At 35.2% G+C, this 72089-nt stretch overlaps 1 protein-coding gene and 1 long non-coding RNA gene across 3 annotated transcripts; both read right to left on the bottom strand.

The window, feature by feature from the left end:
• Window positions 1-21609: 21609 nt before the first annotated feature.
• On the bottom strand, window positions 21610-25981 carry LOC141675114 (uncharacterized). The gene is made up of 4 exons (XR_012555897.1): window positions 25917-25981; window positions 25753-25813; window positions 22114-22348; window positions 21610-22032 (listed from the first exon to the last, which is right to left on the bottom strand). It is a non-coding gene; the product is annotated as an uncharacterized LOC141675114 (long non-coding RNA).
• Window positions 25982-32645: 6664 nt separating this feature from the next.
• On the bottom strand, window positions 32646-52653 carry LOC141673091 (sister chromatid cohesion protein PDS5 homolog B). 2 transcript variants are annotated; one of them, XM_074479825.1, is made up of 28 exons: window positions 52455-52653; window positions 51054-51251; window positions 50764-50945; window positions 49622-49742; window positions 47878-48096; window positions 47296-47512; window positions 47064-47209; window positions 46834-46991; window positions 46564-46722; window positions 46445-46493; window positions 45556-45744; window positions 44675-44854; window positions 43665-43807; window positions 42284-42410; window positions 39197-39337; window positions 39024-39092; window positions 38636-38772; window positions 37238-37355; window positions 36900-37034; window positions 36608-36804; window positions 36332-36479; window positions 36111-36248; window positions 35958-36026; window positions 35358-35855; window positions 35145-35173; window positions 33969-34105; window positions 33306-33373; window positions 32646-32984 (listed from the first exon to the last, which is right to left on the bottom strand). In XM_074479825.1, exons 1-28 carry the CDS (start codon window positions 52569-52571, stop codon window positions 32952-32954), a joined length of 4122 nt encoding a protein of 1373 aa, XP_074335926.1. In that variant the 5' UTR covers window positions 52572-52653; the 3' UTR covers window positions 32646-32951. The 2 variants fall into 2 exon arrangements, with proteins under 2 accessions (XP_074335926.1, XP_074335927.1); XM_074479826.1 differs by lacking the exons at window positions 49622-49742; window positions 50764-50945; window positions 51054-51251; window positions 52455-52653 and adding an exon at window positions 48824-49258.
• Window positions 52654-72089: the final 19436 nt, after the last annotated feature.

Raw genomic sequence — 72089 nt, 5'->3', positions numbered from 1 at the left:
ATTCTCAGTTTTTCAAATTCAATAAACTGAGACTCTAGCACATTATTTCTCTCACTTAAAAATAAATTGTTTTCTTTGATTTTAGCATTTTCCTTAATGAGGGACTTAAGTGTAACACGCAAATGATATAATTCTGTAGACATGTCATTTATTGCATCATTACACTCAGCTTTAGATAAATGTGCAAGGTTAGTGGTGATTACCTGATTACTTGAAGAACTTGTCTCTGTTTCATCAGACTTGGCCATTAGGGCTAGATTGACATAGATGACATCCTCATCCTCATCCAGACCATCTGTTGCCCAGTCATTTTCTTGTGTAATGAAAGCCCTTTCCTTTTATTTGAGCAACTCAAAATATTTCTATTTATAATCCACATGCTCAAACTTTTTCTTGCTGGAATCTGACTTTCTACACACACTGGCAAAGTGCCCTGCCAAGCCACATTTGAAACATTTGAATTTTGATTTATCCACCATGTTTCTATTTGGCTTAGCTGCTCCAAAGTTCTTTTTGAACTTGATCTTGGCAAATCATCTGGAAAGAAATGCTAGATGTTCATCAATGTTATCCATATCATCTTGGCTCAAAGGATCTTCATTTTCTGCCACCAGCCCCTTGCCCTTGTTTTCACAGACCTTTGAAGTAGACTCAACAGCTTCTATCTTCATTTCTTTCTCTTTCTATAACTCAGCAACCAGTGCAATGGACCCTCCTTTCTTCTTTCCTTTCTCCATCCTCTCATCTTGCTCTATTTCAAGCTCATAAGTTTTCAGGATGCCATACAGTCTCTCCAAATTAAACTCCTTATAATCTTGAGAGTTTCTCAATGAGACTGTCATTGGTTTCCATTCCTTTGAAAGAGATCTAAGGAACTTAAGATTGGAGTCTTTTGTCTGATAGACTCTTCCATGCAACTTCAGAGCATTTAGTAGTTTTTGAAATCTACTAAAAATATCAGTGAGAGATTCACTATCTTCACAATGAAAGTGCTCATATTGCTGAATTAGCAGCTGCATCTTATTTTCTATAACTTGTTCAGTACCATCACAAATTATTTGAATGGTATCCCAAACCTCCTTGGCTGTCTTGCAATTGATGATGTTGTCAAACATGTCACCATCAACTCTATTGAACATAATATTCATGGCCTTCTTGTCCTTGTTCAATATCAGGATCTGACCATTCATGCCTTGGCTTGGGAACTGATGGCTCATTTCCAGTTGCGGCTCTCATTGGTACATGAGGACCTCTATCTATGCAATCCACATAGGCCTCATCTTGAGAAAGTAAATGGAGATGCATCTTTACCTTCCAGTGATGGTAATTATCTTTGTCCAGAAATGAAATCTTGACTCCAACATCCTTCTTGTTCATTTTGCTGTTTGTTGTGATCTTTAAACTCTTTGTTCTTCAAAAGATTGCTCTGATACCAATTGTTAGTCCCTAACAATGCAACAAGAATTACAGAAGGGGGGTTGACTGGAATTGTTGAATTTTTTTTTTTGAATTATAAAATGTTCTAACTTAAAATATATATGTCAGTGTTTTGATTTGCAAAGTGCGGAATGACAAGTTAAATATGAATCAAAACACAAAGTAATAAAAACACAAGTCTTTAAAACTTTCTGGTGGATTTGAATGTATCCACCAGATATATATATATATATCAAGAGAACTCTGTGAAGCTTGAATAGGTCACAGCTGCTTACAAATAAGAACAACTAAACTTACAGAGAAATGCTAAAAGATTCAGCTTACAATTGTTTCTCTGAGAAAATACTTGCTTAGTCTTGTTGTTGTTCTACTTGCTACTCTTGTTTTTTATATCACCAACATTACACAGTAATAAGACAAGATAATAAAACAAAACCTATCAAGTCTAATACTATGCTGCTTCATTACTCTATTCCAGCATCTTTGAATTTCTTCATAATAGCATGGAAATGGAAATGCTTCTTTATTCTCAAAAACCCAGTTGAATGGGCTGCCACATTCCTTTTGCAAACACTCGACGCATGTGACTTTGTTGTCACTGTCAACAGATGTTTGAAGTGATTATCCGTCGAGTACATGATCATCCGTCGGGTTGCCTTGTTAATCATCCGTCGTGTAGCTTTGTTGATCATCCGTCGGGTAGCTATTTGGCACTTGACTTCATTTCATTTATGCAGAATTACAAGACATCATCTATTTACAATTAATCAACCTATTATGCATATCTAGTTACAGTCAACATGACTTATATGCTATTACAGAATCACAAAGGTGTTTGCAGAAATATGCTACATGACTTATTATTACATAAGCTACTCACTCGATGGATATCAAATCATCATCCGCCGGGACTATGTTGAGTCATCCTTCGGGACTATATTCCTTATCCGTCGAGTGCTACATAATTCACTAAGTTGAATCTACTAAGGTGTTTTATTAATGAAATCATCAAGTTCACAACATATTCCCAACAATTAGGCTGCCGCATTCCATTTACAAACACCTAACGCATGTGACTGTGTTGTCACTGTCAACTGCTCTTTTTGAATTATGATCATCCGTCGGGACTATGTTAATCATCCGTCGGGAGCCTTATTGATTATTCGTCGGTAGTCTTTGTAGATCATCTGTTGGAAGCCTTTCTGACACTTGACTCCATTTCACTTATACAGAATTACAAGACATCCCATATTTATAATTAGCCAACCTATTCTATATATCAATATAGTAGTCAACATGACTTAGAGAATCCTACAGAATCTACTAGACTAAAACATTGTTGTTTGCAGAAATGTGCTGCAATAGTTATTATTACATAAGCTACACTTTCGATGGATGTTCAGTTGTCATCCGTCGGGACTAAAAAGATCATCCGTCGGGACTATAATAAAACATCCGTCGAGAGCTACAAAAACACTAAGTTAAATCTACCAAGGTGTTTTATTTAACTTATCATCAAGTTCACAACATATTCCCAACAATCTCCCCCAATTTATGTATACTGGAATAGTAGCCATAAATTAAGAGAAATTTGATGATTACAAAATACCCTAAATGTACAGATTGAATAATAGTAGATGAAACTAGTAAGTGCTACAATTTATTGAAAATTGGACAAAGTAAAATGTACAAAGAGTTTTCACAATCATTATCAAGGTGCTCCTCTAGTCTGAGCAGATGTTTTCTATTTCCTTGATGGTCTTGATTTCTTCCCAAGTTTCCAGTTGTTTTCTTCTATTTGATTTTGGAGCTTCCTGTGCAATTCAAATTCTTCAGCATTTGATAGATCTAGCTTTTCTTGCATTTCTAATATTGTCTCATTGCTTGAGATGCTCAATCGGTCATCCAATCTGAAGAATCTTCTCACACCTTTGTCATCCATGAATTCCATCAGCCATTAAGGCCTCAAGTACACTGTACTTCATGTAAAGAGAATTGTTATAGTTCTTGGAAGTGCATTTGGGGCTTTTCTGCTCATCAGTTCTTCTATCTTCTTTAGAACCAATTTCTTAGCTGTCACATTGAATCCAAAATTCTTCTTGAAGGATGGGAAGATCTTTATCAAAACATTACAACTTTCTTGGAGAATTCTGTGAAGGGGCCATATGATCTCTCTACCACCTTTGTATTTAAATACCAGTCTTTTAGGGAGATGTCTGTGAGCATCAATCCCTCTTACTTCTTCCAATTCATCCAAGTAGAGATTTATATCTAAAAATTCTTTGATGTTACAGATATATAGAAGATCTCCCTTGTTGACAGTTGGTTGAGCTTTGGCTAAGGTTTTAGTTCTGAGAGTTACAAGCTTGATCTTCTTGATTGCTCTTATCTTTGTCTTCTCTGTTTTGTTGAAAATTGGTAAATTAAGCTCAAGTATAGGCAAACTTTCCCAGTCTATTGGCTCATCCTTGGGAACTATAGGCTCACCATGAAAATTCTTTATTGGATCCACCTTAAATTCCTCATGTACCATTGATGGATTGGATGTATGAGTTATAGTTGTAGACTATTTGGGAATGTAGTCTTCCATTTCCTCATCACTGAAGTCCAATTTTCTTTTGGAATGGAGCTTGTATCTGAACTTCCTTTTCTGTTGAGGTTCCTTGTGCATTTTCTAATTCTGATCTTCATCTACTACAGGTTGCTTTTCAGAGATTTCAATTGCATCTTTCACAGCTTGAAGCTTGGCTATTATAGCAGCTTGCTCTTTCTTCTGTTTGAGCTACTTAGCATCTAAAGCAGCTTGCCTCTTTTCTTGCTTGATTCTTTTTTTTTCCTCCTTTTTAGTTGTTACAAACTGAGGGTGTCCAACCACCACACAGATCTCTTTCCCATTCCTGTAAATTTTGGCAATTCACTTCTTTTGTACTAAATCAGTTGGATTTTTGAAGAATGCAATGGACCTTGCCAACAACATCTTTTCATCTGGTTTTGGAGTCTCAAACATGAGATCCAAGGGATTCTTGTCTGATGACTTTGGATAATTCCTTTTAGGCTTCAAAACTAGGTTGGCTTTTGGAGACTTAATGCATGAAGTTTGGCCCTTTTCCAAATAACTCAGACTCATTTCATTCTCAGAAATTTGCTTGACTTGAGAGTAATGATGAATGATCTTGTCTGGTTTCTATATCTGGCCAAATTTCTTCTGAATTTCTTTATCAATCTTCTTCCATTTATCATCTAATTCCTTTTTAGCTGCTGCAATATCAAGCTTTTTGAAATCTGACTTTGAATTCAACTTAGCAGCTGCTATCTGGATCAGATCAATATTGTCCAAAACTGGTAGCTTAGGATAAGTAATTTCTGGAACAATTACTTGATTGACTTATATATTGAGCACACTCTCCTCCTCACTTGTTGGCTCTCCTTGACTAACTGGGATTATTGGATCTTTCTCCCCCTTTTTGTTAGCATCAAGTTGAGTGGAGGTCGAAGTTTGTGCAGCCACTAGCTTTTGAATCAACTGGGTTTGTTGAGCTTGATGTAAATGAATTGCAGTGAGAGAGGCTTCCACTGCTTTTAGTCTTGTATCCAGGGAGTCTACTTTGGTTGCAAGATTATATTTTTTCCTCAATTGCCTGTTGATGTCAAGAATGGTTGTGTTTGGAAATTTAGCATCCAACCTCTCAGAAACATCCTTCTTGACCTGATCAATCTCTGTTTTTATAGCAGTGACATTCAGATTGTGTTGAAGAGATTGAATTTAGTAAATTTGGAGAGAATTGAGGTGTGCTTGAAGAAGCTTCTTGGTGTGAGCGTTGGTGGTGGCTTGAAGAGTCGTCTGTGTTTGTTGAATGACGTGGAAGAGAGTTGACTTGAAATGGTGCTTATCACAATCTTTGGAAAATGCCCAAGATGGCATGCTAGATCTGGAGCTAGGGCCTTCTTCTCCCCCTATGTCCATTGGCTCTTCTTCATTATCATCTTCATCTCCAAAGAACTCTTCAGAACCACCAGTTTCATAATCAACATCATCACCAGATGTGGGAGGCATGGCTGAGATGGCATCTTTGGCTCTTTGCATGGAGGATGTTGTATACACCAGATTTAGCATTCTTTCTGCAGCCACATTGTCCTGCTCAGCTAGAACTTGATAAGTTGAGACAGGGTGAGTAAATGCCTCAGCTTCATAAGAAACAGAATCTAAGATAGCTTGATATTCTTTCTGAATTAGTTGTTTCTTTTCAGCCTCATTGACATCCATTAACTCACTTATAATAGGCTCTTCCCATTCAGCTGTACCTGCTTTTCTCCCAATTTCTATTTGTTCTTGCATCAAGGGCTCCCCTTGGCTCACCACCCTCACACCCTTACCTTTTACCTACTAAGGTGGAACTCCCCTCACTCACTTTTGCCAGACTGGAAGAAATAGTCTGCATTGTTTCTCTCATTTCCTCTCCTTTTTCCTGAGAGGAACTCAGCCTCTCACTCTGTTCACTCCTTTCCCTCAAACCTAGGAGTGATTATACAACCACTAACTCATCTACACTTGAAACAATTTTTGAAAATTCAGCTTATGTAGTGAGTACCCATAGATGAGGAACATCCGTTGGGGTAATAGTTAGAATAGCCGACGGATGACTGCTGTTAGGCATATCCGTTGGGATACAATCACTAACCGATGGATGAACAATATCCACCGGTATAGAAGAAATGATAGAGTTTGGAGTGGAAACTATTATGGACTATGTGCAGATTGATGATAGTTTTGGCACAGAAGTCTCAACAGTTCCTGAAAAATTGGCAAGTGGGCCAACAAATCATCTAAAAGATGATGCTCACTTGCATTGAATTTTGGCTTCTCCGACAGAGTTAAAGAAGGAGAATCAGGGATTGATGTGTTGATCATATCCACATCTAGAGAGTTGCTGGGAGAGTTTTGAGTGTGTAATGCTTTTATTATTAAATATTTTGGTTGTAAATCCACATTTATTGGAGCCACATCAAACTGAATTTGAGATGGTGCAGTGACTGAGTCTTTAGCTGCAGTTTGCACTTTGTGTGATCCCTATGCATCCCCAGTGTGTTTAGATTTCTTGTTTCTGGAATAAGTTTGGGGTGAGCTTGTGTCCCTTACCCTCTTGGCATGTGCTCTTGGCTGAGAGCTTTGTTCAATAGTCACATCCTTTTGAGAGGATGCAACTAGCACTGAGCTATTGTCCTTATTAATCACTGTAGTTTGTTGGGAAACTGCAGTGTGGCTAGGTTGGGATTCACTCACCTCTCCAACCTTATTCTTAGGGCTTCTTTGATGTTCACTATGTCCCTCACCTACCTCATTCTCCTTCACACTACCCTCTTGGTGTTTGGTGGATTTTGCAACTGGTTTCTTTTGAGAGAAACCAGAGGGGGCTTTCTTTGATTTGGATTTAGAAACCTTTGGTTTAGTGTCTTGGGTAGGCATCTGTTTGGTCACATTCACAGATGCCATTGCCACAGTTGATGGTAAATAAATAGGTGGTTGAGAAGTAGTGACAGAAGCAGTTACCTCACTTACCTGAGACAATTCGATAATAGGCAAAGAGACAAGGGGCACCTCTTTGTGGTGATCAACCCTGTTTAAATCTGCAATCACTCTTCTTTCTTGAACCCAACAATTCAGTTCATTGGTTGGGTTCTCAATTACAAGATTCTCACAAATATGGTTAGCAGTAATCATGAAGAATCTAGCATAATAAACATTTTTAGATCTCTTTTTGATTTCCCCTAACTTGTATCCTAACTCAAACATGATGGCATCACTGAAATTGTAGTACTTATCAGTAAGAAGCATGTTAAGCATTGTAGTGTTGACATAATCAAAGTTACTTATTTTACCATAAAACACTTTGGTAACTACATCACACAGATAACTCCATTCTTTTCTAAGACCTAGTCTCTTAATCTCACTTAACTTAGTGGTAGGAAGTGCATAGCCCATAGAATTAAGCAAATTAACTATATCAGCATCTGTGTGAGGCTTAGTAGTAGTGTTATCAGGAATTTTAAAGCATGCTTTGATAATATCACTGTTAATGCAATGTTCGTTACCTTTAATGGAGAGAGTGATGGTTTTGTCAGTTGCTTGGTACACATTAGTAGTCCACATCTCTTCCATAACTTCACGGTAGATTGTGGGTGACTCCAGCATGGCATAGCTAAGCTTGCATCCCTTCACAAAATCTCTCATTTTGTGATAATCCTCAGATGCTGGAATCTCTTTGTTCACTAGTGCCACAAAGTTGTTCTTCTCATATATGAATCCAGACTGAGACATGATTTTGACTACTGGTGCCATTGTTAAAGCAAGGAAATTTGCAGAAAGAAAGGGGTTTGGCTTTAAGAGAGAAGAGAATAGTTAATTGCAGTGGAGAGAGATAAAAGCAAAAAATAAACTGAAGTTAGGCTTTTATGTACTCTCAAATAAAATGGGATAAAAAATTAAGATAAAAATTAAAGACCCAATGAAAATAGCCCAAAATAGCCGTTTAAAAATAAAATAAACTGTCAAAATTCTGTCAATTATCCGTCATGATATACTTACAGATTGTAAGTATATCTGATGGATAATGTTCAGTACTTTTAACGGCTAAGATGTAGACAATTCGACGAATGAGAATAAAGCAATTATGCGTCGGATTTAAAATAATCCAGAAAAGTAATTGATTGTTTACCAAGCTATTCTATTTCGACGGATGATCAAACTCGATGGATAATAAACATCCGTCGAGATGTAAATTTTGACTTAGCCAAAATTTCATCTAAAACGGAAAAATCAATTAAGTTCTGGCTGCATTACAACTTGCAAAATTATCAGAACTAATTTAAGAATAATTAAGCATACCTAACTCACTTACCAACCTAGTAAAGGTGGATTCATCAAGTAGCTTGGTAAAGATATCTGCAAGCTGCTTTTCACTTGGAACAAAATGAAGTTCCACAGTACCATTCATCACATGTTCCCTATTGAAATGGTACTTGATGTCTATGTGCTTTGTTCTTGAATGTTGTACTGGATTTTCAGTGATGGCAATTGCACTTGTGTTATCACAGAAAATAGGAATTATGTTCACTTGTAGACCATAGTCCAACAGTTGATTTTTCATCCATAGAATCTGTGCACAGCAACTACCAGCAGCAATATACTCAGCTTCAGCTGTAGAAGTAGAAACTGAATTTTGCTTTTTACTGAACCAGGATACTAGCTTGTTTCCTAGAAATTGACAGGTTCATGTTGTACTTTTTCTATCTATTTTACAACCTGCATAATCTACATCTGAATAACTAGTTAGATCAAAACCAGAATTTCTAAGGTACCAAATGCCAAGTTTTGGTGTGCCCTTGAGATATCTAAAAATTCTCTTAATAGCTACTAAGTGAGATACTCTAGGATCAGCTTGAAATCTAGCACAAAGACAAGTAGAAAATATTATATCTGGCCTACTAGATGTTAAGTACAGAAGTGAGCCAACCATGCCTCTATAGCTTGAAATATCCACAAACTTTTCAGTAGTATTTAATTCAAGTTTAGTTGCAGTGGTCATGAGAGTTTTTACAGATGTTCAATCCATTAGATCGAACTTCTTTAAAAGATCATAAATATATTTGGTTTGACTAATGAATATTACATCACTAACTTGCTTAACTTGTAAACCAAGAAAGTAAGTTAGTTCTCCCATCATGCTCATTTCATACTTACTTTGCATCAATTTGGAAAACTTTTTGTAAAGTTTTTCATCTGTAGAGCCAAATATAATATAATCTACATAAATTTGAACAAGTATACTAGAGCCATTAACATTTTTAAAGAATAAAGTTTTGTCAACAGTACCTCTTGTGAAGTGATTTTCTAAGAGAAACTTTGACAAAGTATCATACCAGGCTCTAGGTGCTTGCTTCAATCCATAAAGTGCTTTCCAAAGATAGTAGACATATTCTGGAAAATTTGGATCTTCAAAACCTGGAGGCTGACTGACATAGACTTCCTCCTCCAAATCTCCATTCAGAAAGGCACTTTTGACATCCATTTGATTGACTTTGAAATTGGCATGAGCTGCATAGGGTAAGAAAATTCTGATGGCTTCAAGTCTTACAACAGGAGCAAAAGTTTCATCAAAATCTATTCCTTGTTGATAAGAGCCCTTAGCAACCAATCTAGCTTTGTTCCTGACAACTATGCCATTTTCATCCATCTTGTTTCTGAATACCCACTTGGTGTCAATTGGATTTTTTCCTTTAGGCTTGGGTACCAGCTTCCATACCTTGTTCCTTTCAAATTGGTTTAGCTCTTCCTGCATAGCTAAAGCCCAATCAGGATCCAACAGAGCTTCTTCTACCTTCTTTGGTTCTTTCTTAGAAAGAAAGCTGTTATATAGACATTCTTCTTGAGTTGCTTTCCTTGTTTGAACTCTACAAGATGCATCATCAATAATGAGCTCAAAAGGGTGATCTCTAGTCCATTTTCTCTGTTGTGGTAGATTAGCTCTAGATGAAGAGGCCTCATTATTGTCTTGATGATTAGTAGAGTTTTGCTAATCAGAAACTCCCCCTAAAATTTATGGATCTTTGACTTGAAGATGGGGTTCTTTCTGACTGTGATCTTATTTGGGTTCCAACTCTTGTAGAAGGATCGACGGATGTTGATCTTTCCCTATCGACAAATGATGTTCTTTGCATGTCGACGGATGATGCGGATTGTCTCTCGACAGATGATGCACTAGGTCTTTCGACGGATGTTGAATTATGTGCTTCATTAGTTGTAGATTTTTATGCATTGTCCTTGGATATTGGTTCTTGATCACTATCATCATCACTATCTTCATAAATCATCTCCACATTATCAAATTTGAGGCTCTCATGGAAATCTCCATCTTGCAGTCCTTCAATCTTTTTATCATCAAACACAACATGCACTGATTCCATAACAATGTTGGTTCTCAGATTGTAGACTCTATATGCTTTTCCAACAGCATATCCAACAAAAATTCCTTCATCTGCTTTTGCATCAAACTTTCCATGTTGATCAGTTTGATTCCTTAAGATATAGCATTTACAGCCAAAGACATGGAAGTAATTTAGAGTTGGCTTCCTATTCTTGAACAATTGGTAGGGTGTCATGCATTTTGCTTGATTAACCAAAGAAATATTCTGAGTGTAGCATGCAGTATTCACAGCTTCAGCCCAAAAATATGTTGGTAACTTTGATTCTTCTAGCATTGTTCTTGCAGCTTCAATAAGAGATTTGTTTTTCTTTTCCACCACTCCATTTTGTTGTGGAGTTCTAGCTGTAAAAAACTCATGCATAATCCCATTCTCTTCACCAAATGATCTCATCACAGAATTCTTGAACTCAGTTCTATTGTCACTCCTGATTCTTCTTACTTTGAGGTCGAGATAATTGTTGACTTGCCTTATGTGATTGACGATGATTTTACTAGCTTCATCTTTGGATTTTAGAAAATATGTCCAAGAGAACTTTGAGAAATCATCTACAATTACTAGGCAATATCTTTTCCTAGAGATGGACAACACATTGACTGGTCCAAACAAATCCATGTGTAACAGTTGTAAAGGTTCTTCAATTGTTGAATCAAGCTTCTTCTTATATGATGCTTTAATCTGCTTTCCCTTTTGGCAAGCATCACACAATCCATCCTTTGAGAACTCCACTTGAGGAATACCTCTAACCAAATCTTTCTTGACTAGCTCATTCATGGTCTTGAAGTTTAGATGGGACAGCTTCTTGTGCGATAGCCAACTTTCATCTTGACTTGCTTTACTGAGAAGACAAGTTACTGATTTTGCATTTGATGAGTTGAAATCAGCTAGGTACGCATTTCCTTTTCTCACTCCAGTGAGAACCACTTTGTTGCTCTTCTTGTTGGTCACAACACAGGCTTCAGAATTAAAAGTTACTGAGTTGCCCTTATCACAAAGTTGGCTGATACTCAACAGATTATGCTTGAGTCCATCCACTAGGGAAACCTCTTCAATGATGACATTATACTTTGAAATCAAGCCAAATCCCACAGTATAACCCTTGTTGTCATCTCCAAAGGTGATACTTGGGCCAGCTCTTTCCTTGAACTTAATGAGCAGGGTAGAATCTCCAGTCATGTGCCTTGAGCAACCACTATCTAGATACCAAAGATTCTTTATGTTTCCCTGCACACATCAAAATCAAATTAAGTTGATTTGGTACCCAAGTTTCCTTGGGTCCTGCCTTGTTAGCTTTTTTTCTTTGGTTTCTTAGGTTTGACCTCATTTGACTTAAGTATTTCAGATTCATCCTTTGTCATTTGAGTTGGACCTTTGAGACTGTTCATTGAAGCAGAATTGTCATGCATATTTTGGTTTACATGAAAAGGCATGTTGTTTGCAAACATGTTATTCCAGTAAGGCATACTAAATGGCATTTGAGGCATACTAAATACAACATAATAAGGATTAGGTGCAAATAGCACATTAGAAAACTGTGCATTCATATTCTGTGCAGGAAAAACATTCATAGGCATTGCAGACATGGCAGTCATGTTGGGAAAAGAAGAAGGTGCAGACATGGGAGTAGGCATAGCAAGTTTGCAATTAACAGACAAATGATTAACACTACCACACTTAACACAGATTTTTCTTGGAGCATATTTATCAGGTATGTAGTTGTTATGTTTGTTAATCCCTATCTTCCCAATTCTATTATTTTTCCTTTTTGATTCTGTTTTAACCACAATCTTTTATAATCTGTCATTCAATTGCTTGATAGACAGATACCCAACATTAACTCTCTTTTCTTTCCTCACTTGACTTGATTCTCCTGGAATAAAGTTTTTAGAAACTGATCCATATTTATCATTAAACTTAGCTAGCTTAGCTTTGCTAACTAGCTAATTGACATTCGACAGATGTGGCTCATTATCTTTCGACGGATAATCCTTTTGATTATTCGACGGATAGTTTTCATCATCCGTCGAGTCCACATCTGTTGAAAGTCCTTCAACCAAGTTGGAATCAAGCTTCTCTTTATTCTTTTTCCATGCTACATCACAAAAAGACTCTATACCTTGAACTTTAGTGATTTGAGCATGGAAATCTCTAGATGATTTCCATGCCTTAATCACTTCATGTTCCCGTTCAAGTTGTTTTCTTGAAATTTCCTCTTTCTTTAAGGATTATGTTAGTTCATCCTTAGAAACCTTGCATTCTAATTTCAATTTTTCAAACTCAATGAATTGAGTCTCTAGCACAATTATTCCTCTCACTTAAAAACACATTGTTCTCTTTAATTTTACTGTTTTCTTTGGTGAGAGACTTAAGAGTAACACGCAGGTGATATAATTCAGTAGACATGTCATTTATTTCATCATTACACTCAACTTTAGATAAATGTGCTAGGTTAGTTGTGATTACCTGATTGCATGCTGAACAGGTCTTCATTTTATATAATTTGGCCATTAGGGCTAGGTTGATAAAGCTTATTTCTTCATCTTCATCAAATCTATCTGCAGCCCAGTCATTCTCCTGTGTGATGAAAGCCCTTTTCTTTTGTTTGAGCAGCTCAAAATATTTTTGCTTGTAATCAACAGGCTCAAACTTCTTTTTACCAGAATCAGGCTTTCTACATTCACTGGAAAAATGACCTGTCAAGCCACATTTGAAATACTTGAATTTTGATTTATCAACCATGTATATGTTTGGCTAAGCTGCTCCAAAATTCTTCTTGAATTTGAGCTTGGAAAATCTCCTGGATAAGAATGCTAGATGCTCATCTATATCATCCATGTCATCTTGGATTAACTGTTCTTCATTTTCAGCTACCAGCCCTTTACCCTTGCTCTCACAAACCTTTGAGTTTGATGCAGATTCCACAGCTTCAACCTTCATCTCCTTTTCCTTCTCTAGCTCAGCAACTAGTGTAATGGATCCTCCTTTCTTCCTTCCTTTCTCCATCATTTCATCTTGCTCTATTTCAAGCTCATAGGTCTTTAGAATTCCATACAGTCTTTCTAAGGTGAAATCCTTGTAATCTTGAGAGTTTCTTAAAGAGACTGTCATGAGCTTCCATTCCTTTGGCAGAGATCTAAGGAATTTAAGTTTTGAGTCTTTTATTTGATAGACCCTTCCATGCAACTTGAGAGCATTCAGTAGTTTTTGAAATCTACTAAAAATATCAGTGAGTGATTCACTTTCTTCACAGTGAAAATGCTCATATTGCTGAATCAAGAGTTGCATCTTGTCCTCCCTGACTTGCTCAGTACCATCACGGATAATTTGAATTGTGTCTCAAACCTCTTTAGCTATTTTACAGTTTATGATATTGTCAAACATATCACCATCAATATGTTCATGGCCTTCTTATCTTTCCTGACTTGTTCAATGTCTGAATCAGATCACTCATGCCTAGGCTTTGGAACTGATGGTTCATTCCCTATAGCAGCTCTCATAGGGACATGAGGACCTTTTTCAATACCGTCCACATAAGCTTCATCTTGAGAGAGAAGATGTAGGTGCATCTTCACCATCCAGTGGTGATAGTTGTCTTTGTCCAGAAATGGAATTTTCACTCCAACATCCTTTTTGTTCATCTTGTTGATTGTTGTGATCTTTACACTCTTTGTACTTCAAGAGCTTGCTCTGATACCAATTATTATTCCCATACAATGCAACAAGAATTACAGAAGGGGGGTTGAATGTAATTTTAGCTCCTTTTTAAATTTTAAGACTGTTCTTACTTAATATATATATAACAATGTTTGATTTTGCAAGAAGTGCGGAATGAAACTTGAATTAAAATCAAAACACAAAGTTTTAAAACTTTCTGGTGGATTTGAACTTATCCACCAGAGATATATACTAGTATGAGAACTCTGTGATGCTTGAATAGCACACAGCTGCTTACAAGTGAACTTACAAACTTACAGAGAAATTCTTAACAGATACAGCTTTTTCTATCTCTGAAAAATATGCTTACTCAATTGTTAGTTCTACTTGTTACACTTGGTTTATATATTACCAATTTACATGAGGGTAAGATAAGATAATAAGACAAAATATATCTAGTCTAACTCCATGCTGTTTCACTACTCTATTCCAGCATCTTTGAATATCTTCATAATTGCATGGAAATGGTAATGCTTCTTTGTTCCCTAAAACTTGTAATTAGGCTGCCACATTCCATTTGTAAACACCCGACGCATGTGACTGTGTTGTCACTGTCAACTGCTCTTTTTGAATTATGATCATCCGTCGGGACTATGTTAATCATCCGTCGGGAGCCTTGTTGATTATCCGTCGGTAGTCTTTGTAGATCATCTGTTGGAAGCCTTTCTATCACTTGACTCCATTTCACTTATACAAAATTACAAGACATCTCATATTTACAATTAGCCAACCTATTCCGTATATCAATCTAGTAGTCAACATGACTTAGAGAATCCTATAGAATCTACTAGACTAAAATGTTGTTGTTTGCAGAAATGTGCTGCAATACTTATTGTTACATAAGCAACACTCTCGATGGATGTCCAGTTGTCATCCGTCGGGACTAAAAAGATCATCCGTCGGGACTATAATAAAACATCCGTCGAGAGCTACAAAAACACTAAGTTAAATCTACTAAGGTGTTATATTTAACTTATCATCAAGTTCACAACATATTCCTAACAGGTTAATTTTACTGTTTGGAGGCTGGAGACCAAAGACTCGCCGCTACGACTGCTTTGTCAGCGGTGGTGGTGTTGGATGGTTACCAAAAGAAAGAGGGGAAAGGTCATGGATAAGTTTTATGAGAAGTGTGTGTGTGTGTGTGTGTTTGAGTGTTGTGCATGTATATATGTCATGTGTGTGCGTGTATTATACGATGATGTGCGTGCGTGTAATAGCGGGGAGGGAGAGGGAGAGGGAGGGGGAGGGAGAGGGAGAGGGGGCGGGAGAGAGAGAGAGAGAGGACTGGTGAGTGATCGTCGGTGACGTGGTCGGCCGAAAACCGACGGCGGCTGGTGGTGAGCTGAGGAAGGAGAAGAGGATGGTTGGGAAGTGGAGTTGAATGTTTGTTTTGAAACCAAAAGGAAATTTCATTAAAACATCATATTAAAAGAGAGATCCTCCAACAAACACGTAGGAGGAGACGTAAATAAATTACGGGAATTTACTACACAAGGGATCCTAACTACTTGATGTGCTACCTTGTTAACATTTTTCCTTATAAAAACAATAGATACTCCATTCAAACATTCAAGCTGGGTTTTACATCAATCAATACCTTCTCCAACCTCTTGCATGATTATTTTCTATAGCCTTAAACACAAGTTGAGAATCTATTTCCACTATTATCTTCTTGTCTTGCATCCTCAAGTCCTTGATCCATGATAGAGTTTCGCGAACACATATAGCTTTTGCCTCAAACACTGGGAGTTTCCAGAAAAATAACATTTCCCTCCTGCCAAGAAGATGCCATGGTGGTCTCTCAACACCATCCCTATTGAGAAAAATTGAACACATGTATACACAGACACATCCACGTTGATTTTAAATGCATTTGAAGTTGGAGGTTGCCATTTGTTACCTGGTTTGTGTGAGGTTGCCATTTGTTACCTGGTTTGTGTGAGTCTTTCCTTCCAGTCACCTGATTATCAGTTATCATGAGAAGACGCTTCCTTGCATCAACCCACTCTGAGCATACTAAGAAGGTATTTCTCATTGCATTCGCAGGTGTAACTGTCTTACCATCCCATACTTTCTTACTACGCCAATACCAAATGCTCCACAGTCTCATACAAATCTTCACCAACTCCTCTGATGTTGTAGAGCAAAGCTTCTGTAATAACCAACCTGGAACATAGAAGATTTCACTCCCTTCGTGCAAAAACTCTGCAACTATCCAACAACTCTTAGAAAAGTTACACTCAAAAAAGAGATGGGCCATATTCTCGACTCCAGACGTACACAGGGGGCATGTAGTAGAAAGATTTATTCCTTTTGAATTCAGCCTTGCTCGAACTTGGATTACATTTCTACACAGACGCCGTATAAAAACTTTGACCTTATGTGGTTACTAGATTTTCTTCCACCCCGAACACTGGATTATTGAGTTTTACCAAAATGAGCTTCATACCAATGATGATACGCAGATTTAGCATTGTACACTCTATTACTCGATCCTGACCAGACCATTTTATCAGGAATATCACGTTGGGGAATATGAATCTTCAATATTGCCTCTGCATCTTCAAGAAAAAATTGTTCTCGAATCAGTGACACGTTCTACTTCTTTTCACCATTTACAAACACACTTAACACCAGACCATCCCTTCCTTCATACAAAGTTATGTAGAGTGTTCAACTCGAAATTACTCTTATTTCTCAGCTATGGGTCACTAGTTGCAACAATACTAACCTTGTTCTCTAGAACTCATCTGAAGCCCATGGTTAGTTCTTCTTTGGCATTTCAGATCCCAGTCCATAAAAAGCTCGAATCCTTCCCTTTAGCATCCTTCAACACATGATTATTTGGAAAATTTCTCTCCTTGAAGACTCGAGACACCGGTGAATGTGGATTATGCATTAAAACCATACAGATTTCTGAAACCTAGCCCCTTTTCCCTTTTGGTAAACTCATGTTGTTCAATGAAAGCCAATTTAATCCCCTCTGAGTAAAACCTTGCCTTTACTTCCACCAATAGTTACTAAAGAGTTGTTCCAACTCATGACAGAGACTTGGGAAGTAAAAAATCTTTTTCTGCTAAGCAATTAGGTAATAATAACTACTTTGTTTTAAAGAGTCGTTACTTTAGTGGCAAGTATTTATTCAAGTATGGGCAAGTATGCTAAGTATTTTATTGGCCACCCACTAAATATGTTTCTTTATATTATATTAGTATCTCGTTAAATTAGGGAATGTTATTTTCACTCGTGGATATTATCCGCTTTAACATTTTGAGTAGCGTACATGTTTATTAATTTCCTTTTTTTTAAAATGTTATTTTAAAATTGAGTATCCAGTTGAATTTTGTTATCACCGGTTATTTTCAAAAAATTATTTTGAGAAATTATCTACCTGGGGTCCTGTTTTTTGGAAATCGTTTGTTTGTTAAACTTTATCTAACATACTACTCCAGGGGTGTCGGATCTATATCTTAAGGACCCAGATTTTATGAATTGTTTTTAGCTTTCCGTGGATATTTTCTACGGAAGGGCATTTCTCCTTTCCGTGGATATTATTAGCGGAAAGGAGAAATGCCCTTCCTCGGAAAATATCCTCGGAAGGCTAAAAAAAATTCCTTAGGTCTATATGATCTAAGGGTTCTAGAGCAGTGTGTTAGATATGACTTATATAATACACGATTGTTAGGGATTAGCACCTATCTACTTGTGGTAGTTTTACAAAGTGTCTTCACTTATAAAATTTTATCAGATATTATTCTGAATATGTCAAGTGTACGTTTCAACTATTTATTGAATTTTAGTTGTTCTCTTTGTTTGAGACGGCTCCTAGTATTCTTTCAGTAAAGGCTTGACTATTTATTTTTGGGTCAGCCACACTCATTTCTTTTCGGTTAAATTCATCGTTCTGGTTTAACTACCACTATTCGAGACCTGATACATTGTTCGGATCAGTAAAAATGATATAATAAGATTGTAAAAAGGATCACTCATAATTATTGGTGACTCATTCGAAAAATCCTGAAAGTCGAAACGACTTGGAACGTAATTTGATTTTTATGTTTATTCACTTCGAGTTAACCAATTGAGTCTTTTTCGAATTTAACTACTCTCGTCATTCGAGGTGGTTCTCTTTGTTGGATAAAAAAGGTGATATTGTTCCTTATAAAGTAATTTTCTTGACTTCTTCTGTTTTAGCTCATTGTTCGGGCTAATGTGGCTTATTTGAGAAGTGTTGGTTGTGTGCTAAACTTAGCAAATAAAATTTCTGTGTCTAATAATATTTCAAATCAGTATATCAAATTGTTATTCGGGGACTCTTACTCTTAACTGGTCAACATGGTCGGAGGCATACGACCGTGAAGATGTGTAAATTATATTTATCCATTGAATCAGATTTGATTATGGCTCAAGTGTAGTCAAGGTTAAGACATTAACACACTCTTTAGATGCTAGCAAATAATAAAATTAAGGTGAGACTCACTTGAAGGCACTGATCATGGTACGTGCGAGCCCTGCATGAGTCGATTCTTGAGACATGATAGTTGATCGAGTCATGGGGTATCGAAAGGTGGATGACCAGTGTACTCTTGTGTCCAAATGATACATTATGATTGACAATTGTGAACTTCTGAAAGTCGGGATATTGTGGATCTCGAAATGTAACTTTATTGTTCAAATATGTTATATGACAGCTGAAATCTCTGAAATTTTGAAATATGGTTGTTCTTGAATTAATACATTGATTTCAGTTTGTCAGTTATATTTTTTAGAGTTTCATCTGATCTTTCAATTTTTATAAATATTGTGTCATTGTGGACAGGTGGTGAACTTGCTGAGCATTTAATTGTTCACCCTTACTTTTATAAATATTTTTAACAGTTAAATACAGAAAGTGATAAACATGTCAGGATAATGCAGACGGTAAAGGGAAGGCCCATAGTCAGATGGCCGTATGTAAATTCTTAGTGTCAAGTGTATGCTTCATAGTCCGACTAGCGCTATCATTTGAATTATATTTTTATGCTTGTACAAATAGATAGTATGACAAGAAAGATTTATATCGATGTGAAATATATCGAGATGCGAGGTCATTAGATCTGTGACTGAAACGTGACAATATATTGTGAAGGCTTTGTATTATATTGATTATTATAAAGATAATACATGTATTTAATGTTAGATGTGCCGATTAACATTAGTGAAATGACAGGTTTGAAGGCATCACATTTATGGACTTACTGAGAGACTTGTGATGGTGCTAATTTCTCCGAGTACGATGATACATTCATAAGCCATGTTGGGCTCTATTATCAAGGTAAAGTATGCCTGATAACAGTCCACCGCCTCCTCGATCTATCAACTAAAAATATATAACAACTCTTAAGGCCTTTCTGCTCAGCTTTGTTAATAGTTGCCAGGATAAATCAATGCATTTTTTATGTCAATTATTTTACAATGTTAGATACACATTTGTACTTGCCTAATTTAAAATCCTTCTTATGTTTGAAAATTGTCTAGATTGGATATGCACATATTCATCGTGACCTTTGTTATATGTTACTTTAAAAGACGAACATATGGAATAGTGTAAACTAGTAATGACACTAGAGCCTCCCTTTAATCCAGTGATACCATTTTTACCAATCGTAATTAACTTCAAAATTGAAAATTCATCTGTACTAGCGATCTAGGATTGGTAATGATTAAACTCTCAAATTACACGTAATTTATAATTACCGATCAGTCTTTTTATGTGACCTTCTAATATTTAGTGTGTTTTAAAAGTGTTAATCATCCAAATGTAAGAGAACTATTATGTATGCTAGTTTAAGCTTCTTAGATTATCTTCACAACCTTTCTAAATAGATCTTTCTTTATATTGTTGATAGTTTGGGCTAAAGAGTTATTCAGCAAATGGTTCTCCTATGCCTCAGAGAAATTTTTGTTGGTGGCCACATGTTATTGTTACTTATTCTTAAAAATGATGATAAAACAAAGTATACAAGGTACATGTATGACATATTGTTCAGTATACATCACTTTAACATGACACTACCTATGACTAATCTACCATAATTAACTATTATTTCCAAAAGGTCGATGAGAGGAGTAAGGTGGTTCTAACGGGTGACATAGGCGATTTCATGGTGATGGTTGTATTGAGAATATTCAGCGTAAAAAAAGACATTGTAAAACTTCAGAATGGAGAAAATGTGTCTCCAGGAATGGTTAATTGATTAAACCCATAACTTTACAATTTTTTATGTTATTCATACTTTATCTCTCTATTTTTAGATTGAGCATTGCAGATTCATGTGTCTTGTCTTAATATCATTTTTACCTATGAGTTTTTGATGGATTTCTTCATTTCAAATCATAAAATAAAGTACATACACTTTTATATTAGGAAAAGAAAATTAAAGATATATTATACCTCATATATATATAATTATTTCTGATTAATTCGAAGGATGCAAAGAAGCCAAGTTTTCTATACATATGAGAGACGCGGCTATCATTTTGTTTGATTTTCGTCAAGACAAAAGGATCAACTTGAACCATCTTTACGAAGGGTTAGAGTGGAAATATCTATTTATATTTCAAATTAGGTCTAGTTTGATAATGATCAAAGAATATAATTACTCTAATCTTGTACTGCAGTCTGCAGATGTGAATGAAATAACAATACTCGTCTCAGTTTGACAATATACCACATACTTTCCCCTCCGATTCTATATACCTATCCATCTATTCCCTTTGTACATGTTCTAGGGTTCATCTAGGGATGGTGATTCATGATACTGTAAAAAAGAGTAAACTGTAAAGTGGTGGATGAATTTTACCTGCTTCCCTATTTTGGTTGTCGAAATTTCAAATTTGTAAAATAATAGTCTGATATTGCTTTAATTTCTCGAAAAGGTGGATAAGGGCCACTTTTTAATGAACCAAAATTAGTTTATTTTCTCAAATAGTGACCCTTAAACATCTTTTTCAAATATAAAATTAATCTTTGACCACTATATTACAAATTTAAAATTTCGGAACTAAAACGTAAATACGAATAAATTTCAACCAAAAATATGTAATTTACTCTAAAAAAAATCACGATCCTCGTGACACTCCCCATGAAGAAAAAGAGTTTGACATCAATAATTGATATGTTACTACGGGGTCATTTGTTAAATCCGAATGACATTTTCTGAACGACAAAAATTATGGATGATCTGGACGATGAGGTAATAAAAAAATCTGAACGAATGATGCTGATTGTTAATTTTTTTAAAAAATTATCTGGATGATGATAATTTTCTATATTAACTTGCTATTTGTATAATTTTGTTTAAAAATTATTTTAGCAAGATATTTTTGATAATAATAATATAAGAGAATGTCTATGTCATTAATAAATTTTATTACAAAATACAATCAATAGAGAATTATAAAATTATTAAGAATACTTTCACAAATTCAAAGCAATATGATCTCGAAGATCATTCATGTATTGAGTGGCTTGAGATCCCCATTGTGTTTCATTTATTGGTCCCTCCAAATCTTCATCATTTTCTTCTCCATCACTGCTTTGATCACACCAATCAAACAATTCATCTGCTAATTTCTTTTTTCTTATGAAATTATGAACAGCAATACAAGCAATCACAATATCTCGTTGCGTAGAAAATGAATATGGAGCCATCTGTTTTAAGATTGGAAATCTTGCTTTTAGCACACCATAAGCACGCTCGATAATATTTCTTAATTCTGCGTGAGCATGATTAAATTTTTCCTCCTTAGTTAAGGCACATTGATGATCAAAATCTGTTAACTAATATCTTGTGTTACGGTACGGGGTTAAATAACTACGGGTGTTCGTATATGCTGCATCACAAAGATAATTTTTATCTGCAATACAAAGTTAGAAAAATTATTCTTTACTTTAGCTTATTAAAGTATTCTCGTTTAAAAATAGTAAGAGATACATACTTGGTGGAGGAACCGGAAATCCGGAATCAGGATCGAGGGCGACCTCTGTCAATATTCTTGAATCAGGTGCTATTCCCTCCCATCCAGCCCAGACAAATATGAATATCATATTAAAATCACATATACCTAAAACATTTTGGTAACACCCGCCTCTTCCTTGTCCTCTATATCGAGCTTGTTGGCCAACTGGAATAACAGCATGAACAAGTGTACCATCAAGTGCACCAATTGCTCCCTGTAGCACAATAATAAAAACATGTGAAAGCATATTAAAGAATGTTAATATTACATCGACATGTTAATTAATAAAAAATTAGACAATACAAACAAAAAAATGTCATTACTTAAGGAAATATTTTTAGCAGCTCTTTGTATCTCATTGAAACATTTGAGTTTTGATTGGATGTTGTAGGAACTATCATTTCTTTTACAAACTCCATCATCTCGTCCAAGACCTTATGAAAATATTTGTATATTATTTGTGTAGAATGCTGGAACCTACGTTTCACCTTTATAAAACAATAGTTATGGCTTATAACATATAAAAATATAGCCATTTTATGTTCAGCTGTTGAATATCAACTATCTTCCAGCCAACCACGTTGTTTAAAGTGTTTACAAAGTTGAATATATGCAACACGAGAAAAACGCATCATTTCTTAATATTGAGTGTTAGAACCTTCCAACAACTCTAATGTATAAGCAAATCTGGGCAATGCTGAATTATTATCTCTTATTCTTGGCACATTTTTTGGACGAATTTTTCTCAGATAACAATACATAATCATCAAGCATATTAATTGATCCTGAATTTCCATTATCACCCTGTAAAGTACTTTCAAATTATAAACAGATAGAAAGAAACTAGTAAAAAATCATAACAACTAAAAAAGCGTTAGTTAAAACCATTAAATATGCATTATAATTGGAAAGTACGAAATTTGAAACCAAACCAATTTCTAAGTTCAACAAAGCTGAAGAAAGACCAAGTCCTAAGCCAAATGAAATACGAAACTTTAAAAAAGTAGGAAATGAATAGAACTAGATGAAAAACTAAATATCAAATCCTAATTTAGTTGACACCATTTTAACCCAATGATCATTCTCCTTTGCATCAAGAAGCATCCATTGTTCTCTATACTTTGCACTCTCACAAAAAATCCCAAGAGCCTTTCGATGCAAGGGATTTGTTGCTCCCCAGCCAAGACTATTCAATTTCTCTTTAAATTCTTTAAGTGATGGTCCACTATTGGTCTGAACCATCAATTTTAGTGCATTGATCATCTCATCTTCAAACTTTGTAGTTTTTGTAAGTTTTGGTGATGTTTTAGCTATTTTCTTTGGATTTTTGTGGACAATTGGATTCGGAGTATTTGACTGACTTTCTTCGATTATTGGAATCTCTATGTCATCATTTAGATCAATAGTCCTGTTCTTCTTAGAGCTAGGCCCCCATCCACTAACTCCTGTGGCAGCAGTTCCATCATAAAGTTGGGTGCAAAGTTCAAGATAGCTCAAAGGTGTGGTTTTTAATGTGTCCACGATCTTATTTCCCTATTGACAACAAAATAGAGTAAATTTCATTTGATGTGGTTTTTAATTTGATTGAATATGAATTAAAAAGTTACCTTTTTAAGTTGATCACAATCTTCTTCTGAGAAGTTGAATGTATTAGTTGTCGGGGCTGGTGATCACGGGAAGGGAAAAAAAAGAATTATATACATTTCTATTGTGTTTTGCTAATACCGTTTTTTTACTCCAAAATAAAACAAATTCCGAATTATATAAACTGAGAGTTCAAGCTAAATATAATTTATGACGCACCCTACCATTACAAAATTCATAAAAAAATGAGACTCTGATGAAGTCTTCCCTTGGGTCTCACTAGTACTAGTATGGTTAAAATACAGCAGGCCAACAACTTGAATTTACATTTTGGACCAAACTTGTATTTTTTAGTCTTTAGGAAGTTATGCAACACATTATATGTCAGTATAACAATAAGACATGCAATACAGCCAAAATAACTTTGTAAATACCAATTCATTAAGAACTGTGCTTACAGGAAAATCTAGTTCTCCCGATCTCTCAGGAAGCGCTTCACTAGTAACAGCGAGCGGCATCTCGGTACGTAATAAGTAATAAAACAGAAGTTATAGATGCACTGGGTACAACAGGGTTATAGCAGCCACCGAAGGCAATAGAGGTGTTATTCAAATACAAAAGAAAATCCCAACACTCAAATTTCAAAAGTTCAGATAAGCTTGTCTGGTTGCTTCATCTCTAGATCTCTAATTAGTTATTCCCGATTGACAATTCAATATCAAATTTAAGACATATAGTATACAGAAAGTAACAAAGAAAATATTACAAATGTATATGGTAATAGTTCAAGGAAACCATTTAGAATCCAAATAGGTACCCATGACAAATTATCTATGATTTCCATATTTCAGGTAAAAAAAAAATTTCACAAAAACATCCAAGTGAACATACTGGTTGAGCAACATCTTTTTACTGACAACTACACTGATAACTGACAAGAGTTGAGTAACATCTTTTTACTGATCAAACTAAATTTGCTTATACGTCAGACTGAATTCTTCCATTTACTTAACCTGTAGGCTTCAAACTAAATTTGCTTTGACGGTGTTCAGTTGTCTACTCATTTGGTTTCTTCCTTTAGTGCTGATATTTTCTGAACTATGCAAGACCAAGACCTTAGTTTTCATACCTCTCTTCTTTCTTGATTGGTATTGCTCTGCTAACTCAAGATTTTAACCTGTATCGGCTTGCAAGCTAGAGAAGCAAGTGAATTGGCTTTGAAGTATAAAATACAATTGATGGTTTGTCTTCTTTTAATTCTTGATCTTATTTGAGAAGAAAGTTATAAATAGAAGAAGAATGTTCAATCTATAGTGTTGGTAAAACCTCGTGATCTGCAACAGGAGATTGAATTTCCTACAGCTAGACTGGATTCTGTACCAGGTTATATTACTACCAAGTATTCCAATTTCCCTCAACCTTTCTATTATCACTTCCTCTCTTTGTTGTAATTTTATCTTTCTTGTTGCACACGTGATTCTTTAACTAATATTTACTACTATTATTTCTTCACTATCAATTTATTATTTACTACTAATAAATTTTATTAGTAGTATATATAAATACTACTAGTATATATATATATATATGCATTTAAATAATTAAATACTTGTGGTTTTAATTTAATATAATTTCAAGTTAATCTTATTATAAAATAGTATATGATTGACATATTTAATCCATAACTTTATTTGTACAAACTAGTTCCTAATATCCTAATTCTACCTAGACGATACATATATATTTCAAACTCCAATCGCATATAGTGTCTCAGCAGACTTCTTATATATTCAGACAACCACGAATTGCCAATGCCATATATGCATAAAACAGAGAGAAGAGGAAAAAAATATACACAAAAATTGAGAAACTTTTAGAACAACAAATTGACTCAGGAACCTTATCGAAATTTGCAATCATAGGTTGAGGATCTGATGCAAAAAATATCACACAATCTGATGCAAGCCAATTAACTAATCATACATAAAAATAAGATTATAATCATTGACAATTTAGTTCGAGAAAGGCTCGTACCTGATGATGAGAATTGAATTGACGATTGTGATGAGAAGAAACTAGAGAGCCGATTTAATACCTAAAACGGATAAGAATAAGAACAGTGATAAGAACGAGAAGTGATAAGAACATGCGCCAAAAAAAAATCCGTGAATCTGATGTACAGGATAGAAGCGGGATACCTTAGGAATCGATATCTGGACGATTGAGCGACAAAATCAAGGAGGAGGAGTCCAGGGGTTTTTTTGTGGTCGTCCAGCAATTTTTTTATGGTCCAGTCCTCATAAAATGTTATCAAACAATCTGGATGAGGCCCAATCTGAATGAGCCCATAACTTGTGTTATTCAGTTGTTATCAAATGAGGCCTACGTCTCACTTTCAATATGATATATTTTGTAAAGCCCTGATATAATAAGTATTAACTAGGAAAATATTCGCAGCTAATCTTACGCAACTAGAGGCGTTAAGTAGCATCTGTTAACTATCTCTAATCTATATTGCAAACAATTCTTTGATTGAATTGCATTATGAATATTATATTTGTAACCTTATCTCTATTTGATAAAGGATGATTATTTTATTCTTGTAAACACCTAATTGATATTTTTTATATGAATGAACATAAGAAATAGACGAACACAAAAACGAACAAAAGAGATACAAGAATGGAGATGAGAAGCTTCAGAAAATTCACAACTCTATTAAAACTCAATATGCCCTCTCTTACACTTGATAGTATATTATACAGACTTACATCTAATCCACACACTCAACTTGTGCTCTAACTGAATTTCCCTCCTAACCGAGACTAATAACATATTCCCGCCATACACACTTATTTAAACATTTGAATACTATTTTTATTTATTTTCTCGAATTATAAAATTTTCCTATAACATTAGCTTCCTCCCTTAGCAGACTTGTCCTAAGTTTGGAAATCAAGGATCTGGCATGTCTGGATATTGCTTGGCAAATCGTTCAGCATCCTCCCAAATAGTTGCATCTGGAGACCGGTGTTGCCACTAAAATAAGTACTGAACTTTAGCTGCATTATTGAAAGTAATCATTCGTTTGTCAAGAATCGCAGATGGAACAACTGGATGACCATTGTCAGGTCACCAACCCGAAATAACAGCAGTGACCAGAACAGGCCATTTGACTCCATTTAGCTGTGACACATGAAATACATCATGTATTTTAGCAAAAACTGGTAACTGGAGTTTATAAGCTACCTTGACAACCCTTTTAATAACTTGAAAAGGACCAAAATACTTAGGGCTTAACTTTTTATTAGTCCCGAGTTGTACCGAAGATTTCCTGTAAGGCTTTGGTTTAAGCCAAACCCAATCACCTACTTCGAATACTCTTTTTGTTCGATATTTGTCAGCTTGTACCTTCATCCTATTCTGAGCTGCTAGTAAATGATTTCTGCACAAAGTGATTATAGTCTCTCTACTCTGCAGATCTCTGTCAATATCCTTATTTGCTGATTCACCAGGTAAGTAAGGCAAATGGACAAGTGGCATCTGATTATAAACCACTTCATATGGGGTAAATTTTATAGCAATATGGTAGTGTGTATTGTATCACCATTCTATCAAAGACAACCATTTGACCCACTGTTTAGGATTCTCTCCACACATATACCTGAGATAGCTTTCCAAACACCTATTAACCAGTTCAGTTTGACCATTAGTCTCTGGGTGATAAGCTGAAGATATTAAGAAGTTTGTACCATGGAGAGTGAACAAAGACTGCCAAAATTGATTTAAAATACTGAATCTCTATCATAACCGATGCTCCTGAGCCACCCATGTAATTTAAAAATGTTGTCTAAATATGCCTGAATCACTGTCAATGTAGTGTATGGATGGGATAATACTACAAAGTGTGCATATTTACTAAGTCTGTCCACCACCACTAACACCACATCCTTACCATCAGATTTGGGTAAATCGGTAATAAAGTCCATAGAGACATCTACCCAAACCTCATGAGGGATTGGCAAAGGCTGCAATAGGCCAGGATATGCCACTGTTTCTGATTTTAAAATTTGTACACACTTGGAAAGCCCTTATAAAATGTCTCACTTGTTTAGACATACCTCTCCAATTGAAGATTTGTTTAATTCTGCTCAAAGTAAGATCTCTACCAGAATACCTCGCCTCAGAGGAAGAGTGATACCAATTAATCAATATGGCTTTTAAATTGCCATTTGGACCTACCATAATTTTATTATTTTTCCTCAATAACTCATCATGTAACTAGTATTTTATTACAATTCCCCCTGATTTGGTTTGCCACAATATCAACTAAATGAGAATCCAGCTGGTAATTGTCTTTAGTTTGTTGATGCACATCTGAGGAAATAACAGAAATGGCCAAACACATTACCACAGATCCCTCAACCCTTGATAAAGCATAAAGCATCTGTAACCAAATTTTCACCACCACTCTTATAGTGTATATCATAGTCAAATCCCATTAATTTTGAAATTAGGAATTGCCAAAACTGTTGCAATAGTTAAAGCATGTTTTAATTGCAGAAAAGTTGTATGTGAGTCTTCTGTCCACTGGAAACCCTTCTTTTTCAGTAAATCAGTTAAGGGCTTACTGATTATAGCATTGTTTCTGATAATTTTTTAATAGTGCCCAGTCAAACCTAAAAAACTTCTGACATCTTTCACACTTGATGGAACAGGCCAACTGTTGATAGATGATATTTTATTTGGATCAGTTTCAACTCCCTTCTGTGAAATAAAGTGCCCCAGATATTCAATTCTGGAAACAGCAAAAGTACATTTACTCCCTTTTGTAAATAACAAATTATCCTTCATTAACTCAAAGATCGCTTCCAAGTGCTTCCAATGCATACTTTATCTTTATTATAGACTAAAATGTCATCAAAAAATACCAAGACAAATTTCCTCAGATATGGTTTGAAGATATAGTTCATCCACCCCTGAAAAGATCCAGGAACATTAGTAAGGCCAAAAGGTATTAATAAATATGCATGGTGTCCTCTATGGGTTTTAAAAGCTGTTTAATACACATTTTCATGTTTGACTCAGATATAGTTCATCCACCCCTGAAAAGATCCAGGAACATTAGTAAGGCCAAAAGGTATTAATAAATATGCATGGTGTCCTCTATGGGTTTTAAAAGCTGTTTAATACACATTTTCATGTTTGACTCTCATCTGATGATATCCAGCTCTCAAGTCCAACTTGCTGAACGCTGCAGCCCCAACCAGTTCATCTAGCAACTTTTCGATAACGGGAGTAGGAAATTTATTTTTTACACAGTCTTCCTATTAAGTTCTCTGTAGTCTACACAGAGTCTCCATGATCCATTTTTCTTCCCTACCAATACCACAAGTGAAGCAAAAGGGTTTGAACTATTCTGAATTATTCCCCTATCAAGCATTTCTTGAATCAATTTATCTATGATATCCCTCTTTCTAATTGGATATCTATGGGGTCTGATATTGACTAGACCAGACCCAAGCTCTAATGGGATTGGATGATCAAAAACTCATTTTAAAGGAGGTACATCTTGAGGTTCCTCAACCACCATGTTGTATTTTAGCTTCAACTCTGTTAATTCATCATTCTCTATTTTTGTTTCATTAAGTGCCTCAGCTTGACAAATTTCAGCATTACTATTCAATACCTCAAATAAATGCAAGAAGTATAGCTGAGCTACATTTTTCAACATTCAAGCACTAGGTGCTTTGTCCTGGGCCTTTAATTTTGGTGGAGAATCCCCTTTAAGACACAATTGTTGCCCTTGAAATGTAAAGATCATTTCCAGTTTATTGAAGTCCCACTGGATTGATCTTAAGGTTCTTTACCACTGAATGCCCAACACCATGTCACAACTACCTAAAGGAATCAACAATGTATCAGTAGAAAATGTAATTTCTTATAATCTCCAACTGAAAGACTTACACATCTATTGACAAGCTATGTTATTCTCATCTGCCACTGTTACTGCCTGATGAAGAATCTGAATACAATTGCATTTAAGTTTTTTAGCCACTTCCACATCTAAGAAGTTGTGTGTACTCCCAAAATCAATGAGAATATGTACTGCAGTGGTCCCAACCATACCTCTAACTCTCATTATATGGAACCCTTGATTCCCATATAATACATTGATAGAAATCTGAGGTTCATCAATTATTGTTTCTCCATCAAAACACACTGCACTAATATCTTCATTGCTTTCAGATAGATACAAATCCTCACAAAGGCTAGGAATTTCTGCAGTAAACAATTGTGTCTCTTTGAACTGACACTTATGGCTTCTGTCATAAGGCTTATCACAATAATAGCACAAAACCTTTAGCCATTTTTTCAGCTCTAACTTCTGCAGTAATGTGTTTAAAGGTCTTAATACCTCTATTTGCGCGGACACTCAATTTCTTACTCTCCCTGCGTATTACAAGATTTGGTAAAATATGAGGTTTATCATTGGATAATGATGGTACAGATAAATTAAACCTCGCATTACTAGTAAAAGTTTTACCCTGATTCCCTCTAGTGACTTTTAGAGTTTCCTCTTGTAACCTTGCAAACTCAACTGCTTGTGCAATATATGTTGGCTTGAAGGCCTTAACAAAAGGTTTAATTTCAGGCTTTAAACCCCAACAAAGCTACCTAACACATAAGATTTAGGAAGATCAAGACTATTGTGCAACCAGAGACGGAACTACTAAAGGGCTTACCTGAGTTCAAGTCCAGGAGGAATTTAAAAAAAAAATAGTAGTTATATGTATAGTAGTATAGCAGCCCATTTATAAAATTAGCCTGGTCTAAGAATATTTTGTCTAGCCCATTAACTTTATAAACTCTAAACTCAAATAAGTAGTCAGTATTTTGAAGTCTATCTGGGCGAAAGAACAATAACAAATCTTAGTAAGGACTTCATTCATTTATTCTCTTTCTCGGCCAAAGACTTGTCAAACCCACCCAACTCTAAATTTCTGGTTCCGTCCCTGTGTGCAACATGAGAGCTCTAAGATCCTCAAATTCATCAATATACTTTTATAATGAATCAATCTGCCATAATTTGTTAAACTGCTCAACTACATGAGAAGATTGATCATCTCTAAATCTTGCACTTAGATTTATCCCAAAAAGTGTTCCAGTCAACTTTTTCATACTCAGAAATGCCAAATCTACTTTCTGATAATTAGGAACCTTACACAAATGAAAATACTTACAACATTTCTTAACCAAAATCCTGATCCCAGAACCCTCAAACTTTGAAAACTCAACTTTAGGAGTAAAACCTAGATTACGATTACAAATAATGGTATTATTGACTGCTCGAGAATGATCTAAGATTAGAACCTGATTGTGTAGAATTACTTTTTGGATTCCTCAATTCTTTTAGTATCAACATCATTTCTTGGAACTGCTGATTTTGCTCATCTAAAACTTGTTCTGATCTGCTTAATATGATCATCCATGGATGTTCCTATTGCCTCTCGTCTCGTTTGAGGTGCCATATCTTCAATCGTTCACGTATTCGATTGAATCCTTGTCTTTTCCCGATTTTATTTAAGATTTACGTTCTAAAGCTTGTTAAACCCGCAAAAGAATGAAGAATCAATCCAATTTAGTCTTTGAACTGTTTTTATCAAACAGTTGATGGGCAGTTGTTAGTATAGAAGATTGAAGATGATTTCTTGATCGAGAGACTCAAATGCGTAATTAGCACTAAAAAACCAGCTTTAATATATCACTAATAAAGGATGATTCCTTTATTCTTATAAACACCTAATTGATCTATTTGATATAAATGAAGATAAGAAAGAGACGAATAGAAAAACGAACAAAAGAGATACTGATGTGGATCGCTCCACAGAGAAAGGAAAGAAAAGGAAGAAAAGGGATGAGAGAAGAAGATGATATTTCAAAAGAACACGATCAATCCAGAAACGTGAACTTTGAATCTCAAATTGCTTAGATCAATCCAGAAACTAAGTAATTCGAATCTAATCTTCAAAACAATCCGGTAATTGAAGTTTAGAAAAAAAAAAAACTACTCATAGTTTACCTCAAAACACAAGTTTTATATCATCAATTGTCTCCCTTAAAAGATTACATGAGAGGGGTATTTATAGGCTTAAATAATAACCAAAACGGAAAAGGATTCCAAGAGAAATTCAACATCAGCTTGAATAAGCCAATATCTGAATCCTTCCATGAAATAAATTTAAAAACCAAACCCGAATAGAAAAAAAAACAAAAACCAAATACAAATAGAAAAATAAAATCTTAAATGCTTAAAACAAGAAAAACCCTTTCAAGTGAAAGGTAAAAACTTGTAAGCAAAATTCTAATTAATAATAATATAATAATCAGCTATTTGTCCAACTTCATGCATCGCTCCTTTATTCCTTATTGTCCAAGTAACCTGCATAATCCATGTTTACGTCTTCTCCAATTGAACATCACCACGAGCACACATAACCAAATCCAAATTAACATATTCATTCCTTGATTCTCATGGATACAAAAATGAAGATAAGAACCTTCAAAAATTCACAACTCTAATAAAACTCAATATGCACTCTCTTACACTTGATAAGTCTGTTATATAGACTCACATCTAATCCACACACTCAACTTGTGCTCTAACCAAATTTCCCGCCTAACCGAGACTGATAACAGATTCCCGCCATACACACTTATTTAAACATTCGAGTACAATTTTTATTTATTTTTTGAATTACAAAATTGTCCTACAACACTATTCCTTCCATTTATTTATCCATTTTAGTCATGTGCTCTTTATTTTTTATTTTGTTGCTTATTCAATCCCTAGTCACTGCCAGACACAAAAAAAAATCCCTAGTCACTGGTGTTCAAAAGTTCAGAGCACTTAATTATCGAGTACGGAAAGAAAAAGTAATTATTTTCCGATTATACTACTTTAATCATTTTGTTAAGCTATTTGGTTACCATTAAATCTGCACGAGCTAGAAGTTTTTACCACTGTAAACAATCATATACCTGTGGTAAATATATGTTTGCTGCATATAGAATAAAATCACAAACTGATGGGCAAAAGTATTTACATCCATTCTCACATCAACTACTGAGAAAAAGGATGACCCACGAGATAACTAAATGCCGGACCTCTCCTGTCATAGTGAAAGCTTGCTGCTTGCTGCTTGCTGTTAGTAGAGTGCTACAGATGCAACTCAGATTTTCCGTCTCCGAGTCCTGTGGGCAATCTGAAATACACAGAAAATGCATCATTTCTACAACTCACATACATATCCGCCTCCAACTGAAAAAAAACAGTAAAATTTGAAAGTGAAAGAAGGTGATAGCTAGAATTTATCCCAAACCATCTGAGTATTTCATTGATATGATAAAGATCTTCTTATTGCAATTTTCTGGGGATTACTTTTCTTCTCTAAAGTCCAGATATAATTGCAGGATGATTCTTGACTCAAGATTAAGCAATCAAAAGTTTTACGCTACCATCTAGCGTGATCTTCAGGCAGCAAAGAATTCGGGAAGTAAGAAATAAGGGCAAGGAATGCACTTACCGCATCCTGGTTTATGACTTCCGAGGCCAATGTTTTAACAGAAAACTGCTGTCCTTTATTACTACTCACTGCACCAAATTAAACAGGCAGACCATAAATTATTTACACAAGCTTTCTTATGCAATAAAGTTGTACAATATTATCCAGCTTTTGCAATAAAGTTGTATCATCATGTACACTTGTTGATGGGATGTAATTTTTTTTAAAAATATATCAATTAAAATACCTAGTAGATAACCCTCTCATCTTTGGTACTACGCGGTCAGGAATTTAAGTCTAGGTGAAGCCCCTGGAGGCATTTGTTTTTTAGAATTCAAATGTCTGAAAATAATCAACAACCACGACTTTAAAGTTTACACCCATGTGCACAGAAAAGGTAAAAATATAAGTGAAAGTTCTTAATGTTGCATTTGGCTGGATGGGAAGTTTTGGAATGAGGGCGACTGGGTGGGAATGGAACACAATGTATTAAGAAATAATTGGGAAGGCCAGGATAGTGTATTTGGATAATCACAACTACTTGTATCAGTGACAGAAATAATTACTCTAGTTATAGGATTTCTTGTCTGCCGAACTTGAAAGACTTAGTTCAGTCAAGGACTCGAAAATGTCCCTTAATGATAATATTGGTATTATTTTTAGGAGTACAAGTATGTACAATACCTGCCAGAGGGAGTTTTCTGTTCATAAGATACGCGTTTTCCTTCTTCGACATGTTTCGCATTGATTGAGAAGAATCAGTGCTATATGCATCAACCATTTCCCATGGAACGCTAACAACAGATTGCTCCTGATGATCACTGCATAAGTACAGGTGCCAAATTTAAGCCAACGAATTGTTTATGGGACAACAAAACTAAGAAGTAAATCTTTATCAGTAGTGTCAGACCTAAGTAATTAGAACTGAAGCTTGAAAACTTACTAATGAGTTTTAGAACTATTATCGATCATGCATGACATGTACAACGTCAATGAGAAGGGATATAAATTCTATGCAAAAAAAAATAGACAGAAAAGTGCAAATCACCAAGTTGAAATGAAATGGTAAAAATTGCATGGATATTAAGACTATAAAATCATTATATAGATGCAGGGCACTTTTTAAAAGTTGTAAGAACTACTCTTAATATAGCAAATAAAGAACTCTAAAGATGTCAAACGATAGTAATTAAAAATTTTGATCAACTAAGGAATATTTATTTTAGTAAAAAGTATCTCCTATACAGTATGTCAGACATAGCTAAACTGAGAGCACCTTTCAGATTTTATACTTGATTATTCTCTTCTCTTTTTTACATTCTGTGGGTGGGAAACTTCAGAAGGTAATGGATAATTTTGCAATCAATTCACTGTAGACTATTATTTTACTCTTTCTATGATAATTTTTGTACGAAATGCCCTCCCCAACATGTCTCAAGTTTTATTAGGTGCATATTCAAATGGATAATATGTGACCAGGATTTGCCTAATGGCTAAATTCTTAAACATTTAATCACTTTACAACAGATTAGAAATCTTCTTCATTCTATTTTGCTTGAAACTAAGAAAATGTAAGAAATAATTTTTAAAACTTTACAAGACAATGGGGAACCTAATGCTTTACTGAATTTCAAAAGAAATATATATATATTTCAATCATATATATCATCTTCTCGGAAATGACGCATTATCTGCATATAAATGTTATCAAACAACCGGTTTCCATCTTAGATAATCGTAATCAAAAACACCCATGAAATGCTTGACAAAAGATCATATGTTTTAGAAATATAACTGTTGCAATTATCTGCTAATTCTTAAAAGGATAACTGAGGAAGCGGATGATTAAGATGCACATACCAGTTCAATGACTGCAGGCTGCATGAATCCTGTACCAACATAACATACTTATTAATCACAAATTATGAACTTTAAAGGAAAAAACTCAAATTACTTGAGCTCAATTAAGACATAGGTCAAGTACGTGTTAATCTAAGAGCGAGAGAAGCACCACTTTGATGTAATTATTTTACCAGAGACAACATAAATCTCTAGGTAAACAACAGAATATACCTTCAAGTTCCAATGATCTGTCTGTTTGGTTCGCAGTATCTTGGATGGTGCCACAAGTGAGCTGCTACGTTTTGTCATGATATCATTTTTATGTAGGGAATCAGAACTTGAAAGATCTTCCCTATGAGCTCTTAAAGGTTTCATAGCTACTGATGCACAAGAAGATGAAAGCTGCTCATTCCTGATGATAGGCTCAAAGCATCTGGTCTCATCTTCTTCAACCTCATCATCAAGAGAGAACTCATTGTGCAGACCAGATGATTCAAAAACGCAAGGAGAGGGATCCGGAAGTTTTGTTCCAACAGTATCTAATTTCTCCTTCAGAGTTTCAGTCTGCCTCTTTCCATGTTCATTTCTAATCTTATCTTGACAGCTACCCATATATGTTGTCAAATCAACTTTGTTGCATATATCCATGTTTGATAAACTGCCCTTTATCGCATCTGACTCTGAAGAATTCTCTTGACTCCTGCTATCGTTGCCAATAGTCCTAACAGGCTTTTGGATGAAATATAACTTCATTAGCAGTTGATAAGACTGCACAGAAACATGATCCAGTAAACAGAATTTCAATTGTACGAGATGATCTTAAAAACATACACATGAGAACTCCTTGAACTCGTTAAGCACTTCTGTAGAAATATTCCTGTTGCTAGCATCGGAAAGAGCCTGCAAAATACATATAGCAGATTGATAATTCTTCTACAAAATTGTTCTCATATAGCTAATAGCCAGTCCAGGTTTCAGACTTGCCTTTCTTTTCTCACTGGTACGATTTTTATACATTGATGATGGAAGCAATACATGACTAGGAGATTGAGAATTGGGAGCACTAGTTTTTTCCAATGTGTTTGCAAAAGAAAGTCCAAAGTCTGCTAACATATGTAGCTTCTGCAAAACAATAAATCTTGGTATTAGTATTCATACTGATGGAAAATCAGTCCGAGAAAAATCCCAATTTTGTAATAACTTACAGGAGTAGCCTGAAAATCGACAGCATCCTCAGCCCTCTTAATAGCATTGAAAATACTTTTTAAATTTGACACAACATTGTTGACAAGATCTTGGTCACCGTCGACAAATTTAGCATTTACTAAAGCCTTCAGGGTAAATGCAAGGGGACTGCAAAAGGGATGAATATCTATCATGAAGCATGTTTTAATATACTATAAACACGGAATTACCAACACTCTTAATCTCTGATGGATGCATTTAAAAACACCGTTTTTCATAAAGCTGAATGAGGAAACCTGCAAAACTGAGCAAACACTTCTCCATTTTCACACTCCTCTTCAAGTGGGAAGAGATCATCATGAGCAAGTACATGGATCAAGAATACCACAATGTACACAGGGTAATCTGTTAGTCCGCCCTGACATGGCAAATTTTGGCGCAAACGAGCTCCTTTGCTGTATTCTCTTAAAAATTCTGCCATGTATCTCAGTGACTAAAACAAGCATTGTGAGAGAACATGGTAAATATATAAATTTAGAGAATACTTGTGCTCAACGGATGTGAAAATGTATAATGAGTTGAACTCACATCTTTTTGCATGTCCTTATCAGAACATGAAGCTGCCAATGCAAAAGCACAAGCATATCTAATAGGAATAATGTGCTCCTTCAGAAGCTTGAAAGTTTTGTCAACAAAGCTTCTCCTTATCAAAGAAGAAGGATCCTGCATAGTGGCAAGAGATCAGCACATACTTTGCACAAACTCCAATACTATACTACAACAAATTAGCCCTCTTCAATAATAAATGCATATTGTCTTGGTGTTCTGCAACTGCTCAACATGTTTTCTTTTCATAAATATACTAATGTCATATATTGGCATAACAGATAAAGCTTCATCATAACATATCTCGTGAGACTGGGCACCTTAGCCATCGAAACTGTAAGGCGAAAAACATTCGGTGATATATACAAATCCCATCTTCTCGAAAGTCTGAGAACAGATTTTGCAGCAGCTAAATTGACCATGAATTTGGAATTTTCACTGCAATAAATAATGCACACAATATAATTTAGTGGAAATTTAAATTAAATATATAGATAGCAGAGAAAACCAACTAAATTATTTAGTAAAAATGGATTACACGTCAGGTTATCAAATAAAGGCTAAATATATCACAAGAATAGGGGTAAAGTATACATGTAATAATTAGACACGGTGCTTGTAGAAGGAACATCGGACCAAAATATATCATAAAGATGTCCATTTCCAAAATCAATGATATCATCGCACCATTCTAGGTCTTGTGTAACCAGATTACAGAGCATATACAATTCGTGTGGTGTTTCTTATAAAGTGGCCACGTAGGGATCTTTTGCATCTTCAGGAAATATTGCAAAAATGCAGGAGAGCATTTAAGAGCCAGAAAAAAACAACATAGTGATTTCTCTGAGAACTCATCAAACATGCTCATGAAATCTTTTTAATGGGAGAATTTGGGTGGCAGTTTTGGCATCCCGAGAGCAGAGAAGTTATATTATGTAAAAATAGCATAGAAGAAGGAATATTTTAGTTGGCTATAATGGCGCCCTACAGGCTACACTACATTTCAAATACAAACTTTTTTTTGGTGAATGAAGTGGTAATAGAATTTAGAGTTTAACCTAAGCGCTAATACACTTTGTAGGATCAAAGTTCTGATTTCCTGTATAAGAGTTACAGGTACGAAGTATTGCAATCCCTAAATAACATATCGTAATAAAACTATGTACTTTGGTGTGTTGATGAATACATTGCTAGGATATGCTTTCTTGTCTATTTTTTTCTACTTTAATTCACCTTCTTCTGTAAGAACCCTTTTTACCCCATGTACATCGCATGATTTTGATTGTTCCAACTTCACATCTAACATGACAATCAGTATATTTTCTTATAAAAATCTTTAAAAAGTAACGACTTAGTGATTTTGAATATGAATGTAACAACATATACGAATCCATAGAACTATGATAACTTGAAAACAGAAAAAAATGCCCGGCAATAAAGTCTGTATAAGTAACAATGACAAAGTAGACCAAATGTCACCTTCAGGTTCAATTTAGATCAAGAAAATAAAAAATTCAATTCTCCACATCACACATTTTATGCATCTTTACATGTCAAAATGTATATCACATATTAATTAAAAATTATGAGAACACTATCTTTACGTATTCCTTGATTTCTGAAATGATATATTCACATTAAGTTAAGATTTACTAGATGTGGAAAAGAACATAAATAGAGTGCATTATTAAAATCTGAGAAAAGCTGTAGAAACATGCCATGACATTGTAAGATCTGAACAGTCACCCTTCTGAAGCATTTGCAATATTTCGTGCAATAAATTAGTAATGTGACAACTGGCATGAGTACGTTGGTGTGGCAAACAGCTTTTCACAAGTGCTTTGAGACCAAAAATCTGCAGAAGAAAGCATATAAACACTGGACTCACTACACAAAGTATAGGCAGCTCGGAGTTTTTTCATTTCTTTATTGTAGATGAGGGAGGGGAAATAGATAAGCAGATATCCTTATGACTACGCTTTGTATATGCTTAGCCGCTTAGGTGTGTAAGAACAAAGAGTACATTTAAGACACTGCTTATCGAGTTAAAAAAAAAAGGTTAAAGACTCATTAATAGTTCCATATTATTCTTATAGGTATACCTACCTTCAATCTGCTTGAATTGATACCATCAGAAGTCTTTTCAAATGAATTTAGCTCATCTGATATCTCCACCTAAGCAAAGATAATAAACAGGTATCTGCATTTAAAAACTTTGAAATTTCCCTATAACACAAGAGGAGAAATGAAAAAACATCACTAAAACTTAAAGTAGTTACTTGGAAAAATTTATTGATAATATATTGACCGATATCTTGAACATGGGATTCAAATGTTGGAGCTGAATATTGTGCTAGGCAACCCAAGGACTGCAACACTGTTGGAATGTTCTGACCATTTTCCAGAGAATCCACTAGTTTCTAGACAAGTGAGTTGTAAGCAAAAAAGAACAAAAAAAGTACATTAGTTTTAATATAAGGTTTCATAAAATGTTGCAATATAGTACTCTCTATACATCACATACCAGAAATTAAAAGAACACAAGGATTATGTTGGGAAACTAAAAGCAAGAAGGGCTACCATGGAAGGCTGTTAGTTTGACTATCTCGGATGTCATGGTATTAAGGAAAGAAAAGAATTGGACAAACCCTAAAAATCAAATTCATGTATAGCTGAGCTGAAAATCAGAACATAAGCCTGAAAGGACAAACAGATGGCAGAACTAACAACATTGATTTAATCATTAGTTACTTTCCTTTCACTCAGGCAACCACAGTACATAGTTCGATCAGGTCACTCCATAGATTTCAAAAGTTGGGATAGACGGTAGACATAGTAAATAGCATGCCAATGACAAGTGCATAAGGAACAAGTCTACATGCATGCAGAGCATAGCGTACAATACAAATTAGTAACTATGCTAGAATAAAGTTCCACACAAAATGGTTATATGCAGCTAATATTCAAGGACTTGGTCTGGGGGACTACAAATTGAGAAACTAAGTCTCTGCATGAACTCCGCATAATATATTTACAATGCCATGTGGACTATAAACAAAGTTCACATCCACATTAATAAACTAAATCTCTGATGATTTTATGCATGACAGCACCAGTATTAAGATTTTCCTCGTATATAATAGATACTATTTTAAAAAGATTGTATATCGTACTTCTTTTACTAATTTAAATAGAAAGTATACTATTGATTTGCATCAACGAGTAGACTGCTCCTTCCCACTGGAGAAGGTAGGAATTTTAGTGTTGCAAGACACAACTGTGAGTGTGTCCATGTGCAGAGTACTTCAAGAAACATAAAAAACATTGCAAGGTGTCTCCAAGAAACTTATCAAGACAACACCTCCAGAACTAAATGGCACTATCTCTAAATTTTTATAAAATTATAATATAAAATTATGGAAAGCGTCTTTTGCCTAGCTGCTAAACAGTTTCGATCATTAGATATGGATAACTACGTTACCAGCCTGTTTGGCTAACCTAGGTGCTTTTCTGGAAAGACAAGTACCTAATCTGTACAAAAAGAGATCAGCCAAACATGGGCAATATCTTGTTTAAAAGGAGACAAATAATGTTAACTGAGATCAGTGGAGTTGAGAAAAAAAGGGGGAAAAACAGGGCATGTCATGAAGCAGTTCTGGATTTGCTCGATAACAACTTACGAGCTTAGACAAAGCAAAAGGCCAAAAATATTGCAAGTCATTAGACTCACCACTTCCATCCTGTCAATTGCTGAATGGCGGATTTTAAATGGATACTTATCAGAATTAATGGATATATCGCCCTTCGCTCTTGGTGGTTGATTAAATATAGTGGCATGATTTGCAATTATAATGTTAAAGCTTCGACATTCCAACTTTGTATTATGTACCCAATATTCCCAGAAAGGACTCTTTGTGGAACGACTTGTTGATTTGTGCATGGGCCTTTTTCTAAATAAATAGATATATACTTAATGGCAAAAGTTCAATGTAGTAGTAATTGGGGACCTATATATCCTGCAACATTTCTGCATCTAAAATATTACAAAATATCTTATATGGAGTACTAGTTGAATATCTATTATAAATATTAAGTATTTTTACATCAAAGAAAGAGAAAAACAACCTTCATAGACACACTCGCAAAAAAATAATAAGGGCAAGTTAAACAAAATTTAAAACAAAATGGAGCATTAATCTGGGTTAAAAGAGATTGGGGATATACAACAGTGTGCTGATGTTACATAATAGCGATTATGATTGGAAAAGCTGGACTAAACTGTAAAGCTACAAGACAACCGCCAAGAAGCCAAAAGCCTATCAGAGGTCAAAAGGCTTACACATCTACGAGGCGAGTCAGACACAATAAGAGGGAAGAAAGAATGTACTGCTTAATATTAATGGGCTACCTTACTCTCACATCATCTTTAACTTTGACTACCCAAATTAGCCAAAAGTCATATATATATTCCTCAAACAGCTTTTTGTTCTATGTTTCTAAATACTGAGAATGGCCTTCTTTTTTGTCACAAAATTTCATGTTAGTATCCTGTGTGCTCGTAGTTGCTCTATGTGTTTATAACTGCTGTGTAGTTTTTTTTTTGGAGACCATTTGTGTTCTGCAAGTTAAATATTGCAAAACATATTATTTTGCGAATCATGCTCTACAAAGATCCTTATTTTATTCAAAATCTTGAATATCATATATGTACTGCATGTAAAAACATTACAAAAATATTTTATTCCGCAAAACATGTTAAGGTTGCAAAACATTTGTTCAGCTTGCAGAACATACACATTTTACTTATTAAACTTAAATGATCGTCAATAATTTTAATGAATTAGTGATACTCGTAAAACATACTTCACAAAATAATATATTTTATGTGGTCTCCAAGGTCTCTGATGAAAAAGTGGTCTCCATAGAACTTTCCTATATATATATATATATATATATATATATATTATATATGTATATATTATATATGTATATATATTTATATTTATAATAAATAAAGCTTTTCTTAATCACATAGCTTTATTCAACTGTACTAGTCGGCAGAAGAGAGGACACTCTGTATGAGATCAGTGAATGATCCACTGTCCAGGCATTAATAGGAGAATAGTATAGATACACAAAGTTTAGATTTCCGAGTCAGATCCTCAAATTTAAAGACAAAGGAATAAAATCTTCTCCGACACTTGATTCTCTCGATTCCATCTATTGCACTTGACACATGTTACCCAACCAAGTGCACTGAATGGAATTGGGAGAACAATGAACCGGTGAGGATTTGAGCCCATAACTAAATCTGTGCTAAGAGAATGACTATTAAAGTAAACCAATTCAGAAATTAAGAGCTAAACCTGGCATAACTTTGTGAAAATACTTTGCTCAGAAGAACCAGCTATCGCGGCAATTGCAGAAACAGCATGTTTAGACTGAATGCGGGTTCCCTTCAGGCATATCCTCTCCAAGGAAGGGTACAAATCACTACACATAGAAAATTTATGACTACATTTAGAAGTCATGCAATAGCAAGCAGACTTCATATATTAGTTTGTAGTTTCAAAGCATGACACCTTCCTCAATGTGGATAAACGAATCAAACAAACTTCAGATTAGAGGTCAACGAAATTCCCCCGAGTCACATTAATCCAGTTTTACTGTTAGAAAATAGGAAATTGATCTTTGCACCTGACATGGAGTGTATTCTGTCTAAATGAAACTTACTTTTAAACCCATAATTACTATCCTTAAGCATCAAAACTCTAGAACACATCTTCTGGTTGTAGCTTGAGCAATCTTCTTGTATATCCTTTTGGCGACGTGGATTAATAAATATGCCCCTCACAGCTAGCAAATGTTACTCAGATTACTCACTCTAAACACATGCAGTGCAGCGTGCAATTTGCCCCGTTTATCAAGTATAGGATATTACAGGAAACATTACACAAGTCTTATGTGTCTAGATTCTGAAAGGAATCTTGACCTCAAAACAGACATGCTACCCCAGACTCTTTCCCACATACTGATTCAAGGAGGAACCCATCTGGATAATTAGCACAAGGCGAAGGACGGGGAGGCTAGTTTTCTCTTACTAGCATTTTTGACCATGGTGGCGCAACTTCATTGCCAAGAGGATACTACTTTATTTGGTCTTAGACTCTTAGAAAACTATGCAAATGCCAAGTGCTATATACATTATAGTGTTGATAGAATTGATCGAGGTTCATATTTATTATTATTTAGGAAGATGCATCTTAGATAATGACATAGTTTGATGCCTTTGATTAGTAAGTTTCATTGGGCTTAACCTATTCAGTATTCAGGCATCCCTCAGCTTTCACGTGAAAAAACCTAGAGGGGGTAGGGGTAGGGTATACTTTGTGATGTCTTGTAATTTCAATTTTATGCAGAAAAGGCAGCCATATAGTGATTGTTATATATCTCAGTGCCTAGTTACAAAAGCAATTGACAAGCACTATTTAAGAAAAGAAATCAGGGACTGATGTGTATGCAGAAACTAATTTATACTTTTTTATCTTATTCTATTTCTATTAATAGGAAACTCAACATGAAAATGAGACATCTATTTCATTTCAAAATATGTTTCTTATTCGAACAATTTTGAATGACAAAAACAATCAGCATCTCGTTACTCTAGTAAAATTTCATCACACTTCAGGTCAGGCTTGCACTTGAATAGTTGTATTAAACTGCCATCACAAATCACACATTAATTACCTGAGTTTGTAAGAAATATAAGGGCCTGCTTTAGCTATCATCTGAATCAATTCTTCATTAAATGGGATATCCTCTTGTAATAACAAACAGCATAACTGCTCCTCCAATCCTATTACGAGTGACGGCAGATTTCTGATGATGATCTACGAAAGAGAACTAGTTAGAAATGACATTAGTCAATTAAGAATTAATCAGTCTGACAGTTGTTTACAGATCTAGATACAGTATATGTTGACTAACATAAGTTACATAAAGATAAAAGAGGAATACACAGACACACCCCCAACCTTCCCGCTTTTAACTTCCCCTTAAGCTACGCGATAGACAAGAACGTTTGGTACTTTATTACAATGGCGAGAAGCTAAGAGCTAAGTATCTACATGAGCACTAAAAGTATTCCTAATTCCCTATGTCACTTATCCACAAAATAGTAATCTACATAATGGGTAAGTTATCAAACTCGTCACAACAAATTCTAAAGAGCAGATCAGGCTGTAGCCATTATTGCTAGTGTAGCATCTAACAAATTTATTAAACTTGATTATACAATTGTCTGGTACAAGAAAAAATTTAGTTCTTTCTGTTCTAATTTTTCAGCACTAGCATGAACTGTAGCCTGCCTCAAAAAGTACAAGGACGGTAATCTGTGGTCTACGTGTTTGTAAATGGAACTAGTGCAGAACTCATGTGCAGTGTCCACAACAGAAAAGAGAAAACACAGAATTGGGTAGGAAGTTTATGTTTAAGGTATTGTACGTAGCACTTATTTTTTATTTGAGCTACCTCAGTCACATATCGTGTGTAAATGAATTAAAATATAATATTTTAGAATTAGAAAATCAGGCAAACCATCTATGCATAGGTACGAAATGCAAAAAAAAAAAAAAACCTTGTAGACGATAGCAAGTGCCCACTGAAGGAAAACAGGATCATGCTCTTCAACATAAATGGGCAACTTAAAAAAATGCAATTCATAAAATGCATATATATCCTCAATACATTCCTCTTACCAGAAGAAGTTTCATAGATGAATCCTTTAATGTCTCGTCTCCAGATATATTGCCAGAAAGCTGATTCAGAATGAAGCTTACATGCTCCGAACCAAAAATATTAAAGAAGCACTTTCTCAGGAGTAGCTGCAGAAACTCAGAATTTGAATGCTGATCTTCAAAATTTCTCACTAGGTTCTCCTTCAGATGAGAGTAACATATAGTGTCAGTTTTAATATTACTGACAGAATTAATAAGAGAAATGGATATAAAGCAAAAAAGTAAATGTTATGGATACAGTTCATGGTACTAATCTATAATACAAACGTAGAATATGGAACACTGATCTAGAAAAAATCTCTTTTAAATGACGCCAACAATCTACATAATAACAAAGAAAAATATCTTGTTGTGGATCAAAACCAGGTGTAATACTAACTCAAGTTAGAGTGTTCTGCGAGGGTGCAATTGTTTAAGCTTCCAGTTTCAATATTAATGTCTAATTACCACAAAACAAAATATGTTCATCTCAATTTATTGGATTACTACCAAGTACTGACTCTAGGAATTGCAAAGTTTAACTCTTTTGTTGGAGACTTGTCCTCTTCGTTACTTTCACTACAGAAATCATCAAACAGTCAGATCATCAGTTTGATCCACATGCAATTCACTACCTTGTACATATATAATTATAATAATATCGCAAGGATGGTACAGAATGAATAAACTGTGCCCAAACATTTCTTAATTCAAGTGGTGACCAACTGACCATGCATAAGAATCATATTATAACTTCATACTAAAAGCTTAAAGGAATATTAAGATAGTCCACTAAAAGAAATGCAAGATAAATTAGACAATTATCTGGATTCATATCCAAAACAATGTGGGAAGAAACTAACAATGAGAGCCTGGCCACTTCCGACAGAAACCTCGTTAAACAGCTCTTCCAATTGGTGAAAAAGGACACAATCTCTCACTTCGTCCAGTTTATGAAAACAGTCTTCTGCTTTGGAAGGATCAAGAAAGAATTTTGACATTTTCATAAACTGCTTGCGCTTTCGATTTTTCATTTCATCGGAACCAATTCCCTGCAACAACAATCACCACGCAATAATATTATAGGCAATATATACTCCAGAAAGCTTGGGAAGGGACAAGTTACACCACATTTATGTGTAGGCTGTCATTACCATACAGAAATGAGCATTCACATAGCAATAAAGAGAAAGAGTCTAAATTCTTAATAAGCAGAAACAGAAGTATGGGGTACAGATTTAGATCCAGTAAAATAAAGAATAAAAAGTTACTTCTTTAAAATGAAGTCAAATAAGTACAAGTTACTTTTCCCTACGAAAAAATGATTGTTCAAGTTACGGATAAGAATGTGTGATCCTAACCCAAATATATTCCTTTTTCAATAAGCAAAATCCTCATACAGGTATCTGTGGTTAAATATAAAAAACTATTAATTTGGCTATTCTGGTTTTACATAGATAGCTTAATGCCCACCATGCTATGTGTGATATCAGCAAAGCGTAGATTGCAACACCATATCTAAATTCTATACTGCTTTCAGGGATGGCCAATGTCTTCCAAGCAGTTAAGTGGTAATAACATTCATGCACTGCAACAATTAGCACGATGAAAAACTGAAATATCAGATGAAAACAAACTACTTCAAACTATCAGGTTATTCTGTTGTATATAATTGCTTCCACAAATGAATTGCTTCAAAGCCATATGCATGTACTGAAAAGACTTAAAATGGTTGAAGATTCGTTAATTTACCTCTTCATTTCTACGAAGCACTAGATACAGCTTCAACTCAATTTGCAACCTGAAAACAGGAAAACATGTTAAAAGACCTTTTCTCCACACCAAGGTTTGAAAAAGTACAGTAGGACTACCTCTGTTTATGAGATAGAATAGAGTTTAATGCTTTTTCATGAGATGGTGTGAAAATTGTTTGAAGTGATACAAAGAATATCCAGTGCCTAATCCTCTCCTCGACAGAAAGATCATTAGGAAATAAGTCTTCCGCAAACATGTGCTCCATATTTAGAGGCCTGAAAGTCGCACAAAATAAAATATAAATGGAAATTAAGTACGATTACAAAAGCCAGTGAAAAACTAAACACATACAAGGAGGTATAGTTTGTGATGAACTGTGAAAATACCCGAAATCCTTGCAATCTTTGTCATAATAAAGCATCAACATGCCACAAGGGATCGCTTCAAAGTGATCACTGAGTGACATTAACCCTTCACAACATTTTGCACAATAATCATGATAGACTGGCAGCAACGTTTGCAAAGCCCTCCGCCGAACAGAAACCTTTTGCAAACAAAACTGTTTTTAAGAGCCAGAAGGCAAAATTATTTTTTGCGAAACTAAAGGTACTTATACCTTTTTATCACGAAATCTTTTAGCAGCCTCAGAAATCAGGTAAGGTGGAAATGACCTAATGTTTGACTTGGCCAGATCAGAAACCACGGTAATTGCTTGAGCTCTCACCTTGTCATCAAAATCTAATAGTCGCTCTTCGACAGCAACTGCTCAGTTTATATAAGACAATAAAAGTATGAGAAAGTAAATTTGAAATTTAAAAAGTCAACCTAAAAAATTTTGCATTGCTTACCCAGAATTTCCTCTGATTCTTTTACTAAAGGATGAGTCATGTAGAAAGCTTTAGCACTTGAAAGAACACTATTTCTAACTTCAGAAGATTTGTCAGAAAACCTATTCAGGAACTCTACAAAAACATGACGATACTCCTGGGCAATATGGCATCCAGGCAGCGCAAAAAGTCTTCCAAATAAATTAATGGCTTTTATTCGCACATCCACTTGGTCAGTCTGCAGATACTTTAATTTGTCAGTGATAAATACAGGATATTCAATAAATTAAACACCGTCATGGAGAAATCTAAGGTTCGAAATTTAATATTACTCCCTTCAAATGTTGGTGAATAAATGAAAATTAAAAAAAAAATAAAAATAGTGTACAAGTACCTCTTCCATGCGCATTAAAATACGTGCAAATGCAAAATAGGTCACATTATTGGGACAGAGGGAGTACATTAAAATACGTGCAAATGCAAAATAGGTCACATTATTGGGACAGAGGGAGTACGTGTTTCAATTTTGGTAAATCAGTGCAGAGTTTACTAGTGAATTAAAGATAGTCTTATAAAACTAGATGGGCAAAAGGAATTACAAACCAGTAATTCATGAGTTAAGTTCGGAATGACGGCAAGCAGCATTTGAGGAGCACAGCGGAAAATTTCAAAGATTATTTCATGGTAAAATTCTTTAAGGTCATTCCCAACGGCATTTCTTTCCAATATACAAGATGTTAAAAACCCACAAACAGAAGGCTCAAGCTCTTCACTACAACTTTGGATGACATCAACAGCAAGCTTAAAAGCAGGAGATGCAGCCTGAATAAAGAAGATAACATGACATTATGACATGACCATTAAGATAAAGAGAAACCTTAATTATGCATAACAAAGTATCATGCATGTATGTCTTTATACAGATAGAAACCAGAGATTAATATTGACCTATTTCTCCACTGATCTGCTAGGAAGAAAGGAGAGAAATGTAACAAGTATTCTATACAAATGAAGGGCAGACAAGATCTACAGCACGAAAAGATTATCAAAAAACTAATACTAAATGCAAATTTCTCAGAAAAAAAGAAAATTTTCAAAATGAAGCACAGTTGTCTCAAAAAGAATCAGTGCCATGGACATCTAGGTAAGAAGAGACAATCAAACCCAATAAAACAATGATCATGGATCCGAAATTAGACCATCATCTGAACACTTGGACCAAAACGTAGGCAATGATGCATCAACAACAATAAAGCCATCAGAATTCAATTCTGATTTTTTATTATTTTTTATATCGCATTATCTCCTAAAAGATTTGCTAATCAGATTTTGAGTTTAAAGTAACTTGGGTACCAAATGTACATCTCAGAAAGAAAGTCAGCGTGGTTTACCAGCACCGAAAGGGGACTTGATTCTTTTAGTTGAGTTCACATGTGTCATGCCTAGGCCAATGAGTGCAAAGATCCATAAAACATAGTTGTAAAGGGGTCACCTAGGTGGGAAGGCGAAGAACCACCTTATTTTAAAGAGCACGCAATGCATAATTTACCTTATGGACATCTACTAAGGTGTCCAAGTGATTCGCTAGCACCTTCGGTCTCCTTCACCCATTGACAAATATGCTATGAAATGCTCCAAGAACCAAATCAAGGTGTCCATTTGTCACTTTCCGCTTCCAGACAAGTTTTCAAGCTCACAGCTTAAATATGGCCATTACTCCATCATGCTACTGTAGTTGTAGTTTTGAGGAGTCGCTATCTTACCTACGTTTCCTCCTAATTTGTAATTCTACATTTTTGTTGATTATAATTTCATATTTGCTAGAAGCACATTTCCCCACAAAGTTGCTTTTATGACATAACAAAATGTGTGCAAACAAAGATCCATACATGTAACCATGATGGATTAGAGAAGACAATGACGACCTTTGTCCCGGTAAATAATGTCTACTATGATAAAATACTCAATCTGCGCCTTTTTGTTTGGAATATCTTTTGGACATCTTTAGTAGTGTGCTGCACTCGGTACTTACAGACATTTCAGAAACAACTTACAATATATCTTTTATAAGACTCTTATAAATATGTGTAAAGATAATCTTTCAACACAATAGAATAAAATAGAAAGTTCAAAAAATATATAAAGAAAATATTAAATATTTTTTGAACAAATTAAAATTTCTCAATTCCGTGCTAAACATACGAATAGAATGTTGCCCACATGTTAGCAGACCTAGCATGCTAGTTTTTTTAATTCTGACTTGAGTTGTACAATGAAAGTAGCAGAAAAATATGTTGTCCATGTTTAGTGATTAAATGAAACACTAGCACTAGTTTAAATATTTTACCTTTGCTTCATTCAGAAGATTCTGCAGGGTCACTACTAAAAGTGACTCGTTAACTTTCTCTTTCAATATAAGAGCCATTGTGGATGACATTGCATTGAACACGCTGTGTGGATGCTGTTCCCTGTAAAGTGATATTTAATAAGGAATACCTTTCAGATTCTTTAATTACAACGAAGCATTCAGCAATAGCACCTAAATGAGGTGGGAACATTTGATTATTTTATGTGTGTGTGTGTTTGTCTACACTATACTAAAGTAGAGTACAAGGATATCCAAGTGGCAGCTTCTCATGCATTTTATACACGTGTCAAACTGTCAGCTTCTCAGACTTTTGTTTCCCCTCTTCCTATGGTCAGGCCAGCTGTTTTCCATTCTTCTGTTTATTTATTTATCTCCGAGTGTTGCTATGTCTGCTAATTTAAGGCCTAATTCAATTATACTGTATTGACTTTGATTTTTTTAATGTCTATATCCATTTCCTTCGATTTTGATAATTATCCTTTTTTCTTTTATTTTTCCTTCTTTTACTTGCTTTACAATTTTAAGAATATATCTAAAATAAATTTATAATAAATTATATTTTATAATATAAAAGTTATAAAATTGTAAAATGCATGCTCTAGAAATATGATTTATTATTTTTATAAATTTTCAAGATATTTTCACCTGTAAAATTAATGTGTTTCCTTAATCTCTCTCTCTATTATAATATACACTCATTTTCGGTCCTCAGACTCTTCTCATTTTTATATATTTCAATTTTCAATCTCCAATCACTCTGTTTGCTCCACTAATTTTATCTTTTTTATAATTATATCATCATTAGAATAATTATTCATCAATTTATTTAATAATTATATATATAATAAAAATTCTAAATTAAAAAGTATTATTTATGTAATATTATTCTTAAGTTCTAGCATTGCTGATATTATTTCATTTTTTAATAATAATTTATACTCAACATAATATTCAACAATTAAGTTGTTTTAAAATTAATTTTTATAAAATAAATATTGATATAACCGGGCAACGGCCCGGGAACTAATCTAGTATTATAATACATAACAGTAAATCAGCAAAATGAAAAAGAAATGTTACTGCTTATAAAAGGATAAGGAGGGTTAAACAAGAAACTTAACCTTGCAACATCATAAAAGACGGTGAACATTTTGAGAATTAAATCTTCAGAGCCTGTGTCTATCATTAGTACACAAAATTCCAGCTTGGCAACAGTTTCCAATAATTTAACCCTCCTGGAAAAATATGGGCTTGAGGTATCAGCAAGTTCCTCAAACATACTTATGAAAAGCTTAAAAATGTCCTGCACACAAGATTTTGATATTAGCTCCCTAATTTTTTGCAGACATATGTAAAGGATTCAAGGATATAAATGTGATCAGAGGAAGTAACTATTATTAAAAGTAATTACCCTCAACAGTTCATCGCTAAAATCAGGATTTGGTGCCAGAATCCGAATAATTTCGCAGAAGCACATGGCAACGAGTAGTTTTACATCTTTGTCTTTATGCCTAAGTAAACTATGTTTAACAAGGGAATCATTCAGGGGCTTCACAATGGCACTTAGTAATGGAGATTGCTTTAACTCAGGGAGTGTACTTGCAGCTTGCTGCAAAAAAGAAGTAAAAGCATGATGTGTGGTGTCAAAAGTGCAACTAATATAGAAGAGACTCTATCATACATTGTAAAATCCAGTATCTTGAAAGCTAGTTATCAAAAATGTGCCACAAAGACTACTCCTAGTCTTCATACTTATTAACAAAGGCAGCTCATACTTAAAGGTTTCATGCTTATTGACAATGATGGTGTCAACATTTGAAATGTACTGGTGAAATGATAGAACTTCACTCAGCTAATAATCTATCAAAATGCAATTCTGCAGGAATTTATTTTTGACATAAGTTATAGTATCATCATACTATTTACATAATAGATAATACAACTCTATCCCGTTAAATTATTCGGAAATTTACTTTATATAAGGTTTGCTTCTGTATTACAGGTGTGGGAGCAAACTGTGTGCTTCTAACAAAAACATGTGCAACTACGAGATATTGAAACGTAATTCTACTAGAAATAAATATGACACAAATTATAATAATCATCATAAATTTTACATGATTTAATATTATCGAGCTAAAGTATTCACAATATTTATATTACATAATTTTTGCTTCTCTATCACAGGTGTTGGAGTAAACCATGTGCTTCTAACAACACTTGTCACAACGAGTTTTCAAGTTAAATCATGTCAATAACATAATAAAGCAAACAGTTATCAACGTATACAAATACATCACTTCTCAAAACAAATTCTATAATAAATTTCACAGCGATATAGTCTAACTTAACTTTCCAAAACAACAACCCGGACATAAACGATACCGCAAAACTAATCATCACCAATACGCCTCAATTTGAGAATACCAGAAAGCATAAATCAACTTACCCACCAAAATATACCAATTTATCCCCCAAAATATATCGTAACACTAACTAGTCAATTCAATTTACACGAACACTAAGCAAAACAAATAGGGATAATAATACCTCCGAAATAACAACACAGCAGCTCAATTTCGCAACACGCATCACCAGTTAACATCATACTGTAGTTACACCGGTTTACGCACATATTTCAACAATTAAATATGCACAAAACACTAATTACAACATATATAAAGCACAAAACACAAAAAAACAAGCAATTACAACTAATTTTACACAAAAACACAAATTAAAACTTATAAAAAACACAAAACACAAACAAATTAACACTAAAATTACAAAAAATGTAGAAAAATAAGCTTACGCGGAGCAATTTGATGAGAAAGTCCTTGTTAGGACACGTTTTTTTGGCGGCGAGTTTGTCGGCAACGTCGGCGATGATTGATTTCGCCGCGGCGTTGTCGTCGTTGTTCTCCGCCATTGTTGAACTTAAAACCCTAGCGCTCTGCAAGTGTGTGTGTGGAAATGAAATGCAAATGTAATGGGGTGAGAAAATAGACACATTACAATTACACACAAGCCAAATGTTTGAGGGGGAATTGTTTTTTATTTGGGGGGATTTTTTTTCCTTTTTGTTTTCCCGCCTTTGGGATGGAGCGTGATGCACGTGACGTGAGTAGCTGTGCGGTTTCCATTCTGAGATTCATTTATTTATTATTTAATGTAAAATTATTTTATTGTTCAATTATGTTATATATTCCTGAATTATAGTTTGAGGTTGCACTTTTTTTTGACAAATATGGCTTATAACCTTACAAATGAGTATTTATTCTCATATATTCTTTAAATTCTTAATGTGAACGAGAATCGAATCCAGAATCTGAAAAGACAAAAAATAAATTTTTAATCATCTGAGCTATCCAGCTCAGGTATAATTACAGATTAATGCAATATTGTAATTTGTGAAAAATGTGTAGGAAAATGTGGGTATTTAGCCCCGCCTTTTAAACTCATTTTAAGGTGTAAATTGAGTGTATGATTGTTGTCTTCGTGCAACGAGTGCGCAAATATAATTTAAATAATGATTAGCATTACATTAATTTTGAAAGTGCTCTTTTTCTGAGAATTTTTTGTTATATTTTAAATCTAGTTAAATAATTAAAGGATAAATGAGATATAATAATTTAAAGTTAATAGTTTACTAAACTGCACTTTGCAGCGGCCTACTAAAATAATTTTCCACTTTTTTATATTTTTTATCTGATCTTTGTCATTCTGAAATTATAAAGAATAGATAAATTTGTTAAATGAAAAAGTTTAAAGAGTCGTTCTTTTGTTAAACATATCACTCTGTCATTATTCACAAATATTATATCATAAAATTATATTATTTATTAGTCAATAATACTTGTAATATTTTTTAATTTAATAATATACAAATTTGAGAAATTTACAAAAACTAGATTGAAACAATAGTAGAGGCGTCATCACCGTCTTCGTCTTCTCTTTTATATAAGTATAATATAATAATATAACAATATAATAATTTTTAAAAATATTGAGAAATCATAATAATATATACTTGTTTTTGTAATATTTTATTGACTAAAAATTAAAAAATTATTTTAAGAAAATATTATGTTAAGTAGTGAAAAAAAGAAAGAAAAGTGAATGAAGTGGTGGGACCTATTAATTATTAATATATAAAAGAGAAATAGTGAAGTAAAAGTAATTTGAAAAAAAAGAAAAAGTGGGAAAGTAGCGAGATTCATTAACTATTTTTAGTAAGTTTGAATTGTAAATAATTGGATGAAATATCATAAAAAAGAACCATATGTGTTTTTGTTTTACCTAAATATTGTTCTCTTATTATCTAAATATTTGTTTTTACAAGGCTGTTTGGTGAATATGAAGGTAAATTTTTTGATAATATCAATTTGAATGGCAGCTATTGAAAGTTATTTTTAGATAATTTATATTGTATTATAATAAACGAAATATTAAAAATTTGATAGTCGGTCGGTCGGTACTTGCTAAAATTACTCTTATTTAATTAATTTATTGATAACTCCTGATGGCGGGGTTGCTCCTTCGACACTGTGTCTAAATCCTTCGCCGCAGTGGTGGTGTGGCTGTCGTGGGGCTCATACAAAATAACACCGGAAGAGGGGTTTGGGTCCCGCGTCGCCTCCGGTGTGAAAATAATAACTCGTTTTTGGGGAAGATGAAGGTAGATAGGGATGCAGGGTGGCTGTGTGGATATATGAGTGTGAGAAAGTGATTAACCCCAAAACCTTACCTTCTTGGGCTATTTATAGCCCAGGGATAGGGTTTTGGGGTTGGTACCTTTAAATCGTAGTCGTTGGTTCTAGGAGCGGGGGACACCTGGATGGGGCGGATGCCTTACACGTGTCATGATGGGAGTGGTTGAGGAATGTTCTGAGGATCTCCTGGCACGTGCCTTGGTTATGCTCATGATTGATGAATGACAGTTGTCCTTATCACGCATTTGGGCATGTGCCTCACGTGCTGGGACTTCCCAAGTTTGGGCTGTTAGGACGAGATTAGTTTGGACTAGTTGGGCGCGGGACTAGATGGAGTTGGGAGTCCGAGCATAGTCATTCTAGGAGCTATACGTACTATCATGTTCCCCCCACTCCCTTATGCAGATTTTCTGGATGGGGGAGTAAGGTTAATAATGTTTGTAAGTTGTTGATTGTGGGGAGAATTTAAGCTTTGTTTGCCTTCAATCCGGATTGTGTTGAGTTCAGCCAATCAGGACTGAGATTTTACGTCTTTTAAAGGAGTTTGAGCTTTGTTTGCCCCCCATTCCGGATTGTGTTGAGTTCAGCCAATCAGGACTGAGGCTTGATGTCTTTAGAAGAGTTTGAGCTTTGTTTCCCCCGTAGTACGGATTGTGTTGAGTTCAGCCAATCAGGACTGAGGCTTGATGTCTTTAGAACAGTTTGAGTTTTGCTTTCCCCCCAGTCCGGATTATGTTGAGTTCAGCCAACCAGGACTGAGACTTGATGCATTTAGAAGAGTTTGAGCTTTGTTTGCCCCGTAGTCCGAATTGTGTTGAGTTCAACTAATCAGGACTGAGGCTTTAAGTCTTTAGAAGAGTTTGAGATTTGCTTGCCCCGAGTCCGGATTGTGTTGAGTTCAGCCAGTCAGGACTGAGGCTTTACGTCTTTAAAAGAGTTTGAGCTTTGTTTGGCCCCCGGTCCGGATTGTATTGAGTTCAGCCAATCAGGACTAAGGCTTGATTTCTTTAGAAGAGTTTGAGCTTTGCTTGCCCCGTAGTCCGGATTGTGTTGAGTTCATCCAATCATGACCAAGGCTTGATTTCTTTAGAAGAGTTTGAGCTTTGCTTGCCCCCCCAGTCCGGATTGTGTTGAGTTCAGCCAATCAGGATTGAGGTTTGATGTCTTTAGAAGAGTTTGAGCTTTGCTTGCCCCGTAGTGCGAATTGTGCTGAGTCCAGTTCAATTTCTTGAGAGGAATTTGAGCTTTTCTTGCCCTCTAGTCCGGATCGTTCTGAGGTACGGGGTCCGGACTGGAAGTTGTAACGTTTTTGGGATCCCCCCCAAATGATTTAAATTTTTACAGCTGTTGTTTGTTTGAAAAGATGTGTCGCATTATGACTGAAATTTATTACAATGTATATATAAAATATATATGTATTAACAGTTTATTGATCAACGGCCACGATTTTTCCACGTGGCCTTGACCTTCAGGATTCACGGTGCCTATAAAAGGCACCTCCACTTCTTCTTTTTCTTTTTTACTGCCGCCTCTTCACTTTTTCACTTCTTCTCTCTTATTTCGCTTGTTCATCAGGAGGCTTTGAAGGCTTGTTTCGGGAGCTTTTTGCTGTGTCGATTCCTCCGTCTGTTGATTCTTCGTTCTCATAAGTTTCTTTTGTTTTTTCTCTGTTTTTCATTGTTTCTCCTGCTGCTCCATTCTTGTATTTTTTGCTGCAATTTTCTCGGTTTTTCTTGTAATTGATTGTGTTCTTTGTGATTCTTGTACGTATATATGTGTGTATATTATTTTTGTTGATTTTGGTTTTTGATTTCGACTGTATATTGTTTCTTTGTTTAGGGTTTTTTGTTTGGCTTTTCTTTGTTTTTTTGGTTTTTAGTTTAGTCCGGACTAGTGTCTGTTGTTGGTTTTAAATTCTGTATAAGTGTAGTCCGGACTATTTTTGCTATAGGTTTCGGTGAATTGTGTTTATTGGGGGTTGGGAGTCGTTTGTTCTCAGAGGTCCATATCTCCGAATTGGTTGCTTATAATTTAATAAAATTGAATATACGGTAGTCTGGACCATTATAGGATATAAGATAAAAAATTTGTAGGGATTTAGACTAACCAATCTCATTTGTTTTAGGTATGTGGTATGGACTAAAGCTCGTGCCAGACTTTACATATCTTGCTATCCGGGGCCTTCTAACTCTAATTCTTATTTTGAATCTGACCGGACCGAGATGGGTAGGAAAGCTAGTACCTCGGACTCCAACGACATTACCAAGTTGACGATTGGTAAGATATCCCTTAGAAAGGTTCCCTGTACTCTGGAGGGGCTCTAGGTGGACGTCCTGAACTACTTTATCACCAAGAGCGAGGAGATTTAGAATAGTTGGTATTATAGGAGTATTAAGTCCGAATACGCTAGGCAGCCGAATGCTGGTCCGGGGCCTTATGACCAAGCTGAGTTTGATCGAAAGTTTGCTGGTAGTATAATTGCTAAGGAGTTGTATATGTTGAAAGAAGAGTATGCTACTTTGGAACACGAATCTTAATATCCGTCTATCCGAGTTGTTTTTCAGTTAGATCCCCGGATTGAGTGGAGATGGCCCATCCCAGGGAGAAGATCTATCATAGACCGACTGATGGATTTGTTCTGGTCTGGCTGAAGCATCTTAGGTCCAGGTGGAATCCGCACTGGCACTTTTTTCTTAAGCACTTGTGTAAATATGAATATCAGCTCTCTCCTATGTAGATAACCCCTAACGGGATTAAGTGGATGAGTTGGTTTATTGCTTATTGCAATAAGTTTAAAGTTCATCCCACCTTTAGGCTTTGGCACCATATTTTTAGTTTAGTTAAGTCCAGCCAGGCTCCATTGTATGAGTTGAGATTTTGGGCTGCTGAATGTGGGTATGGTTCTGCCTGCAAGCCTGTTATCCAACAGTTGTCTTTGAAGTATTGGAACGGGGAACTAATTATGCTGAGGGGTATGGACTTGCAGTATCTTCCCCATATAGCAGCTGATGGAGTCAGGATTAGGTTTCCTCGTACTATTCTCCGGGGCGATGTTATCCGGCTCGTCTTTTCATTTTATGAGTGTCTCGGGTTCCAGCTGACCCGGGATAAATTTATGAATCATAAGACAATGTGTTGGTGAGACTGCGTAGTTGTATGAACAATTACGTGATAACTCAACACGATAACAATACTAGAACATGACAGGTTTATAATACTACGTCTACACAAGAAATCAGGAAGAATGAAGACAAGGCAAATACAAAGAATCAGAAGAAGGCCTAAAGTCTGTCTACAAGTCACTGAAAGAATTTCATTAATATGATCATTCCTCAGTGAAGAACAAAGGTTAAAGACTTTCAGGGTTTCAGAAATGTTGAAAATTCAGTATACAAGTGCTACCAGAAGATTTCAGTGTATTGGCATTGATTGAAGATAGACAGTGTTCGAAGCACATGAATCTGAAGAATTGAAGACAAGGTATAGACAGAGGTTAATGAAGATGTTGTCTAAAGTACCATAAAGGATTCTAGTGAAAGTACAGTTGTTTATTGACAGTTAGTGTCTGAAGCGATAAAGTTGTTGCAAGCTTAACAATTTAATCAAGGCTATAATACGAAGACCTGAATTGGGCTAGTCGTCTGTGAATCAGACTAGTTGCACCAGGCATAACAGCCCGTGAAAGGAATCTGGGTATTATTTTTAGAAGAATCGTTAAGTTGAGGAACGTACTTGGATTGAACGTTTGTCTGTTAAAGTACGAGAAGAGGTGCGCGGGGTATACAGCTAAACAGCTCAGGGGACTGGCGAAGCTCAAAGTTTAATTGTTAAATTAAATAAATTTATTTAAAGGACTTTAATATAATTTATTTAATAAACTTAAAATGATTTATCTTATAAACTTTAAATAAGTTTATTTTATAAATCTAAATTAGTTTATTTATATAAATTATATTTAAGTTTATTTTATAAACTAATTTAGTTATAATTTAAACTTAAAAAGAAAAAAAAAAGAAAAAGGAAATTAAAAAAGGGAAAAGAAAAAAGAAAAAGAAAAAAAAAGGAAAAAGGAAAAAAAATACAAAAAGAAAAAGGAAAACAAAAAGAAAACAAAAAAAGAGAGAAAAAAAAACAAAAGGAAAGAAAAAATCAAAAAGAAATAATGTAAACAAACAAACGTACAAGGTTTTAGTTTGTTTTTGGTTAATTAAGTACAAGTACATCCTGGTTGTACTAGTAACAGGTCGCCACAGACAATATCCCCCTCCCCTAGTGTCGCCACAGAGCAGAGCTATACTTGGAGTCGCCACACAAATAAACTAAGCCCCATGTGCCCCTTGGTCGCCATAGAACATATACTTGTCGCCACAGAACTCTCAGCCACTACTTTATTGTACGTTCAGTTAATTTGTTTGGTCAATATTTACCCACACATTTGAATTGAATAAAACGACTACACTCAGCAGCAGATCAGAAAAATAGCTATTGGAATTTTTTCTGTTCATCTTCTCTCCCAAGAGAGGTGAAAAATAACAACAAAGATTTTCAGAGAAGCTCAAGCTTTTTCTATATCCGTCTAACTTCTCACCGGAGTAACGTTATAATGCCCGATTTAATTCTTGTATATTCATAGGGGCATTATAATCGTTACCCGGTAATTAAATCCTAGTACAAATAAAAGATAGATCATTGTATAGGATTTGCTTTGTAAATCTTTGTAGAAGCTAGGAACTTTGTTGTTCTTAGATTGTAGCCGGTTAATTTATTTACCGGAGTGTAGCAACACCCCCGAGGATTTATATACGAATATATATGTTATTCCCTAACAATATAACAAGAATTACTGAAGGGAGGTTAAATATAATTCTGCCTACTTTTTCAAGATTTTAAAACTGTTCTAACTGAATATATATAAGTGTTTGATTTGCAGAGTGTGGAATGAAAGGATTATATAAATCAAACTGGCTACTTCAAATTCAATAAACTGAGAATCTAACACATTATTCCTCTCACTTAAAAACAAATTATTTTATTTAATTTTAGCATTTTCCTTAGTGAGGGACTTAAGTGTAACACACAAGTGATTTAATTCTGTGGACATGTCATTGATTGCATCATTACACTCAGCTTTAGATAAATGTGCTAGGTTAGTGGTGATCACTGATTACTTGAAGAACTTGTGTATGTTTCATCAGACTTGGCCATCAGGGCTAGGTTGACATAGCTTGTATCTTCATCCAATCCATCAGCTGCCCAGTCATTTTCTTGTGTAATGAAAGCCCTTTCCTTTTGCTTGAGCAACTCAAAATATTTCTGTTTATAATCAACAGGCTCAAACTTCTTCTTGCTAGAATCTGACTTTCTACACTCATTGGCAAAATGCCCTGCCAAACAACATTTGAAACATTTGAATTTGGATTTATCCACCATGTTCCTACTTGCCTTGGTTGCTCCAAAATTATTTTTGAACTTGAGCTTGGAAAATCTTCTGAATATGAATGCTAGATGCTCATCAATATCATCCATGTCATCTTGGCTCAACTGATCTTCATTTTCAGTTACCAGCCCTTTACCCTTGCTTTCACAGACCTTTGATGTAGACTCAACAGCTTCTACCTTCATCTCTTTCTCTTTCTCTAACTCAACAACCAGTGCTATGGACCCTCCTTTCTTCCTTCCTTTCTCCATCCTCTCATCTTGCTCAATTTCAAGCTCATAAGTTTTTAGGTTGCCATACAGTCTCTCCAAGGTGAACTCCTGGTAATCTTGTGAATTTCTCAATGAAACTGTCATTAGCTTCCATTCTATTGGAAGAGATCTAAGGAACTTTAGGTTAGAGTCTTTTATTTGATAGACTCTTCCATGCAACTCAGAGCATTTAGTAGCTTTTGAAATCTACTAAAAATATCGGTGAGAGACTCACTTTCTTCACAGTAGAAATGCTCATATTGTTGAATCAGTAGCCGCATCTTGTTCTCCCTTACTTGCTCAGTACCATCACAAATAATTTGGATTGTGTCCCAAACCTCTTTGGCTGTTTTACAATTAATGATGTTATCAAACATATCACCATCAACTCCATTGGATAAAATGTTCATGGCCTTCTTATTTTTCCTGACTTGCTCAATATCAGGATCTGACCATTCATGCATAGGTTTGGGAATAGATGGTTCATTGCCAGTTGCAGCTCTCATTGGTACATGAAGACTTTTTTCTATGCAATCCACATAGGCCTCATCTTGGGAAAGAAGATGTTGGTGCATTTTCACCTTCCAGTGATGATAATTATCTTTATCCAGAAATGGAAATTTGACTCCAACATCCTTCTTGTTCATTTTGCTGTTTGTTGTGATCTTTACACTCTTTGTACTTCAAGAGCTTGCTCTGATACCAATTGTTATTCCCTAACAATACAACAAGAATTATAGAAGGCGGGTTGAATGTAATTCTGGCTACTTATTCAAGATTTTAAAACTGTTCTAACTGAATATATATAAGTGTTTGATTTGCAGAGTGCGGAATGAAAGGATTATATAAATAAAAACACAAAGTAATAAAAACACATACTTTTAAAACTTTCTGGTGGACTTGAATGTATCCACCAGATATCTATATATATATCAGTTTGAGAACTCTGTGTAGCTTAAAGTGGCTCACAGCTGCTTTACAAGTAGAACAAACAAACTACAGAGAAATTCTTGACAAGTACAACTTTTTCTATCTCTCTTTAAAATGTGTTTGCTTAGTTGAATGTTCTACTAGCTACACTTGGTTTATATATCACCAAGTTTACATGATAATAAGACAAGATAATAAAACAAACATATCTAGTCTAACTTCATGCTTTTTCACTACTCTATTCCAGCATCTTTTAATATCTTCACAATTGCATGGAAATGGTAACGCTTCTTTATTCTCAAATTCCTGCTTAACAGGCTGTCACATTCCTTTTGCAAACACCCAACGCATGTGACCGTGTTGTCACTGTCAACAGATATTTGAATTTGATCATCTGTCGGGTACATGTTTGTCATCTGTCGGGAAGCTTTGTTGATCATCTGTCGGGTAGCTTTGTTGATCATCTGTCGGATAGCTTTGTTGATCATCCGTCGGGTAGCTATTTGTCACTTGACTCCATTTCACTTATACAGAATTACAAGACATCTCATATTTACAATTAATCAACCTATTCTGCATATCCACAAGTAGTCAACATGACTCATATACTCCTACAGAATCTACACAAAGTTGTTTGCAGAAATGTGCTACAATACTTATTTGTTACATAAGCTACTCACCCGGTGGATGTCAAATTGTCATTCGTCGGGACTATAGTAAATCATCCGTCGGGACTAAATTTGATTATCCGTTGAGTGCTACAAAATTCACCAAGTTAAATCTACCAAGGTGTTTTGTTTAATTTATCATCAAGTTCACAACATATTCCTAACAATCTCCCCCAATTTATGTCTACTGGAATTGTAGCCATAAATTAAGAGAAACTTGATGATAACAAAACATCCTAAAAAGATAGATTGAAAAAGTAGTAGATAAAACTGATAAGTGCTACAATATTTACTGAAAATTGAACAAAGCAAAGTATACAAAGAAGTTGCTCACAATCATTATCAAGGTGCTTCTCTAGTCTAAGCGGATAAATCTATTTCCTTGATTGTCTGGATTTCTTACCAAGCCTCCTGTTGTTCTCTTCTATCTTATTTTGGAGTTGTCTGTGGAATTCAAGTTCATCAGCTTCAGATAAATCCAACATTTCTTGCATTTCCAAAAGAGTCTCATTGCTAGAGATACTCAGTTGGTCATCCAGTCTGAAAAATTTTCTAACTCCCTTATCATCCATGAATTCCACCAGCCAATAAGGCCTCAAATGCACTCTCTTTCCTGTAATGGGAATAGACAGAGTTTTTGGAAGTGCATCTTTGGCTCTATTGCTCCTTAGTTCCTCTATTTTCTTTAGGACTATTCTCCTTGCAGTCACATAAAATCCAAAGTTCTTCTTGAAGGATGAATAGACCATAAGTACAGATTGGGTTTATTGAAGAATCCTGTGAAGTGGTCATGTGATCTTTTTCCCTCCCTTATACTTGAACACTAGTCTTTCAGGAAGATGTCTATAGGCATCAATCCCTCTTACTTCTTCCAATTCTTCCAAGTAGAGGTTTATTTCAGAGAATTCCTTGATGTCACAGATGTATAAGAGATCCTCCTTATTGACTGTAGGTTGAGATTTGGTTAGGGTCTTGGATCTAAGAGTCACCAGCTTCACTTTTTTGAATGCTCCAGTCTTTGTTTTCTTTAGTTTGTTGAGGATTGGAAATTTTAGTTCAGGAATTGGCAAACTATCCCACTCTACTGGCTCATCCTTTGGAATTATGGGCTCACGATGAATATTCCTTGTTAGATCCACCACCTTGAATTCTTCAAATACCATTGAGGGTTTTGATGTCTGAGTTGAAGCTGTAGACTTTTTGGGAATGTAGTCTTCCATTTCCTCATCACTGAAGTCCAATTTTCTTTTGGAGTGGAGCTTGTATCTGAATCTTCTTTTATGTTGTGGTTTCTGTTGCATTTTCTGATCTTGAGGTTCAGCAATCATAGATGGTTGTGCAGAAATATCAGTTGTAGTCTTCACAACTTGAAATTTGGTCAAGATAGCAACTTGCTCCTTCTTTTATTTGAGCTTCTTAGCATCTAAGGCAGCTTGCTTATTTTCTTGTCTGATTCTTTCCTTATCTTCCTTTTTAGCTTCTACAAACTGAGGGTGTCCAGCCACCACACAGATTTCTTTACCATTTATGTAAATCTTGGAAATTCTTCTTTTAAGTGTTGAATTAGCTGGATCTTTGAAAAATGCAAGTGACCTAGCCAACAGCTTCTTCTCATCTGGCCTAGGTGTTTCATACACAATATCCATAGGATTTTTATCTAAAAACTTTGAGTAGTTTCTTTTAGGCTTCAGGACTAGATTTGCCTTTGGAGACTTTATGCAGGATGTTTGACCCTTTCCTAGATAATTCAAACTCATTTCATTCACATAAACCTGCTTGACTTGAGAGTGATGATTAAAGATTTTGTATGGTTTCTGAATTGGTCCAAATTTATGTTGAATTTCTACATCTATTTTCCTCCATTTTTCTTTTAGTTCCTTCTCAGCTGTTGCTATATTAATCTTTAGCAAGCTGTCATTTGATTCCATTTTTGTTGCTGCCAGATTGATGATGTCAATATTGTCCATGACTGGTGGCTTAGAGAAATCAATTGTAAGCACAATTACTTTGCTAACTTGGATGTTGAGCTGTTTCTCCCCCTCACTTGATGAGCCTTTCTCCCCCTTTTTGTTAGCATCAAGTTGTTGAGTGGAAGGGAGTTGAGCAACCACCAACTGTTATAGTAGAGCAGTCTGAGTTTCTTGATTAGCAAGTATCTTGGCCATTGACTTCTCCACATCAGATAATCTAGAGTTCATGGCCTCAATCTTTCTATTGAGATCAGCTTTCTTCCTCAGTTTCTGAGCTATCTCAGTCATGGTGGTTCCAGGAAAACTAGCATCCAACCTTGCTATGAAATCATGTTTGACTTCAGAAACTTCTTGCTTAAGTTCATCCACACTTTGACTCTGTTAGAGAGCTTGAATTTTGTGCAGTTGAAGAGCTCCAAGATGTGTTGTAATTAGTCTCTTTGTGCTTACATTTGTAGATGCTTGAATGGCTGTTTGGGTGTCATGAATGAGCTTGAATAGTGTTGATTGGAGATGTGAGTAGGAACATTCTTTATTTAGCATCCAGGTAGGAATATCTGCATATCCCCCTATACTCATGTTGTCTTCCTCATCATCCCCACCAACATCCCCAAATGAGTCTTCAGCCAGTTCGAAATCACTGCCAGTATTTGAAGGCATAGCAGTGATTGCATCCTTTGTAGAGATTAAGTAGTGTGCACTAAGTTGAGCATCTTTTCAGCCACCTCATTGCCCTGTACAGCTAGAGTTTGATAAGTTGTAATAGGATGAGTAAATGTCTCAGCATCTAGGGATATAGAATCTATGACATCTTGATATCCTTGCTGAAATAGTCTTTTCCTTTCTGCATCACTGACATTCATTAACTCACTAGCAATGGTGTTTGTAATATCCGGGATATATCGTGTAATTATTTGTTATTAAATAATTAATATATGTGTTAAGTATTTATTCTGTGAATTAATTGTTAAGTGTTATCTGTATTTGGATATTCAAAAATAATATTAATTGAGTATTTTAATTTTTATATGTCCAAAATAAAATATAGATAATTGTCATATCTTCCTAATTATTTTTATGATAATTTATGAATTTATAAGAATCATATGAAATTTAAAAAATCTTTTTCCGGGTATTTAAAATCTATTTTATAAAAACGGGAACCAACCGACGTCATCCGTTGTTACGTTTTTGGAACCCGAAACTCTTCCGCGAACTCCTTCCTAACCTAATTGTAATATTCCGAGCATTTTCCATGTTTTGACTTTTTTGATCCGGCGTACAGTTTGTCCTGCTCGGGTCCCGGCGCAACATTTTCGATACAATATTCGTTTCGGTAAATCAATAAAACTCGTATTTTCGAAAAATGGGAGTTTTTTATTAAACTATCACAATTATCACTTCGTAATACGTGTAACCAGGCGCTGAGACCCAGACCGCAGTACAAATTGTACTGATTTGGATAATTATCCCGAAAACTGATACCGTTTGGATCAGTTTTTATAAATAAATGTACCGTTTTATATCCGGAATGATCCAACGGGATACTAATTTTCCGTAAATATAAATAGCCTTTTACCGTATTTTATTTCATATCAAAATCATTTGCAGACAGATAATTATATAATTTTCAGAGAAAAACCCTAATTTCATAAACTGTTCTAAGAATCAAACAGCAAAACGAAGGCGTTACCGATCTCTGTTTTCAAAGCTCGAGTACTCAATCCAAAGGATTTGAAGTGTTCTGTCAGATTCTGAGTTTCGTTTTACTGCAGAAATCAAGGTTTATTTTCTATATTTTTATTTATTTTCGAATTAATTTTATTGAAAATATGAATTTTTGTTCGGATGATTGTTTGAATGATTTGATGATTGCATATTGTAGAGCTTGTTTTCCTGATGATTTTGATATATTATACGTCTGATTTGGAGTGCAATAACATGTTCAAATTTGAGTTTAATTTTCGAATTTCAAAATTAGGGTTTATAACCCGTATGAATGTTCTTAATTGAAATTTGGCGGTTTCTTATTCTGGAATAGATAGATGTTGTGGTATAGTGAATTGTGTTCTCTGTGAAATTTGCAATCCAGTCGTATAACTTTCATGAATCAACGAGGTCTGTAGAGAAGGGAGTTGTGTTTTGAATATTTTCGAAGTTCGCCGGAAACTGGCAAACTTCACGGCCAAATTCCGGCCAACTCAGGGATTGTTAGGTTGTTTTGATTGCATGGTTGTGTTCCTGGTAGTTTGTAGATGTGATCTGGAGCTTGTGGTAAGGTGAGGAGGCCGTAATCGTGTTCTCCGGCAACCCCTGCATTTTCCGGCGACGGGGTGTAAAATTGCAGTTTGATACCTGAACTTTTGGGAACGATGCAGTTTGGTCCTTGAAGTTTCCAGACTTTGCAAATTTAGGATTCCTGTTTTAAAAATGTTTAAAAATCATATTTCCTATTTATTTTTATTATAAAAATTCGTTTTTAATTTCTGAAAATTCTAAAAATTATTATTTTAATTCCGAAAATTATTTTTAATTCAAAAATAAATCTGAATTAATTAGTTAATTAATTTCAGTTAATTTTAATTGATTAATTGGTCAATTAATTCGAAAATTAATTGATTAATTGATTTAATTAATTATTAATTGATTTTAATTAATTATTTAATTAGATTTAAAATTTAAAAATGATTTAAAAATTCCGAAAAAATAGTTTTGAGCTTTAAAATATTATTCTGAATTATTTCCAAGGCTCGATAATTATTATAAAATTGTTTCGAAGCCAGAATTGGCCAACCGAACCCTGTTTATTGCCCCAAAATTGATCCCACGACCCGTTTTAATTCTGAAAAATGTTTTAAAAATCATTTTAAATACCAGAAAGCCTATTTATGACCCGAAACTTCTTTATAAACGATATATCATTGATTATGTGACGTATTATGTGTTATATGTGACTTGTTGGTTGACTGTCGGTCTGTATATTCGATATTTCCTTGTTCATTACATAACTTTCAATCCGTTAATCGGATTTGGGTGAAACGAAGGGTAGATAGAAGTATGTGTTGAATATAATCATATGAGTTGAACACTGATAGATGTTTTTGATATGTGAGCAGAAGAGGCAAGACGTAGGAAAGGAAAACAGGTAGTTGAGGAGTGAGACAGTTGAGATTGGAAGCGAGTACAGTGTAGTAAGCTAACACCAGGCAAGTGTTCTGAACTTTCTCGAGATATTGTAGTACTTAGTAGTCTTGTTGATATTGGAAGTGCTTTGAAGCACTGAAACCCAAACCCTGATTCCAGTTATTGCTCTTGAGCCGTAAACCCTATTCTTTCTAAGCCATTGATTATTGCATACCCAAATACGAACCTCAAGTATACGATACTACTCCACAAATACATACAAACTAAATACCGAACACTGAATCGAATTACCCACACACTCAAACCATTGTACCCTATGCTTTGAAAGGCAAAATCCTTGAAACCTTGAAATACTGATTCCTTTGTTATCCAATTCTTTCATTACCCAACAGCTAAGCTTTGAAAATGCCATATTGATCCTCATGAACTCTGAAACCATTTCATTATGAAACATCTAATGTTGTTAATGATTCTGTTTATTGTTTATTATTGCTTATTCTGTTATTATGCTAGAATTGGATTGTTTTTATAAAATTGTGGACCAGATTCGTGGTCAGACCATATAATGGTCAAGTTAGGCCAATATGTGCCTTGGATCCAGTAGTTAGAGCAATGCTGTGTGCTTTGCTCGGGGTTAGTGCGTGACTGATCAGCAGCCTAACCTTGGTTTTTTTTAAAATAAAAGTATAATATCCAATTATAAATCATAATGCATTATTCAGTTGATATCATAACCATATTTACCTTATGATCATTATTCTCAGTTTTGTCATTGTGACTTGCTGAGCTAGTTAGCTCATTTGTGCGATGTTGTTTATATTCTTTCCAGTTAAAACGGAACAAGTTGGTAGCGAGGATCCCAAGTCCGGCGCGAGAGCTAGGGGTTCAGGTTGATCGAGTTAAGCTAGCAGGCTTCTTTTGGAATGATTTAAGTTTGTAAAAATTTATAATAAAGTTTAATACTCAGTTTGAGTTTGAATGGTTGGGATTTGAACGGTTTGTAATATAAGTAGATGTGTTTGGCTTGTGTGCATACTTTAACCTGTTGCGATCCATGGTAGTTGGTAAGTAGGGTCACTGCATATTATTATTATCTTTATTATTGTTATAAGCAGGTTATAATTAAGGTGTGTGTGTGGGCCTCAAACTTCTAACCCGGGTTTGGAGGGCGCCACAGGTTTGGTATCAGAGCTACAGGTTATAAGTCACTGACACAAGCCTAGGTTGACGAGAATGGGTAGAGGGTTAGGATTAGAAGTAAGGAATAGAATGATAGAACGTCGAGAGGTTGAGTATTACGGTATAACCGGTATTAGTATAATTCACGTCGTGGTTCGAGATTCTTATATTGCGATATGATTTCAGATAGCAGCGATGGCCGATTCTTTTATTCCCGTATCAGCTGATCACTCAAAGCCTTCAGTTGGAGCGCCATCATCGGATCCACGTCCTGTTATTCCACCAGCATTGGCTATTCTACCTCCACCTGTGTTGCAGCCCGTACCACTACAGGCTATTCGACCTCCAGGCATGAGGCCACCTGTCAGAGGACCCCCACCTGCTGATTCGGGCTTTACTGGTCACTCAGCCACAGGAGTACCTTTCCAGTTCTCTTCCTACCCTATCCCATATTATCAGTTTGAGGCTTGCCTTATGGAGCAGCGATTTCTTTAGGGTCAGATTCAGGAGTTACTACATATTATGCGTACCAGGGAGGTTGGGAGTGGTGAGAGGCGACTCAGAGAGAGGCTACAGGCGTTTCATAGGACAGCTGCAATAAAGATTGCTGAGGCTACACATGAGGACATCACCCCTGATTTCTTAGTGGAGTGGGCTAAGTGGGTTCTAGAAGAGCTTGAGGAGATTGGAGGTCCAGACCTGCCATGAGTCAGAAATCCAGAGATAGAGATGCGGAGCAGTGTTGTTGTGGTTATAGAATATGTACAGTAGTGTGTATCAGTAAGCTTTTGAGTTGTATTTATAGACTAGCTATGTTGACTAGTGAGTAGGTTGTTGTACCCTTTTGCTTTTACTTTCGAAGCGTCTTTACGCTTGTACTATCCAAAACTTTTGATCTATATATATCAGTACCTTTTCCTTTTCCAGCACTATCATTTATGTTACTGCACCTGTTTTACTTTACCTTATTTATTGCACCAGTTATACCCTGTGATACCATGTACCCTGTTTTCCATAATTCTTTATATTCTGTAAAGAAGCATGTAATTTACTTAGTTACAACTGTTTTCAAAAAGAGATATTTCTGTTTTACAAAACTTTTCTTTTATGCAAAAGATTTGATTCAAAAGCTAAATAAGTTGTTTGATTCTTTACAGAAAATGCCTCCCAGAAGAAATACCCGCACCAACACCCAGAATGAAGAAACCAACAATAACAACAATAACAACCAAGATGATACAAACCCGAATGTGAACCCAGGACCCATAGACCCAGCAGTAGCCCAGATTCTTCAAATCTTGGCCCAACAAACAGTTCACCTGGCACAACAACAACAAAGGCAGACCAATCCCCAGGTAACCTTCAAAACTTTTCAGGCGATAAACCCACTAGAATTCAAGGGTTCCTTAGAGCCGATTGAAGCAAATGTTTGGTTAAAGGAAATAGAGAAGGCGTTTGCCTTAGTGAAAGTGAAAGAGGAGCAGAAAGTTGAGTTTGCAAGTTACTATCTGAGGAATGAGGCCACCTATTGGTGGGAGATGGTGAAGACATTGGAAGGTACAAATGCTATTATTTGGGAGAGGTTTAAGGAATTGTTTCTAGAAAAGTATTTTCCTCAATTTGTCCAAGATCAGATGGAGCTGAAGTTTTTAGAATTGAAACAAGGGAATATGTCGGTGGTAGATTATGAAAGTAAGTTTGAAGAATTGTCAAGGTATGTGCCGTCGTATGTGGATACTGACAGAAAGAAAGCTAAGAGATTCCAGCAAGGTTTGAAGCCATGGATCAGAGGGAAGGTAGCTATTTTTGAGTTGGAGACCTATGCAGGAGTGGTACAGAAGGCCATGATCGCGGAGACAGAAAGTGAGATGTCACAGAAGGAGAAGGAAAGTAAGAAAAGGAGATTTGAAGGGAATGAAGGTCAGTCACAACCAGGGAAGTTTCCAAATGTTAAGAAAGGCAAGTTTCAGCCAGGGAGAAATTTTAATTTTAAGAGACAAAATGCAGGCGACGGAGGCCAGGGTAACCGTCCAGTTAATACGAATCAGCCGAATCAGTTGAGACTAACTTTTCCAGATTGTCAAGTATGTGGAAAGAAGCATGGAGGAGTTTGTAATAAGTTGAATATGGTATGTTTCAAATGCAACCAGAAAGGGCACTATTCGAGGGAGTGCCGAAATCAGCCAGCAAGAGAGCCAGGAAATAAGGATCAGCCTATCCGGAATCCAGCAGTGAAGGTTCCAGCCATTGGATTTATGTGCTTCAAATATGGAAAGCCAAGACATATGGCTAGGGATTGCAAGACACCGGCCCCAGTCAGTAATGCACTGAGGATTATGGGATCTACCCCAACAGTGAATGAGACTCCAAGGGCTAGAGTTTTTGACATGTCTGTGAAGGATGCTATCCAGGATACGGATGTCGTGGCAGGTACGCTTAATGTGAATTCTTTATGTGCCAAAGTGTTAATAGATTCGGGAGTAACTCGATCGTTTGTTTCACAAGATTTTGTTAGTAAGTTAAATTGTCCAGCTGAGTATTTAAATGAAATAATGACTGTGGAATTAGCAAATCAAGAACGTATATCTGTTAATCAAGTTTGTGGGAATTGTGAAATTGAGATCTCTGGTAGTAAGTTTTGTGTAGATTTGATACCATTTAAGTTAGGAGAATTTGACGTTATATTAGGGATGGATTGGTTATCTAAGCATGATGCCCAGATAGTTTGTCGAAATAAGAAGGTAATGGTGAAAACGCCAAATGAAAGGATAGTAACGTTCAAGGGCTAGAAGCAAGTAAAGAAGTTCTTAACAATGATTCAAGCCAAGAAGTTATTACGGCAAGGATGCGAGCATTTCGTAGCATATGCGATTGACAAAAGTCAGGAGCCAGCAAAACTTGAAGATATTCCAGTAGTGAATGAATTTCCAGACGTGTTTCCCGACGAATTGTCAGGACTTCCTCCAGATAGAGAAATTGAATTTGCAATCGACTTAGCACCTGGAACAGAACCAGTATCCAAGGCCCTGTATAGAATGGCGCCCGTTGAGATGAAAGAGTTAGCGAAGCAATTGCAAGAGCTGTCGGAAAAAGGAGTAATCAGACCCAGTATGTCCCCGTGGGGTGCACCGGTATTATTTGTCAAGAAGAAAGGTGGAAGCATGAGACTGTGTATCGACTACAGGGAGCTCAACAAGCTTACAATCAAGAACAAGTATCCGTTACCTAGAATTGACGATTTGTTTGACCAATTGAAGGGAGCCAAGTACTTCTCCAAAATTGATTTAAGATCGGGATATCATCAACTAAAGATCAAGCCAGAAGATATACCAAAGACAGCTTTCAGAACGAGGTATGGACATTATAAATTTTTAGTAATGTCTTTTGGATTGACCAATGCCCCGGCATCGTTTATGGACCCGATGAACAGAATTTTCAAGGAGTATTTGGATAAGTTCGTTATTATGTTTATAGATGATATTTTAATTTATTCGAAGACGGAAGAGGATCATGCGGAACATTTGAGGAGAGCTTTAGAGATTTTAAGGAAAAAGAAGTTATATGTTAAATTCTCGAAGTGTGAATTTTGGCTACAAGAAGTTCAGTTTTTAGGACATATATTCAGTAACGAAGGGATCAAAGTGGACCCGGCAAAGATCGAAGCAATTACGAATTGGGAGAGACCGAGAACACCCACCGAGGTAAGAAATTTCTTGAGATTAGCGGGATATTATCGTCGATTCGTCCAGAATTTCTCAAGGATTGCGACACCATTGACAAAGCTTACCCGAAAGAACGAAAAGTTTATATGGAACGATAAGTGCGAGGTAATTTTTCAAGAGTTGAAGTGAAGATTAATCACGGCACCTATTTTGTCACTTCCAGACGATCAAGGGAATTTTGTTATTTATAGTGATGCTTCTCACAAAGGATTAGGATGTGTTCTAATGCAGCACGACAAGGTGATTGCGTATGCATCAAGGTAATTGCAACCACACGAACAGAAGTATCCTACTCATGATTTGGAGCTAGCAGCCATAGTGTTTACTTTGAAGATTTGGAGACATTACCTTTACGGAGAAAAGTGCGAGATTTATACAAATCACAAAAGTTTGAAGTATATATTCACCCAAAAGGAACTTAATATGAGGCAAAA

The sequence above is a fragment of the Apium graveolens genome, chromosome 7 (assembly GCF_009905375.1).
Source record: "Apium graveolens cultivar Ventura chromosome 7, ASM990537v1, whole genome shotgun sequence".
In the NCBI taxonomy this organism is placed as follows: domain Eukaryota; kingdom Viridiplantae; phylum Streptophyta; class Magnoliopsida; order Apiales; family Apiaceae; genus Apium; species Apium graveolens.
The sequence above is the reverse complement of the archived record's forward strand: the minus strand, read 5'-3'. Positions and strand labels throughout refer to the sequence as shown.

Excerpts from the sequence above, each read along its gene's own strand:
- LOC141673091 (XM_074479825.1), bottom strand. The coding sequence starts at position 52,571 with ATGGCGGAGAACAACGACGACAACGCCGCGGCGAAATCAATCATCGCC. Across the intron at positions 39,093-39,196 it reads TTATCAATAAATTTTTCCAA|GTGGAGATATCAGATGAGCT; the intron begins GTAACTACTTTA and ends ATCTTTGCTTAG. Across the intron at positions 32,985-33,305 it reads AAGTCATAAACCAGGATGCG|ATTGCCCACAGGACTCGGAG; the intron begins GTAAGTGCATTC and ends TGTGTATTTCAG.